This window comes from Diadema antillarum, unplaced genomic scaffold, assembly GCF_040938485.1.
Source record: "Diadema antillarum isolate AM-2024a unplaced genomic scaffold, OU_Dant_1.0 seq00001984_RagTag, whole genome shotgun sequence".
In the NCBI taxonomy this organism is placed as follows: domain Eukaryota; kingdom Metazoa; phylum Echinodermata; class Echinoidea; order Diadematoida; family Diadematidae; genus Diadema; species Diadema antillarum.
The window spans coordinates 118,768-170,833 of NW_027272642.1; the positions used below are offsets into that span (position 1 = coordinate 118,768).

The 52,066-nt window shown below is 36.5% G+C and overlaps 1 protein-coding gene across 1 annotated transcript; it reads left to right on the top strand.

Annotated features, from left to right (window-relative positions):
- Positions 1-20,117: 20,117 nt before the first annotated feature.
- LOC139713482 (uncharacterized) lies at positions 20,118-40,238 on the top strand. The gene is made up of 2 exons (XM_071625210.1): positions 20,118-20,307; positions 39,961-40,238. Exons 1-2 carry the CDS (start codon positions 20,118-20,120, stop codon positions 40,236-40,238), a joined length of 468 nt encoding a protein of 155 aa, XP_071481311.1.
- Positions 40,239-52,066: the final 11,828 nt, after the last annotated feature.

Consider the following 52,066-nt stretch of genomic DNA (forward strand, 5'->3'; position numbering starts at 1 on the left):
GCAAGGCGTAGTGCACATGAGGCTAATATTTCGGACAGTGATTTGCTGCCCTGTGAATGTGGGACAGATATTTCGTTATTGAAACAAGGTATAGATCATTATGGTTTATAAAGAGTTTGCTAAATCTTTATAAATCTTTCTAATTTCTAATTTTCTAAACCTACTCACTTTACCTATCATCCCGTTTCATCAGTAGGGATATGTGTTTTTTCCTTGCAATACTATTCATATTCAGATTTTCCTTGCAAAGCGTTTTTACCCATCAATTTTTTTTTTTTTAATTTTAAACAAAACTGTAAACAAACATGAACACAGAATAATGACTGGAATACAAAATGTTTCTGCGAATGTATGATCAAGGTAATAGAATGAAAAACTGTCACATGGACCTAATTAACTTTGTAGTAAACAAAGGAACAAATAAGACTTTGTGTGATTTTTATCTGGTAAACAAAAAAAAAAAAAAACAAAGAGAAGCAACTATATTGCTGCTCTTAAAAGACGCGGTCAAGCTAATATTAGGGCCTACATTTCGGATGGATATTACATTTAGGGTTAAGATGTATTGCATCTAGGGTCGATATTACATTTATGGTTGAAATTACGGCATTTAGGGCCGATAAATAAATTTAGGGTTGACATGCATTACATTTAGAGTTGTTAGTACATTTAGGATTGACATGTATTACATTTAGGGTTGTCTTATTACATTTAGGGTTGAAATATATTACATTTAGGATTGAAATATATTACGTTTAGGGATGTTAATACATTTAGGGTTATTGTCGGTATTACATTTAGGGTGGATATTATGTTTAGGGTTAAAAATCATTACATTTAGGGTGGATATTACATTTAGGGTGGATATTACATTTAGGGTTAAAAGTTATTACATTTAGGGTGGATAATACATTTAGGGTTGACATGTTTGACATTTAGGGTTGACATGTATTACATTTAGGGTTGACTCGACTATTACATTTAGCGTTGATATTACATTTAGGGGTGATACAGTCCGGACCATTAACTGATTTTTGGAAACTTTTTTTTCGTGATCAAGGGGAGGTACTCCAGTTTTTACCTCTTAACAAAATAGAAGATCCGCTCATAGCAACCTCGCGATGTTCATTCAAGCTTAGCACCAGCGGTCTACGCACGACCAATCAGTAACCAGGGTGCCACCAATTATTGGTAGCACCCTGGTTACTGATTGATCACTCACTCGTTGCTTTGGGGCGGAGTCTATCTGCGGCACTCAATCTAAATCTTCGGACACGTCACTGTTAAGTTGAAACTCGAAAAAGACTGATAGATAAGAGAGCTATTACATTTTGGGATTATAGAAATGATGATGATGATGATTGTTATTCTTTTTAAGATTGTCTTCTAGGATTAGAGTGCAATGAAGGTACGCTCTATTCCAACAATCTTATGAAGTTTACCAACATTCATTTTATCTGAGATATCATGCACATAAACATTCCGCTTAAAGTTTTCACTAATACAAATCCCAAGAAATCTAGTGCTTTCGTTTGGTGCTTTTATGTTGTGTATTTTCATCAAACTTCCTATGATGAAGATGATTTTTCTTTTGATTGATTGAAAATGTATCGCTCTTGAACCATATAGACAATTTTGAAGAAAAAAAGAATAATCAAATATTTAATATTAAGGGTTCTTATAGAAGATGACCGGAAGTCTAAATTGGAACAGAACACATGGTATCGTCGGCAAATAGAACGTATTGTATTAACATAGAGACGACTTCGAAATATCATTAATGAACACCACGAATAGTATCAAAAGGAGTCCAACACTTCATGTCGATGTGCTTCTTGCATTTTGTGTAACTCTTGATTGGTATAACTCGTGCGTTTCATAGCTCGTGGATATCAAGCTCGTATTAACTTACACCCTCTGGCGGTGCCATGGGAACAATGAACAGTAATATGCTGTCCCATAGAATAATATGATCACCATCAATATCATTATGCAGCTCTCGTATATCTATAATTTCAGTTATCACAGAACAAAAATGCCATATCGGAATTATCTGTAACATTTGATGTTTTGTATGCTGCCGGTTCACTACTTCAAATTTGTAAATTAATACTGTGTGTACTCGCTCAGTTTCCAGATTTGCTGTCACTATATTTTTATACGTACTGAAATAGACAACAGGTCACAGTGTCTGGTTGGATCTTTCAAGATCAAATTTACGACATTGCCTGGTGCCATGTATTTTTAACGTCCTTGAAATCAAAAAAGCTTACCCCATACTGTTTCCTCTCGTATTGATGTATCCTTGGTATAACAAATGAAACTAATTTTAATAAGTAGTGTCTGTTTCCTTGGAAACATCGTGCACTGATGCGTCTTGGTGAAGAAATAAAGCAATTTTAATCAATAATGAATGTCATCATTCAATTCCATATACGCTTAGAATACTGATGATTTTATTAGTGCGGTTGGCAGTAGACAGTCGCGTGTATTCTGCAAAAAAAAAAAAACAAACAAACTTAGTATTGCTCTTACTAATGGAAATTCTGTAGTAATAGCTGAAAACATCTCATCAGCCAAACTTTTTTCCATTACTGGTTTGAAGCTGGAGTCTTCTACGACTTAAAAGTTCGAATGGTATTATTGCAATCGGCGTAGTTTGTTTCTCGAGAGAACATTTGGCCTTGCGACGAGAACATAGGTAAAACAATTCCAACATCTTATCTAACACAATGACTGCTGTGTAACAGACTGCGTGTGTTATTCTATTTTGTTAAACTCTCTCTTTCTCTCTATGGTTAAACATAATATACATATGTGTGTGTGTGTGTGTGTGTGTGTGTGTGTGTGTGTGTGTGTGTGTGTGTGTGTGTGTGTGTGTGTGTGTGTCCCTGCACCACAAAACCATAAAAAGTCGCAAGAAATGGATTGTTGGTTAGGGGCAGATTCTGAAAGAGCAGACTCTATTAAGCTTTAGAATGATGTATAGCTCAATTAAAATGGATTCTCCTTACTGTCCTATATAAATATTGGAGAGAAAGCACACTCTAAAAAAAGATTCAACTGGGAAAAGAGGCTTTGAAGTACAGGGTCTATTCAAGCGCTCAATCTTTACTAAGCCGTGCTATCTGTGCAATGAAGTGGACCAAAAAAGAAGCATGATGTAAGCCACTCTAGCAACAACAATGAAGGGATTAATGGATTAAGCGGAATTCGAGCATGCTCTATTAACACATTCTGTTCATGATAAATATTTACTTTCATAGCAGTAGCATCATCCTTTCAAAAGTTAGTAGAATTAGTAAGTAAAGTTAGTAAAGTAAGAAAAACTTGATCACACGTACTACCTTAACACAAAAGGGGTTGTAGAAAAACTGCCTAAAACCCACTTTCCCGTTGAATGTATTATTCTTTGACTTTCAACTCTAATAACTTTTGAAAGGATGATGCTACTGCTTTGAATGAAAAAAAAAATATATATGTGTGTATAAAATAAAACAGAAACCAAGTTCCTGCTGATTCTGAGAATCAAGAACACCTCAGAAAGAGCGAATCGCTCGAAAATTTGTGTACCGAAATAAACTGATGCTGATTACAGTATAAACTTGGGGGGGGGGGGGGGGTGTTTATATTTGATAATATTTTTACACGTGGACGACTTAATCAATATAATGTAATATATATCTACATACAAACATACATATAAATCATGCATACATATCAACTATGGTTTTTCACTTACAGATTGTGCTTCTTCACGAATTACTCCAAACAGAACACTTTGATACTAGATTTAGAAAGAAATATCAAAGATAAAACCTTCATTTAAATAAAAACAATATCCCCCAAAAATAGAGTAACTTCAGCATGTAGGACATTCCTTTCATGACAACAATGAACAATTGCATCTTTTCCAAGTTTTAGTATTATCGTGAAGGAACAATGCATGTCTCACTGAATGATGAGATCTGTCAATGAAAGTTGTCATATGTACAGGCCAGCCTGTACGACGGCAGGCTTTGTTTTTTGGGTTTCTTCTTCTCTGTTATAGTCCATAACCTTCAAAATGACCACGTTGTTGATAACTTGACCACTCCCACGAAGGCTTACCGGGCCATTATCCATTTTACTCTCTTCATATTCAAAACATGACTTGTCGCTGCAAGCTATGTGTTGAATATGAAAAAAAAAAGAAAAGAAAAACGGACTGAGGTGTGGGTTGCCCGTTGTGGGTAAAGTCACCATGTTATCGGACAGGTGGCCACGTTATATGGACCATAATGTGTTAGAAACCCAAACACGAACTCTAAACGAAAACCTGCAGTGGTGCAAGTTGGCCTATTTATTTGGTCACTTTCGTTGATGGATCGCATCCATTCAGTGAGACATTCATTGTTCCTTCATGGGACACTGAAACTTGGAAAAAGTGCAATTTGTCATTGTTGCCTTTAAAGTCCATGTGTTCAGTCATGCATGAAATTTGTCAACATAATTAGATACAAATGGAAAGAAGAAGAGTCCTTCTTTCCTTACAACCAACACTTCGCTCTCTTTAGCTGACAATTATGAAATGGTAGCCTTCCAAAGTGGGATTACCTCTTTAGCTCACATGATAGTCCATGGGCCAAGCCAGATATTGGTACCACCTGAGGTGGCAAATCCTTTGTGGTGTAATTTTGTTTGTTGGGCATAGATATGCTTATTACGCTATGATAGCATTTCCAAATGAGTAGCTTAGTCATGTTATAAGTACTTTTAACCAATTTGGTCTAGTTTTTATATCCCTATACTTGTGAAACGAGACTAATCGCCATACAACGAAGAGCCCTATCCCCAGAGCTGTTCTGCTGCAAACGCCGTGCGCTTAGTCTTTATTCAAGACAGCGAAGGGAATATCCAAAGGTTTAGGAAACAATGTATATCCCTGTCTCTAAATAACAAAACAAAACAAAGAAAAATAAAACAATTCCTTCCGATGTAAATATTGCCGCATTTTGATATTTTTCAACTAACTATCATTTTCAGGTGAAAACGCCAATTCCGCGTTGTTCAATTTCGCTTTATTTCCAGCCAACAACGAAAGATAATGGAAATACAGTGTTCACTACAATAGGCCTTACATTATGATGAATAATATTGCAAATAGATATAGTGACGTAAAAGATTGATCTACTGAAAAACAATGCTTGTGAAGGGTGGATCACTGGAAAAAATATTTCACCGATATCGTATCTATATTTAGCTATTTAGAATTGGTGTGATGGAATATGCAAATGGGCACCATGTCCCCAGCTCTCAAAGTTGCCTTCACCACCCCCCCCCCCAGTTTGCAATGTTCTCGGGTAAGAGTCTGCAAAAATGCATGAAAGGTGAACTTGCGACACTCAGGTGAGCACGAGACCCCCCCCCCCCCCGTCTCTTTCCCCCTTTTTTGCTGCAAAATATATATCATATTCAATTAATTTGCCTTTGAGTGCAAGACATGTTTAAGCCATTGTTTTTTACATTTTTACATTCCATTAGATGACTGTTTGGTCAACCTTTATGTTTAATTTTGATATGCAGATACTTCTGCGGTTTTTAATTCATGGATGAAGCCTGGTGTCTAATGATAATTTCACAATGCATTCTTTTCAAGCACATTCCTTCCCTGGAACGACAAAGCGAATGGGAATTATACTGTTTAACATAACACGTTTGCTCTATTTTGCAACATTTTACATTTGACCTTTCCTCATACTCAGTCATACTGTGTATTCCAGGAATACCCAATCATAGTAAGTGAGGTGTCATTTTAGAGATAATGAATCAGTCTTTCTTATGATTTCATGTTTAATGAAAATAATGCGGGTATAAGAGAAATATGATAGTATATCAGACTATAATTGCAGAACTTATTTTGAGGAGTTTACATTGCCATTAATATTCAACAGCTTTCCATTCAGTGAAACTTCATATACGTACAAGTTGTTCCTGAAAAAGATAAAATAAAAAAGGTAACCGAAGTTCAAAGATGTGCCATGAATACATTGTTTATTCTTGTGAAATGTTTACTGAAATTCCGTTATTCCGTCAAGGGGAGGCGCCTTTACAAAACTAAAGGGGCGCACAGCCGCCCCCCCCCACATTTTTTTCTTGTTATTTCTTTTTTTAAAAAAAAATAATGAGCGCACCTCTGGATCCGCCCCAGCTCATGCACTTTATAAGGATACATGTGCTGTACAAACAAAAACTTGGAAAAAGTAGGTTTTGTACCCTTCACCTTCGAAGGACCCTAACTCTGTAGTCCGTAATAATGTTGACGCAAGCAATAAAGGTGTCAAATTAAAGCTGATGAAATACTTCGTATTGTAGTGAACATTTCACAAGAATAAGCCAGGTATTCATCACAAAGCTGACCTTACACTTCTGTTACTTTTTAGGAACATACTGTATATTACGCACATATCATTGGTTTTGTAGGGTTGCTTTGAAGCATGCAGCGTAATCCACACACCAGACAGCGGTACCAATGTCTTCTATAACTTTCATGGACTGAACCTGAGAACAGATATGACGTCACTAGATTTTGAAGTCAGCACAGACAAGGCTGCTCGCATAGCCTTAACAACCGGGCCTTCGCAGACTACGATTCCGTATTTGATCAGTGAGTATCCTATAGATTATTGACAAGAATGTACTTATAAAGTTCTTGTTAATCTATGTTTCTCAGCATATTGTCATTCATCATTTTACATCTCTCATTTTCGTTACTTCTGCAACAATTGCAATGTATTGATACTATTAGTTTTTCTCATTATTGTTGGTTTCTTTGTACGAATTTACGTACATTGTTTCTGTCACTCAAAAAGTGAGATTTATGTCTGTATGATTTTTATTGTGGAAAAACGAATAAATTCGAACTCGAACTCGAACTCGAACATATTTAATACCTTCATATGTGATGCAAATGTATTTTAAATGTTTACATATATCATGCGTGATTTATATCTATGTACACTTTTTTTTTGTAAATACTAAATACATCATGTGAGTTGAATCGATGAGGAAAAGAATGATATAGGAAATCTTCAGAATAATATATATGTGTGTATATATATATAACGATATGTATATATATATAATATATAGATATATACATATAATTATGTATATTTGAGTTTCAACTTTATTTTTGTATTTCTCGATGGAAAATACAGAAAATATAACAAAATATAATAATACAGAATGTCCAGCTTGGATATATACAAAAAGAAATAGAAACACAGTACATAGCGGTTGATGTATCATTTTCGATGCAATTAAAAGAATGCTAAAGAGAAATACGATTGAACCTATACTAAAAAGCAGAGGTTGTTGAGTGTAGACACTTGGTAGGTTTCAACAAAAGCCTAGTGCGGAGAACAGGATGAGGAGCACTGGTACAACTAAGGACCAAACTAAGAATAAACAAAAGGGAATGACTATTCATACTCGGGGGTACAGAAGATTCTCCTCACATATAAATGACAACAAGTAACCACATGCTGCACACTATATAGCAGTTGCTCTAAAAGCAATTTTAACAGGGGAGTGATAATGTGAATACGACATAATTCTATGGTTTGAAAAAAAAAAAAAGAAGGAGAAACTACGGCGGTATGTAACGCGACGGAAGGTCCTTGACCCCGTTTACAGTGAGTGAAAAGGCCGGGCTCGGCCGCGGCCGAGCCCGGCCTTCATTTCACTGTAAACGTGCAAAAGGCCAAATGCGGTACCCAAATCGGCCGCGCATAATTTTGGCCAAGCTCTGGAGGTAGTCTCGGCCGCGGCTCTGCCGCGGCCGAATGCGGTAACTGGGCCAAATGCGGTACCAAATTTAGACTGGCTTCCAGACCCTTTGCCCGTACGCTGCCCGTACTATTCGCTATTCAGGATATTAACGCCCTAAACGTCGAAAACTAGTATAGTTTAAGGTGGTTTTGTCCTGCAGAGGTCTTTCCCTTCGGCAAAATTGGCGGCGACTTCTTCGCCGCGGAGTCCAGTTGGTAAAGGGTCTGGAAACCAGACTATACCACATTGCGACCGGCGACCTCCCAATGATAGTGTTTGTTTACAAGCAGAGCGCCACTACGACAAAATATTGAAAGGCTTGAATTAAAAGCCCGGGCGAGCCCGACACTATAAACGGACAAAATTGCGGGGCCGAGTACCACAATTGAGGCCAGGCTCGGCCGCGGCCCGGCCCGGCCCTGCACTGTAAACGGGGTCTTATACTAGAGGTGGAAGGATACACCGATAGGCAGGAATTTGAGAGAGCATGCAACTATACATGTAATATGTCTGTTCACATGGCATAAGTCTGTTCACGTGGCAACAACCGGGCAGTATAGCAGAACATCCATGAGCATGATAAAAAGGAATGTTAGCTCACTTGTGTGTTGTAACTATTCATTACATGCTGTCTGAGTGTACGCTTAAAGGATGATAATGACAAACAGCTTGTAACTTCCGTTGGGAGATCATTCCAATATTTTGGACCTGTATACATAATTGTGTTTTTAGCGAAAATTGTTCGAGTGCGTTGAAGGTGATAAGCGTCACTTTGGCGAGTTGGATAGTGGTGGACAGAATTGTTTCTTATGAACATCTGTAAAAAAAAAAATAATAAAAAAATCAGGAAGATCTTTTAAGGAAAATTTACACATAAAAATACCTAAATTAAAATCAAACAAATCTGTCAATTTCAATTTTTGTGAGTAAGGCGTTTGTGTGAGATGAATACAAGGCATGGTAAATAATTCTGATCGCTCGCTTTTGAAGAAGAAAAGTGAATCCAGCAAATATTAGGATGCGTTACCCCTCACAAGAATTCCATAGTTGAGATATGGGGATATCATGTTTGAATATATAATCTGCAAAATATGGTTGGGCAAAAAAATGTTTCAGTTTGCTTTAGGTTTATAATTCCTGTGTTTTGTGACAAAATTTTACTTAAAAAATTAAAGTGGGTTTCCAGGAGAGGTCGCCATCGATGTAAAGTCCGAAAAACTTAGTATTGTCTACTCGGGTTAAATTTAGACCATTGATCTTATCAGGAATAACTTGCAGAGAATTGCTAAATAAGGTGTTTTTGTCAACATATCATGATAACTTGTTGGCGTAAAGCCAGGACTGAACAGATTCCAATTCATTATTCATCATACTTACAAGCGTATTGGGATTGCGATGAGACAGAAATAAATTTGTATCATCAGCGAAACAAGTAAAGGAAAGAATCTGTGACGAATTTTGGAGATCGTTGATGTACAAGATGAATGAAAGTGGGCCAAGAAGAGAACCCTGGGGGACACCGCAAGAAGTTGACGTCATACTTGACTCACAACCATTTATGCAAACAAATTGTTTTCTGTTTGTGAGGTAGTTCTTAAACCACTCTAAAGCTCTCCCACGAATGCCGAAAGGGCTTAACTTATAAAGCAAAATATAACTGTCATTGGTATCAAAAGCCTTCGAAAAATCGAGACAAAAACCGATAATGTGGGAAGCATCATCTAAAGCGTGAGCTACTTTATCAATGAAGGCTAATAAAGTGTGAGTTGTGCATGCTGTTTTCTGAAAATTTTAAAGAATATTGCAGTTAACTATGTATATTCCTTAGCAAATTATATAAAAACTTTGTACGACTCGACTTTTGAGTTTATGCAGTTTCATATTCTGCCAACTTTGGAGTAAAACGAGAGTTTCTTTATTTTCGTAACTCACACGCTACTGTATAATGTAAGGTAACATCAGATCAGTTGAAGACCAGTGGCGTATCGGGGGGGGGGGGGGGGGGGGGGGAGGGGAGGCAAGGGGGGTTTGGGGCGCCAAAAAACAAAACAAAACAAAAAACCTCACCCGGAGGGGGGGGGGCAGAAAACCAAATCAAACAAGATAAGAGCAAACGTGATGATGACGCGGACAAAATGACAATGTCTATTGCGTTCACACATGTTATTTATTTTTAAAGCAGGCAAAATGTTACACGGTGCAGCGGCGCCAATTTATTTCGTTCTGAAGCGATCACCGATTGGATCAAAAGAGGGCGCCATTGGTTTCGAACATGGGGGGGGGGGGGGGCGCAGAAAAACTAAATCAAACAAGCGAAACATGATGATGACGCGGACAAAATGACCGTGTTTATTGTTCACACATTTATTGTTGTTCACACACACACACACACAAACACACACACACATACACACACAAACACACACACACACACACACATACACACACGCACACACACACACACACACCCCCAAAAGGTGCTTACTTATTCCATTTTTTTTCTGCAGTTCTGCCAAACTTAAGGTACATATTGTTGAGGGAAAATGTGTGTGTTGGCACTGACTACTGGGGGTTTTGTAGGATGTTTACCGAGCGGGAATTATACCCCGACAGACAGGCAGATTTTCCACAATGAAGAGAGTAAGTTAGGTATAAAGTGCAGATGCATTCACGCAATTCACCATCACGATGAGAGCGGTACAACATACTACAGTAGAGTTCAATTGGTAGAGTGTATTTCCGGGCAAACTGCTAGTTTATTGGTAGATACTTCTCATTGACACACGTACATGATCGACATGAAAATAAGTGTATTGCCTGTCTTTACTGCAGGACCATATCACCTTAACTCCTTATAAATCTCAAGCCCATCCATGGGCTTTTATTTCAGTTACCAAAATGTGCAGATTGTCCAAAATGTGCAGGCAAATCCACTTTTAACTGTACATTTTGGTAACAGTTGATCCCGTCAGGTATAGGACTGCCCCCCCCCCCCCCCGGTGGTGCACTATCGGCACATTTTGGTAAATTACCAAAATGTGCAGTTACCAAAATGTGCCGTGACATAGTGACGGCACACTTTGGTAACTTGCACATTTTGGTAATTTACCAAAATGTGCCGTAACAGGTTGGGGTTGAACAATTTTTTTTTTTTAGAAATTAGGGGCGCAATTTCCGCACTTGCCCCTGGCGCCGTTGTCCCTAGATACGCCATTGTTCAAGACATTCAAGACGTTCAAAGACGGAATGGAATCTAGTCATGTTATCAATCGGACATCTCTAACAGGTCACTAATATACTCTGTATTCGATATAAAGTTAAATATGCTAACCAACGTTCTCTTGACAATGGAGCCATATACCACATAGTCATGGATCGGACATCAAGGAAAACCAGGCAATTGGTAGGACAGCTCTACAAGAAATACTGAGGTTCTTGCAGTTAGCGAAGAAAAATAAAGCAACGATAAATACTTGGCATATATATATATATATATATATATATATATTGTTTTTCTCTATACTTAGTTTGGATTCATGAAAGGCATGTATTGACGCTTGCTCTGTTACCAAAAAGGAACGTAGGCAATATCGTATCACCTGATTGTTACTGTGGTGATGATATCAGCGCTTTTTCTATCATCAATATTATCAAAGCTGTCTTCGTTTCATACTGCCTAATTTCAATCGCATGAAGTTATCAATGTATTGAAACATAAAAAATGAATCCATTCGACGCGTCATCAGCAGCGTACTACAAAATGACATCGTTTTGATAAAGAAGAATGCAGATTCTTTTTTTTTAATGACAGCAATTGTATTAAGGTCATTGTTTCCTTTTGGGTAAAATAAAAGTTTTGTGCATAAGCTGAAATAGGCGTGCTGCTGGAAGTGAAATACGATTATATTGTTGAGAACATTTCAAATATATTTGAAAAGAAAAATGAAAAACCTCAATAACGTGAGTAAAATGTCATGGCGTAAAATGCATTGATAGAGAATCAAAGGGAAGTTCATTTTCTTTTAATCAACATGATTGTATATTATGGGCTTTGGAACATTTCTGCAATATTGTGCATTAATATAGATCACATCATTTACTGCATAGCCATGCATACTCACGTTGAATATATCTGATTTTGAACAGTCATCGGTGGATGGGAAAATACAGGGACAGCGATTATCCGTCTCGGTGTCTTGGAGCTGAAGGCGCCTTTGTCCAGCGACAGCCCAGGTCTACTCTCTGGACCACCGGTGTACGATCGCTTCTGGATAAACTTTGCCTCAGGAAACTTTTCAGTTGGACGCTATGGCAACTCGGAACCATTCTTTAATTGGTTGGATCCAAACCCGCTAGAGGTTAGATCCATTGGACTTATGACATGGCTTGGGTCAACAGGTCGATGGAAGTTCCATTCGTTCTGTTAACGATACAAGCTATGATCGTTTTAGAACCAGAACGGCACGAACAGAAGAGTAAAAATTTATTTGTTCTCTTTGCTGATAATTCAAACGTGTCCCTCTTTAATAAAAGGAAGCCAATCAAAAAAAAAAATAACATGTGGATTAAGTAAAAGCAGCAATATTATAGTAGAACACATCCCTCCAAAGTAATGAAATTGTAAGGTTTCGTTGCCGTCAACCCAGCATAAGGACACCTAACCCACACCTCAAGACGTCATTATAGAACGACATAATGCTTCAACATCATTATTTTCATCTTTATATACTTCATAGTGGAAAGAGCACTTGACTTACCTCATTTTAATAGAAAGCAGGGGAAATAATTTTACTCGATCCTTACATAATATAAGATATGTATAGAAATCGGTTGCCTTAAACAAAATTGAATAAGACCAAAAGTAAAACAGTCAACAAATCTCACCCCCCCCCCCAAAAAAAAAAAAAATGTATCGTTTTTATTATTAACCCCGTGAAGAATTTACCTGGGAATATTTTCCCGGACAAGACAGCTATACAGAAAAAGAAATCCCTTCCTTTTTCAAATACGTGAATCTGGTATGAAAAATTATATTGATGCAATGTGTCGCATTTTAATCATTTCTAGAAACATAGGTGTAATAAAAGAGTCTTTTAGTTAATACGTTATATTCAACTTTGATTTCACCCACGTCAACTACTCTTAAAAAAAAAACGAGTGAAAATATTCACTCTTAAAGGAGTGAATACAACAAAAGAGTGAATTTAGAGTGAAATTTGAGTGAATTTTGAGTGAAAATGTTCATTTTCACTCATTTTGGAGTGACCTCAGGGATCACTCGAAGATTTTGGAGTGATCCCTTAGGTCATCCCTTATGAATATTTTCACTCAAAATTCACTCCAATTTCTCTCTAAATTCACTCTTTTTTTGTATTCACTCCTTCAAGAGTGAATTTTTTCACTCGATTTTTTCAGAGAGTATTGCATACTCTCCGGTAAAAAAGAAAACAAAGCAAAAAAAAAAAAAAAAAAAAAAAAAGAACCCGGCACATTCGTCATATATTTGACAGATGGTATCATTGCAAAAAATAGGAAAACATTTTGCTTTACTATGATGTTTGTTAAAAATCATAAAGAATTTATACCCATTTTCACAGAAAAAAAAATCTAAGTATTGCCGATTTGCAATTTTCGCATTTAAGAATAGTTTATGTACAGACTTACTGATCATTTGTTATCTTTTTTTTTTTCCTATTGCACTTGTCGTTGTCTAGGATCATTTAAAAAACAAAATCCACATTCTCCCTTTCCGGTCCAGAATCTTGTTACTCTCTTAGATAACAACATGACATTAAGTTGTAACTCTTCATACTTTTGCATTTACGTTGAAGATTTTTTTTTCTTTGAATAGTATTTTTTCATTGCTTTGCATCTTTAAAAAGCATAACTGAAATTCCTAAATGTTTTTAACCAATTTTTCTTTATTCATCGTAAATTATATTCTCCTTAGAGAGCTTTGATTTGATTTGATTTATTGGTTCCTGTATTATCATTGTAAATGAACAGAGTGTGACATGCATTGTTGGAGCCATTGCATATGCATAAACATCACTTGTTAACAAACTATTTTTCTTCATAGCCTTTACACAATGTACAGCAGAAATGTGTCAGCAATACAACCTTACAACGATACAGCCGCTGAAGCGTGGCTCGATTTGCGTACATCCCTCGTACATAATACACGTAGAAAAAAAAGGAAGGAGGGATGACTTGATTTCAAATAGGATAATAGAAAGGAGAAGTCTGTCTGCTTTCATTTAAGGCTTACACAAAGTTAGTTCACCTGGATCACTGATCAGTAAAGCATGACAAAATATTTCTCACCGACGTACAAGTGACCAATTGCAGTTCGTGGTTGGTTACATAATATTATATAATAGATGAAATGCGGCGATATTCCTACGAAAGAAATTCGTGTATCATACACTAACAGTGACAACGAAATTACTGATATCCAGAGAGTAAGATTATTTTTACAGCTTTCCCAAAAGAGTATATGGACTTTAAACTTCGAATTTCAGAAGGAAGAGAGTTCCAAACATTGGGTCTGGTGTGTCTGATAGATTTCAGATTTTTAGGATTATATAAATGAAATTTATCACATTGTCTTGTTGGATGAGAATGTATGCCCCTGTTCCACTGAAATGGTGAGACAGAAAGAAGATGGCAACTGACCATTATGTAAGCGAAACAAAAAGAGTGGCTTTTGCATGAATATATAATATATATATACATATTTTGATTTACCTTGAGTGCTTTTAGTTCTGCGAATAAAGGATCCGATTGGTCTCGATAACATGAGTTGGTGCATACGTATAGCTTTCTTTTGTAGAAGTAATGAATTACATGTATCGATATGAATGATTGATGTTGTACAACAATGTTGCAACATGAAATGTACGATAATATCAACGAGTTATATAGCATAAATGAAATATTCGTAGGGACATAATACTTAAGCTTATGGAGTATACCAACGTTACGAGACACTTTACGAGAGATGTATTGCACAGGAACGTTCCATTTCATGTTTTCATTTATGTATATTCCGAGAAATTTAATACTTCCTTTTTGTTCCAATGATATACCATCCACCTATATATTCAAATGTTGCATTTCATTTTTATGCTTCTTATCATGAGAATAAATACAATTTGTCTTTTTTTTAAAGTAGAGTAATAATCTGCTGCTCTTAAACCATGTAAATGATTTCGGTAATTCTGTATAAAGAGTTCTTAGGGGTGAATGAAATCAGATTTGGAACAGAATTCGTTGGTTCCATCGGCAAACATAATATATCGCAGTAACATACATTAGTTTGAAATATCATTTATATACACTATAGTAGCGGTCCAAATATGGATCCTTGTGGGATGCCACATTGTATAGGTAATACTTTAGAGTTAACAGATTCAGAGGACTCGTATTGCTTTCTATTCAATAAGTAATCTTTGAACCATTTTAGTGGAATGCTACGAACTCTATAATAACACTGCAATTTACGTATAGGGATAGTGTGGTCAAGAGTGTCGAATGCTTTGCTGAGGTCCATGTAAACACCCTTGAAATGTTTTTGTTTAGCTAAGGCAGTCAACACTCTATTGTACAATTGGGCTATGGTGCCATATCTGTAGAATGAAATTTCCTGAAACTATAATGGTCTTGGTTAAGTATATCATTCTGGGTCAAAAAAAAATCATACAGTCCGTTATAAACAAGCCTTTCTATCACCTTATGAAAAAAAAAACTTGGGAAAATAGAGTAAGGACTTTTATTGGACATAAGGGAAGAGTCATCTCTTTGTATATTGGAATAACTTTTGCAATTTTACATGCGGAAATATACCAGTTGAGAGAGAAAAGTTACAAATATACTAAAGGTGTCATTATACTACCAACAACTTGTTTTAAAAAAGACGTGGTAATTTCGTCATGACCAATTGTGTAACTTGATTTTAAAGAATGTACAACAGTACAATGTCAAGGATCTCACCATAATCTGTTTGGTTTAAAAAAAAATATTGAATTATCATTCTAGACATTTAACATACCTAAATACTGCGAGAAATTTGTTTTCAGTTGTAGGGATGTGTTGGCAAAAATATACATACATATTCTAGAATTAAGTAATATTTGTGTCTGCGCAAAGTAATACATCATCCCATGTTTCCGTGATTAAATCGTCGTTAAGTATAAATTATGTATTTTCTGATGTGTATTTGCGTGTCTTTTCACGTTGTATTTGCTTACTATGAGAATACTGTATGTCGTCACAGATGAAAATTATAGGTAAATGATCAGAAATATCACTATACAAAAGACCAGAGCACCATGAGCTTTATCTTGCCCCGGAATTGGTCTTTGAACGCATGTTCCTTTGCCCTACTTCCTTTTTCCCTGTCCTCTTTTCGCTGTCCACCCAAAGCAATTAAGACCTAAATATAAAAACGACCGAAGTCCAATTTTTGGGTAAATTCACTTTGACATGGGAAATTGTAGCTTATGCATGGACTCATCTTGTGTATAAATGATAAATCCTAATTACCCCCGGAAGTGCCTGAAATGAATTAGTTAAATCTTATATGAATGTAAAAATGAAGGACTTGAGTCATTCTTACATTCATATTATAGCGCCCCCTCTCATCCTTATCTCCTCTCTATAGTAGAATATCATGTACATGTATATGATTCAAAGAACGACCCAAGTCCATATGATTCAAAGAACGACCCAAGTCCATCACAAAAAAATGGCCTCTCCACAATCAATGTAAATGTCAATTTTCATAATAATATATGTTCTGATTTGTATATACAATATTGCCTTCCCATCACAGTTAAATAGAATATTATTGGACAAATAAAAAAGATATGAAGTTTTTGCTTTGTTTAATTTACTCGAAGTGGTCTTCCATGGACTTGGGTCGTTCTGACATTCAGATACTCAATTCAGTAATTAATTCCACACTAATTCTCGTAAAGTGATGTGTTCATGTACGTTTGTGTGTGCATGTTTTTGTGAATTTGTTTTGTTTTAGATTTTGCTGTTTTATCTGTCTTTCTTTTCCTTTTCTTCTTAAATGTACTGTTTGCCACTGGAACCAGTAATTTAAATAATGTTCGAGTTATCACATGATGCACATGTGTATAGGTCCCTACACGTGATCCCTAATTCACGTTTTAGAACTAAACTTTAGTTTGAAGCATTAAAGCTGGGTTTTTGTTTCATCTGCAAATGGTATATAATGGTCAACCCCTTTGTGCGTTCAAATGAAGAAAATAGAATCGATTTTTTTTAAAGGAGGTTATAATTGGTAAGGATGTAGGAAAAAAGAGCAAAGGTCTCTCTAACAAAACAACCACGTGCAGATATAGCTATCCCAGAAAGGCTTATCAATTATCAAATGCATATGATTGTGTTCTGTGTTCATGTATCCTTGGTTTTTCAATTCAAGAAATTTTAAATAATAAGGTAGTATCAGCAGTGCATCCAAACAGCTCGCAATGGTCAAGACCTGATCGAACAAAGCAATTAAGATTTATTCATCTAGCGCCATTTTGAAACGAGCATAACTTAGCTATCATTATGTTTGTTTGTTTTTTGCACTTTAATTAATATAATGAGTTCTATGAATTATTCGAATGTCTGCGGTCAAGTCAAACCTTGCCTTTTTTATAGATCTTGATTTTTAATTTAAAGACTAACAATTAAGAGACATCTGGATTAGGACCTCAGCAATACTTTTTCGCTTCTGTTCGTCGAATTCATCGAACACGTATTGAATTGGCGGTTGCGCGCTGCACTTTCAGAACTTGCGGTACTAATGCATGAAAGTTACGTACGCACTTATCCCGGTCATATGCGCTACTTATTCAGACACACTTCGATGCATGAGTTTGTCTTTCAAGCTGGGTTGGTGGCAGTCACTATAGCAGCAGCGATGACACGGATTCAGTGCAAACTTCTCGTGCGTCTAATCTTCTGCGGTAAGTTCCATTTCCAAATCTATCATTCTAATAATCGTTCCGGTTTTCATTATAAAGAGGTAATTGTCATTATGATTTTCTTTTTTTTTTCCTCTCTGTTTTTACTAAAACCCATTAAACGACAATGTGATATGACGTTTGTCATGACGTAAAAATGATTGAAATCGATCTCTTTATTATTTTTTCCTAAAACAAACAAACAAACAAATAAAAACCATACCGCACCCTCTAACATGGTATGGAGAAAGAGGTCAAATACTTTGTTTGTATGTTGGGTTAAAACATAAAAGAAGGTATAATGTGAAAAATGCTCATTATTATATACTCGATATCATAAGCCGCAAAAAATAATGCGCCTTCCGAATTTGCATGTACCTTGTTTTTCCTCCCCCTCCATTGATTCTAAGAGCGATCTTGACTTTTCATTACCTTAAACGAAATGATTATGATATAGATATAGGAGTCGTGATAACTTAAGAAATGAACGAACTGAACGTACACAGCCAATGTGAAGATAAGACGCATTCACTATGACATAGGCCTACACACTAATTATCTCCACATGAACTTCTCACATTTTGCACAATGCACCATGCAGTGCATTTTTTTTCGTGTGTGTGTGTGTGTGTGTGTGTGCGTGTGTGTGTGTGTTTTATCTCTCTCTAAGTAGGGGTAAATCAAGTATCCCGTTTATGTGTTTTACTGTGTGGCAGCTTAATCCGAGGCCATTATCCTCGTGAAGCGTTTGCTTATGATGATGGTCTCCTGTATTTCTATCATATCAAGAGATGTTGAATATGTCTTTTGAACGGTAGGTAGACTACATGACATTGTGCTTCTTTAATTTGCATCTGCAAGTAATTACGCTTGCATAATTTTTATGGTGAGCCATCTTTTGCTCATAAAACTGTGCAACACGGTTCCATTTTATATAAAGGAAGCTTCCACAGTGTTAAAGTTCAAAACTGTTCTCAACACATATCTGCTTAAAAAGAATTATGTATGAGTTTGGTTTTGCATCTACTGTACATACATTGTACAGTACATTTCTCTTTTTTTTTTTAAAATTTTCAAATCTCTCCCTTAAAGCGCATCCAGAGACACTACGGTAGTGATATGCGCTATGGATAAGCACTGTATTGTATTTTTGCTTCTCTTCATCTTGATTTATCAACATGGAATAATTTCGTACGTATTCACAGTTAATCAGTAACCTGATTCAACTATTAGATTCAAACAATTTTGTTCTCAGAAACTAGTGTTATATTTATGTAAGAAAAAGAAATGCAGAAATGAAATAAAATCAAGCAATCAATTAATCAATCAGTAAAACAATCATAGTAATGACATTTTCAATCTGTGAAATGATATAATAAGTCATATTCTGATACAACATGGTGTGATATCGGTATCTTTCATGGACCGGTTGATAATAGAAAACGAGCTCGTGTTTTGAAAGTGAACCATGTTATGACAGATGGGAATTCGGGGAAAATCAAAAAAGTTTGTAATTATAGTGGGGACAGAAAAGTTACGCAATAGTGCGTGAAAACTTCCCGTCTGTAAGGAAGGGAATGTGAATAGGGTTAAGAATTTGTTGGGCACATAAACCAAACATAGTGACAATATTGTTCAATAAAGATGTGCCCTGCATCACAAAACCATCCCATAATCATTTATCGATGTAAGTTAGAATATTTCCAAAGAGCAGGCTCTAAGCTTTTATCTGGTTTTTAACTCAATAAAAACTGACTTTCCTATAGTTTATCAAAATAAGGGGAAGAAAGTACACATTCTGGAAAAGTGAGCAGTCCTAATGAGAAAAGATTTTTTTTTTTAAAGTTTACGGTTTATCCAAATGCTTTATAACTTACCGTGTTGTTTGTTCTGGGTAATGAACGGGACAAAAAAAAAAAGATGTAAATCCTTGTAGCAACCACAACAAAGTAATTATCAGATTAATCTGACAATTTCCACACTCAGTGTTTAACAGTTATTGTTTTTTCAACTTGTAGTAAGCCTATACACTGTGACAATTGTGTCTTTTCTGACTAATTCTTGTCTGACAATCTCACATTCGATTTGTTTAAATCTTAGGTTTATTTCCTTCTGAAATGTTTACATTTTTCACCCTTTTGGCTTGGCGCCTTTGGACAGCCATCAAGGTTTGTATGTATTCTGAAGCGCAGTTGTAACTAATGTCATTATTATTTGTGTATTGTTGTTGTTATTGTTATTGGATTTATTTGATTACTACAATGAATGCTACCATATCAGTCAATGTTATCGCTAATCATACTACAACGCATAACAGAAGTAGCAATGGCCCTGTCACCTGATGGGAGTATCAAGGATACCTGCCCATCCATGGAAGTGACTTGCGGGACAGTCACATTTGACAATGGAGAAACGGTTGCCATGGTACCCAAACTAATGACGGAGGATGAAATGGCACGATTTGGAAATCATCCCATGCTGAAAGGGAAGACAAGGTTTACTTGTAGACCTCCAGGTATGTACACTATATCAACAAAACAATTGCAGGGAGTTATAACTCGCTGTGCTTTTTCTTCCGTGAGAGTGTGTTTTCTTTATACGAAGTTGCAACTTGCATGTTTGATAATAATCATTATGGCGCGTTTACACCGAGCATGATATGGGCAACCATGGCAACATTTCGGGATTTTGCTGTGGTGCAGAATCTACCAAAAATGATATTCTTATGTCAAAATCAAAATCATCAAAATCCACAGTAGAAGATTAATTTTGTAACAAAATTAATAGCGGGGAAGTGATGTTGTTACAGAACCATAGACATAATTCCTTTTAGGGTTTGGCGCACCTCATTAGGAAAAACCCGGCCCGTTGCCTGTACCGTGCTCGGCATTAGCGGGCCTTTATTTCTGTCATGTATTTTCAATTGTTGTTGTTGATGTGGACTATTGCTGTATCACCGCTTGGCCAAGCATATTCAATTCAATTCAATTCAATTCAATTCAATTCAATTCAATTCAATTTAATTCAATTCCATTTAATTCAATACATGCTCAAGCTGCACGGCTTATACACTGAGTAATCATCCTTACTGCTTAAAGTACCCGGGAGATTATCACTATAAGAATCATCCTCGTGTGCATTTACATCATTGCTTTCCCTGTCACCCTGTTATCATTTGATGCACATTTTTATAAGTCTTGATGTACAGGATGAGGTTACTTTTTTTAAGATGAAAGAGGAAACTTCAGTGAAAACTGAATTAGGACGACTCAAGGAATTTATGGAAACAACAAGGCTGTAACGGCATCGACGTAAAAAGTTGATTTCAAAAGAATTGCTTTGTTCAATAAGTTTAGACAGCAGTCATCCTTCTTAATTGTTCGTTTTGTTTTTGTTGTTGCTTTCATACAAACTTCGATATTTTCCTTCTAAGATTTATAGCGCTGCTTTATTAAGTCTGGAGAAGAAAGCTGGAAGAATTATGATGTCACGCCAATAATCTTGCCTCCTCTAAACCTCTTTTTATCGTGTTTATGAAATGTAATACCCTAGACATTTGTGGAATTGAAAAATCATAAAATTGGTGTATTCATTGTATTTATGATTTAAAAATTACTTTCCTCCAAGTCTTTCTTTCTGGTTTCAATCAAAAAGTGTTATTACAGTGTATTTGAGAAATCCTCAAATCATCATTTACCTCTTTTTTTGTAATAAAACAAATGTTGGTTTATATACTGTTCTGCATGTACAGAGGACCACTAATTTGAAATAACTTGCCACAGGCAATTAACATCAGTCCATCTTTAAAAGTTTTTAAACGAAGATTTAAATCATTGAAAAAGACACAAATATAATCTACGCATTCGAGTATTACTCTGTGTGTTTTTTTTCTAGTGTGTCTATTTTTTTTCTCTCAATGTGTGTTTTCAGTTACTTTGGATCTAATTTATGCTCACTAAATATGACTTTTATTATAAATGCTTTTGCCATAGTGGCGGCTGCTCATAAAACTTCGTTTTTCTCACTGTCTCTACATACTGTTACATTTGTATTGTCAATTTGAATCTATACATTATAATACCATCTCTGAATGTTTTTATCTGTTTGAATGAAATGAAGACGAATTACAATGAATTGAATTGAATTGAATTGAATTGAATTGAATTGAATTGATACTTAAGTGGGAAAAATGTCAACTAACACGTCATTTTCACTCTAACAAGAAAAGACGTGTGGTATTTGGCACTATACTTAAGAATCTAACACGCAAACAAAGGAGGGTGTTACCGACATTATAGACAATGGCAAATTCACCAATGATGAAGAAAATGGGTATCATTTCATAATGAAGCATCATTAGCATACATCAATTATCGCTCGAACAAAGCATATCAAATTGATCGCGTTCCCTGTACTGCGCGAGTGGTTTTCTAGGGCTGCAATGGAAACATCAAAATAGGATACAGTTATCCCAAAGCATGATATCCGTGATATCCGTTGAAATGGGTTCTGTGTCCTTTTTATCCATTCCATGGATGTTTATCTTCAGGTGATTTCCGTCAGAGCACCAATAATGAATAGCGCGATCGATCTGACCCTTGTCCGGCAGTTCTGCGTTTTCTCCTGTGTCTGTACTGTACTATGCCCTTTTTTCAACGCGTTTCCATCCGTTAGGCATCCTGTAGAGTCCGTCGCTGCAAGAGATGGAACGGGTGTAAGAACGTCTACAAATTTTGTATGTACAGCACATCAAACACATACCCACGGTCCTCTGACATTTCGATGTACACATCTCATGCGTCATCCAATTTCATTCCTCTTGCAATTTGTCCTGTGGGTATGCGATTTATATTCGTTCCTCATGCGTTCTTATACGTTCCTTTGTCCTGTACACAATCGCCCCAGGTGCGTTGTTTGTTTGTTTGTTTTGTTCGGCCCGTAGACCGTGCATGTACGCTCCTCTAAAACGGAAACTTCACGCTTTGTCCACCGGATTGACGATTTAAAAAACAGGCGAGCAATTAAATATCGCCTGTTTCTGGTACGACGGGGCTATACGGCAAAGTGTGACAGGCACAGGGGCTTGAGCAATTTTGCGGACAGCGTAACTAAAACACCGTTGGAGTGATCGTAATGAAACTTGGCATGTGGATGTATTAGTAGACGAAATTGTGTCTATCAACTTTTGGGTGCACATGCTTAAGGTCAAGGGTCAAAATGTCAAGGTCAAATACTCAAAATTTCTCTATTTCCCCCGTATTCATGCAATGCCATGAAACTTATTGTATACATGTACTACCAAATGAAGATTCTCCAGAGAGTGTCGGATCATGAGGTTAAAGGTCAGAGGTCAAGTGAAAAAGTTAAATTATCACTTTTAGGTCCATATCTCGCAAATGTTTCGATGTATCTTTATGGAACATACTATATATGCATGTACTGACTGGCAGTGATTATATAGGGGATTTGACAGTCATGGGTAAAAGGTCAGGGGTCATAGTTCTAGGTCATTTCCTCAGAATGTCACTATTTCCCCTCATATCTATGCAATGCTTGCAGCATTTCTGTTGAAAAATTATATGTATTACCTAACTGAGGCTGTCTGGGAAGCTTTTTGCAAAAGGTCGAAGGTCAAAGGGCAAGTGAAAGTGCTAAATTTAACTTCTTCCTCGATATCTCGAAACTGACTGAAAGTATCATCATGAAACGTATATAGTACAAATTTTTGCATGTTCTACCTGACACAGTGATTTTCCTGGGTATTCTAGGGCCGTAGGGTCAAAGGTCAAAGACCAGGTTAAAATACTATCATTTTACTATATGATACTGCAATTTCACTTTTTTTTTTCTCCTTACCTTGAACATGACTCCATGCATAAACTTATAATAGGGTCAAAAGTTAGGTAAAAATCACTAAAATCCCCAAATGCCTGCACTCATAGACAATATAGCCATTCATTCAATTAAATCTAGTTCAAGGAAAGTGAACATTCAACACACTTGTGACAAACCTGTCATTTGGATATTTTACCAATTATGTCAAACTGTCATCATACTTTGTCAAGACATTGCGAGAACCATGCATTATGGCGGAGGCATTCCAGCCGTCATAGCGGCATTTCTAGTTCAATGCGTTTATTATTTTCTTTCTTTATGCCTCCTCCACGAAGTGTCGACGGAAACATTGTATTTCCGGCTTGTCCGGCCGTCCGTAATCGATTATGTGTATAGCGTAACTTAGCCCCTATCACACTTTGCCGGATAAGCCCGCCGTAAAAGAAACAGGCAATATTTTGCTCATCCGTTCAAATCCACCATTCAAATCGTAAATCCGGTGGACAAACTGTACAATTTCCGTTTTGAAGGAGTGACATGCATGATCTAGGGGCCGAACAAACGAACAAACAACGCACTTGAGGCGATTGTGTACGGGATAGTGGAACGTGCGCAAACGTATCAGAAATGAATATGAACTCCTTGCCCAAAGAAAAAAAAAATCACGAGGAACAAATTTAGGCGCATAGGACGTAGAGCAAACGTCAGCAAACCGAGTGTATGCATTTGATATGCTGTACAATCATAGCATTCAATCCGTTCCATCTCTTGCAGCAACAGACACTACAGGCCTAGGCCTAAATGGATACGCGTGGAAAAAGTGACAAAGTGCAGTACAGATACAGGAGAAAACGTACAACTATCGGACAAGGGTCTGATCGCGCTTTCCGTTTTATGGCGAGAAAAGGTCTTTGTGCTTCCACAAAGTTGGCAGCTTTGACTGAAATAAACGGAAAAGATAATCTGCATCCAACGGCTAAAAAGGACATGAATTGGATTTTAACGGATAATAAAGTATACCAAAGATCGACATTCGTTTCTCACGCGTTTGCCTTTATCCGGTAAAGTGTGACAGGGGCAAAGGCATTAAAATGAAACTTGGCATACAGTAATATGTACATATGAATAAACGGAGTTGTGGCTGTCAGCTTATGGCTGCACATGCTCGAGGTCAAAGATCAAAGATCAGGATCAAATAATTCTTAATATTTCATTATTTCACCCATGACATGTCTTTGCAATGCCTCGAGTTTTTGTTTTTGTTTTTCGCTTTAAATAAAGACTAATGTCTGTCACATTGTGAAGAGGTCATTACCCTGACAAGTTTAAATCATTTGGAATGGAAAACATTTCATTTGCAAAATTATATGATTAATAGGAGGTATGCGTAATTTCTTAATCTCATGTAATACAAGAGAACAGGTTAGCAGTGATTACCATATTTTTCAAGCAAATTAATAAAAATAACAATAAGAGAGAAGAATTTAATGCGAGAATGCTAGAGAATGCGATAAAACGAGAAATGGTGAATCTGATGATGATGATGACTCTACAGGGTACATTTATTTAATCGGGATATTTTTGTATGTATGAATGTGTTTATCACTAGTGTGGAGCATAATCTAAATCTTTATTACCCACCCGGAAAACACCTGAAACTGACAATGCTAGGCACACGTTTGGAAGCCTATGAAACACACCAATTGTTATCGGGTAATTTCATGTATAAAGGCAAAGTTATTAAGTAGCACACACACACACACACACACACACACACACACACAAAAAAAAAAAATCTACTATAAGAATAACTTATATAATATTAACCAGCGGACATGAGTTAATGAAGTCATAATTCCACTATCCCGGGCGCGGCTGAATGCATACATTTCAAGTCATGTATATTTAGCGTGGCCGCAGTTGTCTGTTTAGTAATGCACTTGCTTCGAAGTACAGTTGTAAACAACATAATATATGACGCTCTACATTAATGGGTAAATGACACATTTGCTGTCATTTCAGAGCTTTACGAATCGACGAACTAGCTTTGCATCGGTACCACAGAGTCCCATATACGTTTAAGAGTCAATTTTAGTATCAAAGAAAGCATAATATTCCATTTTCATCACTCTTATGTAATAAACACCACTGGATGAACCTTTACGCTCAAAAAAGTCGTGAATCTTTAAGCGCGATTATCTCGTAACCACGTTTCGGCTAAAAAAACTAAATAACAAAACACACACACAAAAATCATTCGCCGATTCGTTATGTGCTGCGACGATATGTATGCATCTATGCACAGGCAAGAATAATTTCAATTCCCTTTGCAGTACCTCATTTTTCTTCTTTAATTCACAATTCCCCATCGAATACAACATTCACGTTGAGACATCAAGTTCGGTCTGTATGGAAAGAAAACATTGTTCTTGATGCCTTTAGAAAGGGAGAGTTTTATTGCTAAATTAGCTTAGCGCCATTTTTAAACATTTAAAAGTAAGCTCATCATCATATACAGTTAAACCTTTCCAGTCATACCTTATACGTGTAACATTACAAGGAAAATTGTGGAAATTACGATTAAAAATCATGTATTTTTTTTATCAGCTTTTATCACAAATAATTTTGTCAAATCATCAGATATGGAGTTAGCTCGTTTTGCGATAAAACTCTTAAAATAACCATTTAATAAAGAAATGCTCCTGTTAATACAGATTGTGCTTCTTCACCTTGTGACAATGGAGGTACCTGTACGGAGACATACACAGGATACAAGTGTGACTGCAGCGAAGAATTCTTCGGCCCAAACTGTTGTAAGAACAATTTTATATCCCCCACCTCTCTCTCTCTCTCTCTCTCTCTCTCTTTTATTGTGAGCCTGATATTTTTTTCTACTATTACCTTAAATGGTGTGAAAGACCAAAATCGTAATCGCTAGACACGTTTGAGTTGGAACATGTTTTTTTTTTGTATAAAAAAACAGTACACCAAAATTTGTTTTTAAGAAATTGTTCGAATCATAAACAACGCAACACGCCATATATATATATAAAAACCAGCCTCACACACACATACACAGAGAATTATAGAAAAATAAACTTTCATTTTACTATAAACAGGAATATTTGATAAATATCTAACAACATTTTTGTAACTTCAGTTAGTATTTTGTTTCATCAAATCAAGGTGTTCATTGCATTGACTGAAGGTCCAATAACTATCATTAAACTCTGTTTTACTGTTTCAATGTATTCTGATAAACGGAATTTATTTTTTTTTCCTTGAATTCTCCCGTACGTAGTTAGTTTGAAAATGGGATATTTGGCAAATATTTTCTTTCAGATTCTGAGAATTATAATTGTCTTGAAAGCTTGTCTCAAACGTTCAGTACGGACGTTGGACTTAACAGTTCCAAGACGTAGTAAGCGATTATCCAATCACAAGCTTCTGAATGTACTCAATTACAAATTATGATAAACTACATTGTACCAGTACACAATTAGGCAGTTTTCATTCATTATTCTGAAGAATTATATTAACAAATATGTACAGTATATGCAGCTACGTGTCAATACAATCTTTTGTCGGTTCAGGGGTCAGTTTTCCGAAAATTTAGTGAAGTATGTAAATACAGTGTGTTTTTAAAAAAATCCAAAATTCACGCAGTATTCTTCCAAAGCACAAGAGCTTCAAAAAGCATGGAAAGCATTCAAAGAAGGTGCATTTATTTTTTTTTTCATTTATGTAAAAATCACAATGTTTCAGATCACACTCATTGATATTAGAATTGCTCCTGAATAGAACAATCCAAAAATGCATTTTTCAAACTTCCGAATCTTGCACAAGACACTGAAACGAAGTTCCTGCTGTCGCCAGAGGGATCTTTTCAATATTAAAAATGGAATACATGTGTGATATTTTAGGCATCATTTGAATTTTTCTTTTCAATCTTTAAATCTGGTGCCTCACATATCTGACAAGTTAATGATCCCACCGGAGGGGAGCTTTTCAGTCAAATTTTTATACAACATTGGGATAATTAGGCATGGGGATATTCAAGAGGACACCAAAAACAGAAACCTGCAGTAGTGCAGGCGGTTGCACGTCACGAGACATGCAGCCCATTAGTTCGACACTAAGCTAACAAGGCCAATGAGACCGACACATTTTGCCCCGCGTTATATCTGTTGAATTCGTGGGCTGTTTTTACGTAGTGTCGAAATCATGGGCTTTATTTGCGTAGTGTCGAACTCATGGGCTACATGACTCGTGAGCTGTATGATTCAAGGACCTCTTTTCAATGTCGAACTCGTGGGCTGTATGACTCGTGGGTGTCGGTCAAGTGGGATGACCCCGTGCAGACTGGCCTGATTATTCCAGTACTTTCGTTGACAGATCCCATCCCTTTCAGCGTGACATTCAATGTTCCTTCATGACACTGGCGTAGCCAGGGGGGGGGGGGGGGGGCGATGGGGGCGGTCGCCCCCCCCCCCCTAAGATTTGGACCGGGGATTTGGGAGGCGGAAAAAAAAAATGCGTGTATACTGTATGCACATGAAGCGGGTCTCCTTTGCAACCCTTCATCAAATAAGATATTTTTTTTTAATATTTCACTCAAAGTGTGCACCAGATCGTTGAATTTCAATTCAAAATATGCAAAATCTCTCGTGCTTGGGAGGGGTGTCCCCCTCCCAAACCCTCCCCCTCTGTACCTCTTTCCCTAGCTAAGTACACTTTTTAGATTTACAAAATATTATGAATAATTCTGAGTGCACAAGACTTATCACTTATATTCCGAAAACTCAAGGTTCCCTCATGTATAAGGGTAATTTCCCCTTTTAATCGACCCTTTCCTCCCTCAGCCCCCCCCCCCCCATTCTTTTTTTTTTTTTTTTGGTGATTTCCCAAAGGTTGATTCCATCAAATATGCGTATACGATAGATATCTCAATTTCAACCTTACAAAGGCAAAAGCTCCATCGGAAGGGAAGGGTGGAGATAACACTCGCCAACGCCTTCTCCCTGCTTGCCCGCCCCCCCCCCCCCCGCCATGCATAGAAGTAGTGGCTATATATGACTGTGGCTATATACCGATCGCTTTATTTCAATTCTAAAAACGCAAAAGCTCCGCGTGCGGGAGGGGGAATCCCCCTTCCCCTAAGCTCTATACCTCACTAGACTTTATACATACACACAGATGGTGCACTTTCGGAATAAGAGCTAAATTCCGTGATTTTAACACTTCGATGAAAAAGTATTCCACCAAACTTTGCACCAGATCGCTGAATTTCAGGTCTGAAAACGCAAAATCACCTTCGTGTGGCAGGGTATATGCCCCTATCTACACCCTCGTGTGTATGCTTTTTCTGCTTGATTGCTGAACAGACAGCGTTCATGATATTCAGTGTAAGAATTAATACAAGAAGACTAGTGTATTTAAATTATACCATTTTATAGGCAAATTGTTCAATAATAATCTACACTAAAATATACTGCAACCATAAACAAGTGGGACTGTTTCAACTCGTTAAAACACGCAAAAACATGCATCAAATTGCACCATTTGCAACGTCAAAATGCAAAAAGTTCTCACCGTGGGAGGGGGACACCCCCCTCCCACACCCTCCCCTCCCCCCTCGCTCGCTCCACTTGCTCGGGTTCAGTCGCGTTCATGATATTCAGTGAAAAGAATTAATACAAGAAGTGCATTTAGATTACACCATTTTAAAGGCAAATTGTTCCATGATAATCTACACTAAAATGTACTGCTACCTTAAACAAGTGGGACTGTTTCACGTCGATAAAACGCGCAAAAACATGCATCAAAATGCACCATTTGCAATATCAAAATGCAAAAAGTTCTTACCGTGGGAGGGGGGACACCCCCCTCCCACACCCTCCCCGCCCCCCTCGCTCGCTCCGCTCGCCCAGGTTCAGTCGCGTTCATGATATTCAGTGAAAAGATGATACAAGAAGTGTGTTTAAATTACACCATTTTATAGGCAAATTCTTCCATAATAATCTACACTAAAATATACTGCTATGTACCTTAAACAAGTGGGACTGTTTCACGTCGATAAAACGCGTAAAAACATGCATCAAATTGCACCATTTGCAACATCAAAATGCAAAAAGTTCTTCCCGTGGGAGGGGGGACATCCCCTCTCCCACACCCTCCCCTATACCCCCTCGCTCGCTCCGCTCGCTCGGGTTCAGTCGCGTTCATGATATTCAGTGAAAAGAATTAATACAAGAAGTGCATTTAGATTACACCATTTTAAAGGCAAATTGTTCCATAATAATCTACACTAAAATATACTGCTACCATAAACAAGTGGGACTGTTTCACGTCGATAAAACGCGCAAAAAACATGCATCAAATTGCACCATTTACAACATCAAAATGCAAAAAGTTCTTACCGTGGGAGGGGGACACCCCCTCCCACACCCTCCCCTCCCCCTCGCTCGCTCCGCTCGCTAGGGTTCAGTTGCCTTCATGATATTCAATGAAAAGAATTAATACAAGAAGTGTGTTTAAATTACACCATTTTATAGGTAAATTGTTCAATAATAATCTACACTAAAATATACTGCTACCTTAAACAAGTGGGACTGTTTCACGTCGATAAAACGCGCAAAAAACATGCATCAAATTGCACCATTTACAACATCAAAATGCAAAAAGTTCTTACCGTGGGAGGGGGACACCCCCTCCCACACCCTCCCCTCCCCCTCGCTCGCTCCGCTCGCTAGGGTTCAGTTGCCTTCATGATATTCAACGAAAAGAATTAATACAAGAAGTGTGTTTAAATTACACCATTTTATAGGTAAATTGTTCAATAATAATCTACACTAAAATATACTGCTACCTTAAACAAGTGGGACTGTTTCACGTCGATAAAACGCGCAAAAACATACATCAAATTGCACCATTGCATCATCAAAATGCAAAAAGTTCTTACCGTGGGAGGGGGACACCCCCCTCCCACACCCTCCCCTCCCCCTCGCTCGCTCCGCTCGCGAGGGTTCAGTTGCCTTCATGATATTCAATGAAAAGAATTAATACAAGAAGTGTGTTTAAATTACACCATTTTACAGGCAAATTCTTCAATAATAGTCTACACTAAAATATACTGCTATATACCTTAAACAAGTGGGACTGTTTCACGTCGATAAAACGCGCAAAAACATGCATCAAATTGCACCATTTGCAACATCAAAATGCAAAAAGTTCTTCCCGTGGGAGGGGGGACACCCCCCTCCCACACCCTCCCCTACCCCCTCGCTCGCTCCGCTCGCTCGGGTTCCGTCGCGTTCATGATATTCAGTGAAAAGAATTAATACAAGAAGTGTATCTAAATTATACCATTTTATAGGCAAATTGTTCAATAATAATCTACATCAAAATAAACTGCTACCATAAACAAGTGGGAGTGTTTCACGTCGATAAAACGCGCAAAAACATGCATCAAATTGCACCATTTACAACATCAAAATGCAAAAAGTTCTTACCGTGGGAGGGGGGACACCCCCCTCCCACACCCTCCCCCCCCCCCCCTCGCTCGCTCCGCTCGCTCGGGCTCAGTCGCTTCGCTCCCTCGCAGACTAACCGCCCCCCCTAAGATGAAATCCTGGCTACGCCGTTGCTTCATGATAACACTCGAACTTGGAAAAATGTGCAGCTTGTCATTGATGTTTTAAAACTTAACGTGTTCAGTCATTCATGACATTTCGTCAACACAATATGGGTACCAACGGGAAGAAGAAGAGCTTTCCTTTCTTCAAAAGCAGCATTTAGCTGTCCGTACAGACGGTTATGAAATAGTAGCCCTCTTAATTTCGAATACCATTTCTTTTTCTTTTTTCATATGCGCTGTTAGTTCCAATTGTACAATTCATGATTATACACTTCTTTGGTTCTATGGTATTTGCGAAACTACATCCTGTCATGAAATTTGGTAGACACGTTTCGTTCCTATTTTAAAGCATGCAGCGTAATCCACACACCAGATAGCGGTACCAATGTCTTCTACAACTTTCATGGATTGAACCTGAGAACAGAAATGACGTCAGTGGACTTTGAAGTCAGCACAGACAAGGCTGCTCGCATCGCCTTAACAATGGGGCCTTCGCAGACGAGTAATCCCACGTACGTAATTGGTGAGTCTCCTACCTTGCCAAAAACAATACAGTTAAAAGTTGTAATAAAAAATACTCTTTAAAGTTTCGTCCGTTACATAGCTACCTAGTAAGTTTTACACACATACACACACACACACACACACACAATCAATATTCTATGACCTAAAAAGAATATTGAAAACACGATTTAACCCTTAATCTTCCATTTCATTATCATAAAAGCAAACAGTGACATTGTGATAAGGGGATGATAGTTACTTGGTACATTTCTCGTTGATCCGGGGACGGCAGGTAAGCACAATTTGTTCCTTTTTTTTTTGTAAATTTGTTATTGTTTAAATTTGCGTTTTTGTCTGTGATCTTTGCTTTGAGTGAATGACAACATTGTCCCCATCATAGTCTTCAGTTTTGGCAGTTCGAAAGGTTAACTGAAACACACCAAAGTTTGACAAATCAAGCAACAATCACAAAAGTACAGTCTGATTTTTTTAATGGACGATGCCCTTGCACATCATAATTATGCCTATATGTGACCGTGCACCACAAAACAAACAAAAAGTCGCACCCCTTGACTTTAAGTGAGGACTGAAAAAAGGTGAAATGGTTCAACCAAGTCAATCTTAAGTTTTTCATATTTTATGAAAGAGCTATCCTTCTTCTACATTATTCTTCAGTTTGGTATCTTAACATGAATGGGAAAGTGTGTTTTTAGCAGTTTTTCTACAACCTTTTTTTTTGGGGGGGGGGAAGAGTAGAATGATCAGGTATGACTTAAGGCCGCTTTTCATGTCTTGTAATCCTTTGCACACTCTTCACTTTCAAGTCTAATAACCTTTGAAATGATGACAGTACTGCTTTGAAAGTTAGCATTAATCATGGGCAAAATGTGCTTATAGATAACATTTAATTTCAGCTTAATCTGATAATCCCTTCATTGTTGTTGCTCCATTGGTGTAAATCCTGTGTTTTCTCCCTTACATGGCGCAGCTATAGCACGGCTTGGTAAAGATTAAACGTTTGAATAGACCGTGTACTTCAGAGCCTCCTTTCTCAGTTCACACTTTTCCAGAGTGTGTGCTTTCTTTCCAGTAGTTAGGTAGGCATGGGGTCCATTTGAATTGAGTTATACATCATTTTAAAGCTAAGAGTCTGCTCTTTCAGAATCTACCCATAACTAAAAATCCATGTCTGCCGAATTTTTGTTGGTTTTGTGGTGCAGGGTCACATATACAACGTTCCTGAACACGTCAATTTTACCCAAGAGAGGATTCCAAGGTTATGAGTAGGAAAACCTCCGTGGTAATTCCATGGTTATGTGGAGGTGAACTAGTTTCAAGTTTCAAATTTCAAGTTTATTTAACCAATTCATTAAACATTTGACATTTTACAAAAGGATACAGCATTAAGACTAATGAATGGTTTGGGACCCCAAAAGAAGCAGAGCTTGTAAAAAAGGAGTCCCGGATAAACATATAAAAGAAAACATACTAAAGTTTTAAACATATTAACAAGAAGTATAATAGTAACATATTTACAAAGAACAGATGCAACACAAGCACACACACACACACACACACACATTCAATCACACAAACATGTGTCACAAAAACGCTCATGCACATACATGTAGTTCACATGAAATTGCAGAAAGATATTTTATATTTTACTATACTTTTAAATTCAGCTTCCCTGATCAATTCTTGTTTTACAAATTTCAAGATAAATGCGACATGTACGTTTAAAGATGGATAGTGTTGAGGCTGACCTAATTCTCAATGGCAAATTATTCCATTCCCTAATACAAACATATACAAATGAATTCTGGGCAGTTTGAGTTCTGACAAAGGGTTGATGAATGAGATTACTTTTACGCGTATTATAAGAATGAACGGTAGAATTTAACACAAACGCATCCTTCATGAGAAATTTCGGATCACCTTGTGTCTTAAACATTAAAATCAAGCAACTCAAGATAACTAATTTTTCAAATGGCAAAATATGAAGTTGAATAAACAATGGCAAACTTGGACTTCTATAGTTTGAATTTGTAATATACCTTACAGCTTTTTTCTGAAGAACAATCAACTTATCTATATGAGTCTTATAAGTATTTCCCCAAGCTACATAACAGTACATTAAATGAGGCATAACTATGGCATTATACAGAGTAATTAAGGTTTCTTTTGGTAAATAGAGACGTAACTTGGATAAGATACCAACACTACGAGAAACTTTAGTACAAACGTAATTGACGTGGTCTTTCCACGATAAATATTCATCGACTGTAACGCCTAGGAATCGTACATTATGGCTTCGATCAATCTGGTTACCGCCTATTACCAGTGGAACAATGTCATTTTGGATTCTTTTCCCTCTTAATCTAAATACAACATATTGAGATTTACTAGTATTCAATAATAGTTTATTACAACAAAACCATTCAATATATATTACCAATTTCATCATTTACAGAGTTTATTAAGGGTAACAAATAGTTGTGGTGAGCAAGTAAGCAAGTGTCGTCTGCAAAAAGCGAATAAGTAAACAAGCTAGATGAATTGATAATGCCATTAATATAAATAAGGAACAATAAAGGGCCTAGGACTGAGCCCTGTGGAACACCACATGTTACTTGCCTCGACTGTGATTTAACGCCATTTACCGCTACATATGGCTGTCTATTTTGCAAGTAGTCTTTAAACCAAGCTAGAGCTACCCCACGAATACCATAATGCTCAAGCTTACACAGGAGTATCGAATGGTCAATAGTATCAAAAGCCTTCGACAAATCCAAAAATATACCAATACAATACCTGCCACTATCAATAGCATTAACGACAGTACTCACTAAATTCAAGACACCCATGCTCGTGGAACATTTTTTCCGAAAACCAAATTGCTGTGGAATCAAAACACTATATGATTGAAGATAATCATCCAATCTTTTATACACAATTTTTTCAAGGATCTTTGAGAAAATGGGTAACAAAGCAATTGGTCTATAATTTTCCACACATTTGCTATCATTCTTTTTAAATACAGGGATTACATTTGCTAATTTCAATTTTTGTGGAACAATTCCTTGTGAAAGAGACTTGTTGAAAATATCACACAAGGGATCAGCAATATACTGTATACAACTCTTTACAACCATTGGAGATACATCATCTGACCCATATGATTTTGATGGGTTTAGGGCAGTAGCAAATTTCATAATTTCATGAACAGATGTTGGAGTAAAATACAATGATGAGGAGTGACTTTGCACAGATAAATGTTCTAGAAATGAACTTTTGGCAGCAGGTATATCAGTGTTTATCTTTGAGGGCAAATCAATAAAATATTTATTAAAATATTCAGCTTTATGTAACTCTGACTGAAGTGTAATGCCATTATGGTACATTTCACTCGGAATTAATGGTTTCTTCCCTCTCCCTAATAATTCATTTATGTGATACCATGTCTTTTTAATATCCTATTGAGTTGACCGAAAAACATTATCATAATACCTCTTTTTGCTCTGTCGAACAGCAGAAGTCAACAAATTTTTATGTACCACATACTTTTTAAAGTTTGCATCACTTCGATATTTAATAAACCTAGAGTACAACTTATGCTTCTGATTAATAGATTTCAGGAGGCCTGGGTTAATGCATGGTTTTCTTCATTTTTTCTTTGACTTCATCTCAACTAAAGGAAAAATTGAATCATATAATATTTAAAAAGTATCAATAAACTGTTCATAAGAGTCATTAGCATCATACAAATTATACAAACAAGACCAATTAACGTCAGATAACTTTTGCTTAAAAACATTAATCTTCTCTTCATTAATAACACGCCGAAATATTTTACCTTTGCTGTTAACAGCTGTAACAGCATCACCTTTATTGATGCTAAAAATGGGCATATGGTCAGAGAAATCTGAGCACAGAATACCAGAATGAAAATGGTCTTTAACACAGTTTGTAAAGATATTATCAATTAAGGTTGCGGTTGAAGACGTAACACGAGTTGGTTTATTAATTAGGGAGAATAAACCATATGAAGTCACAAAGTCAACAAAATCTTTAATTTTATTATCTACATTAATATTCAATACATTTACATTAAAGTCGCCCATAATATATATTTTTTTATTTTCTGCACTCACAATTTCCATTGTATCATCAAATCTATCAATAAACGATCTTATATCAGTGCCAGGCGCTCTGTACACACATCCAATAACATATTTAGTGTTTGTAATATTCGCTTCTATAAACAAAGATTCATAATACAAATTTTTATCAGATAAGTCACTTCGTAGCCGAAAATCAATTCCCTCCTTTATATAAATATGCAACCCCACCACCTTTTTTATTCAACCGACATGACTGAATAAAAGAATATCCAGGGATGTTAAATTTAGCTACATCTATTGAAGGTTTAAACCAAGTTTCGGTTATACCAATCACAGTAAAATCATATTTTATACTGGATAAAAACACAACAAAATCTTCAAAATTTTTATAAAGGCTCCTAGAATTAACATGCAAAAGTGACAGTTTATTTTTTTCACTGTAACGAAAATCAGAGCAATTGATATAACTACAGTCATTACCTACAACATCAAAAACATCATCAAAATTATCATCCATTAGGGAAAAAAGATGAAAACACAGTAGATACCCAACAGTTATGTAAACAAGACTATGAGATAGCTGAATCACCAGATAAAGAAGCAAAATGTTGAGATAGTATCCAGGAAGATCTACCTTAAAGGGGCATTCCAGACGATTTACATAATCTGATATCATGTATAGTACATACATCGATAGCTCCAACTGTAGATTTTTGGAATTTATTGTGGTCCGCGAGCAGAGAAATAAGTATTCCAGACGATTTCAATAATTTGAAATCGTGTAGTACATAAATGGACAGCTCTTTGTTTATATTTGTAGAAGTCATGGTGGTCTTCGAGCAGAGAAACCAATACTCTAAAAAAAAAACCTTAAAGGTGCATTCCAGACTGTTTCCATAATCATTTAAAACCATAAACGAAACTGAATGCTCAAAGAATTAAGATGAAACGTGAGAGTGGAGCAGTGACCAAAATCGCTTGAATTCGATTGCCTTTTCATTATTAGAATGCAAATCTGATGAAATTGGGTGGGAAAACCTATATTAATGATAATAACAGTTATGATAATAATAATGATGATGATGATAATAATAATAATAATAATAATAATAATGTAATCCTGCATTACCCATTACCCAGGGTATAGCATATTCAATGTGAACACTTTTCTACTAGAGTGCCGTGCCATCAGTATTGTTATCATTATCATATTATTATCATTACATCATAATCTTATCATAATATCATATCATTATTGTTATTATCATTATCATTATCATTATCATTATTATTATGATTATGATTATTATTATTATCATTTCAATCATTATTAATCCAGCATTGCTAGGCGCCCATTTATACATCTGGGTCGAGAAGGACATTGTGGATAAAAACATCTTGTCCAACGACGTAAGCACTATACCAGATTCAAACTCGAGTCCTCCGATTGAGGGTCGGGAGTTTTGTCCACTGTACCGAAATACCCCTAATAATCCACTTACAGACTTTCACCGAAGCAACAGTTTGTAGATCTCCGCTCTCATATACCTACATGAAGGAAATATTTATATTCACGGACAGAACTGCAGCCGAAGCATTTCACAACCAAGAAGAATATCTTACCATGCGTACTAGATGATAAAAAAAATCCCACCGTTGATCCTTAAAAGTTCAAACACTGTATCAGACAGCACTTACATTGATATGAGCAATAGCTGAAGACACGTAGTGTACAATTTTGTTGGAGGTAATTTAAAAAGGAAAGCATAAATCAGTTTCATTAAATTCAAGATTTATGGCTTTTTACACTTGTGTTTCTTAACCCCGGACATTCTCTGACCCAGGACTATCGTTAGTCCCGTACCAATTTTTTCAGCTTTTTACACTCGCCAATTAGTCCCGTACTATCTCTTGTCCGGGGCTAAGGAGAAAACTGACCTTTTTACACTCGTATTTCTTAGCCCCGGACTTTCCAAACCACATGAATATTCATAATTACGCTGTGTACTGTACACGCACACGCACGCACCGGCAGCACTTGATTACCTCGTTTCTGATTGGTCAGTGAAGGTCGGACTTCGTCTCCGTCGCTTAGCCCAGGATTATTTTTTCGTTCTGTTTACACTCACTTGCTTGGCACCGCAATTGCGGTGCTAACCCCTGCTATTTTGCAGGGCCAGATAGTACCGTACTATCGGTGGGGCTAGCCCACTTTGGCAAAACGAGTGTAAACAGAAAGTGGGCTAAGGATAGTCCCGTACCAACGGTGGGGCTAAGGCCCCCCCCCCCCCCCCCTAGCCCCACCGTTGGTCCGGGGCTAAGCAAAAATTTACAAGTGTAAAAAGCCCTTTAGTTAGGGTTCAGATTTTGCTCTATTTTTAACCCTCTGTCGAAAACTTTAACCTTGCACAGGGATTAATTGGTGTGTATTGAAGTGTGTGGTTAACACCCAGGCAATGACCAGGGTTTGAATGCTTTTTTTGTGTGTGTTTATTCAGGAGGAATTCAATAACCACAGCTCATCTATATTCATCCTGAAATGTAACGTATGCAAGCACATTGAAACATGCTGCACTCCTACTGGGAAAAAAACAGTATCTGCAGTATATAATACATTGCAAGTAGTGCTTTGTTTCCATGCTCAGCTGAGCTAGTCAGCTGAGCCGGTGGTAATCGTGTCCATTGCAGGATAATTGTATGTGCACTCTCCCAAACACATTATTGTTGCCTTGTGTAAAGTTAAAGATCCATTTTTAAGTTTAAAATCTGGAACTTAACTTTGAAATTAACATGGATTTAATGAAACCGATACATGCCTTCAATTTCAAATCACCTCCAACTAAACTGCACACTATTCAGCTATTACTCATGATTGTATCATTAACAGTGTTATCCGATATATGGTTTTGTGGGAAATGTTTTCTGTAAGACCTAGTGGTAGCTAGACTTATGAAAACGTATAATGTGGACACGCAAATATTCAAGAGCCACCATAGGACTTGGGGTACAATTGCAATTATGGATATAAACGTAGAAATGATATACCCATTCTGTGAGTGTTATATATATATATATATATCATATATAATTATATACATAAATATACATGCTCCGGTATGGATTAAAGTAAAACAAGAAAAATGATAGCAAGAATCGAAATTCATAAAATACGATGGGAATTAAGTGATTCAATGACATTTTGAAGAGAAAATTGAATTACAAAACCAAATGATATAACAGTGCAAAAAGGGGGAAATGTGGTCCGTAGAAACGTGTTATAAATTACAATACACAGAACCACAAACTTGTTTATGATGACTGAAATCGAACGGTCAAAGCACAAAGTTGAATGGCTATACTGTGTGTCGTTCTATTGAATGGATTTCTGTCTGAGAAACTGTGATATATACATAATTATATACATTGTATTAATATATATGTACATAATACATTTACACATAAACGTATACATAATCTATATACACAATACATATACAGTTGTACATGTACATAAAAACATTAGACCCTATATAGGTGTATGATGTAAACCGTCAGATCAGAGCGTTTTTCGCCTTTTCTTAATGCAACTGTAATGAATATTGATGGGAAAATGTATATTCGAGATTTTGACATTCATTCCACTTGTGATTGGCAGTGTAGCACGAAATCTTACTGCTTTTCGGACAAAACCAACACTAAGAATAAACAGTTTTCATCTAACAATATACAACATGGCTTCACTGCGTTGCGGTGTCTTTCTTTTTTTACTGAGGTTGTAATGAGATAAGCTGAAATATATATAAGGCTGCTGGTAGTGGAATCGAAATTTTGACAACTAATTCAATTATGAAGAAATGAAAAAAAAATCAGTAAAGTTTGATAGTGAATAGTTCTGTTGTATACATCATGGAGAAACATCGATTTGATTTTAACCATTCGAATGATTTGTGAATCTTTCATATTGTTGACGTGGATAATCCTTGAAAATGATCTACGTGTGTTTTTTTAAAAGATAATTGCCCATAGATGTATTTCATACAATCATCTATTTTATTTGTTTCTCCAACAGTAATCGGTGGATATGATAACACAGATATCTCGGTAAGCCGACTTGGGGTTCTGAAGAAACAGAAGCAACTATCTGACAGCGGTAACGGTCTTTCAGGTCTTACAGTGTACGATCGCTACTGGCTGAAGTTTGCCTCGGGGAACTTCTCTCTAGGACGCTATGGCAACGAGGCGCCGTTCTTTAATTGGTTGGATCCAAACCCGTTAGAGTTCAGCTCGATCGGGCTGATGACATGGCTTGGGTCGACTGGTCGATGGAAGTTTCACTCATTCTGTTAGTGTTAATTTATGATCGTTTTGGAAGCAAAATGCCATGTGTGTAAGGCAAAAGAGGCAAAGATCACAACTACACCCTGGATGCACGATTTCTCATAATGAAAAATAAAATTTCATCTGTAAATGTTAACGATTATAGAGCCTTGAAACGCAAGGCCAAGTAATTTATGAACGTGACATCTGATATTGTGTCTTTGCGGGCAGCTTTTGCGTACGTTTATTGTGTACTCGGTATTACCGCAGCGTTTTCTTCTAAACACTACAGCTGCGTGCTTTTGTCGCCCGGCGTTGAATGAAATCGTGTTTATGGTTAACGCGAATTTCTGTTAATGAATGAATAAATGATAATTATAGTGTGACCGTAAAGTGACTATTAGAGTGTGCGCTTCTCTTCTTTAAGGTCACTATGTACAGTTTGCTACTGTCTAAGTGTCATTTTGTGCTATATCAAAATCTATACCCTTGGTTTCTCTTTGGCAAACGTATTCAGAGGGATACACTGACGCACGGGTGGTGGATGTATTAATGTTCACTTTGAGACGATTAAAAAAATAGCGGTGTAGAGATTATTGGTAATTACGTAAACAGATAACACAACGGATATGAGAATGACTGTGAAACAGCATGTCAGTGGATATGATTGTATTTTCATTATGATTTTTTCGTATATTACTATATATTTGTTTTAATTATATTTTGTGTCTTTGCGTACTTTGAGTTTTTTCTTTACATTCTAATTCTTAAGTAATGTATTTTTCTGGTATTTTCTCATAGTTTTTCGAAGCTTCAGTTTGGTTATTGGACTCAAAACTGATCTTTTTTTTTAAATAACACTTCAAACAATAGCAAATTTATTTTAGAATTGCTATAAATAATTTGTTGGCGGTTTGACCATTCCATTTGATTCGCTGCTTAGTGTGCGGGTGCTGTTCGTTATTCCGAAGGTTCGCTATTCTGAAGGTTCGTTTTTCCGAAGGGTCGTTAATCCGAAACACAAACTCCCTATACCTAGAGGTTCGTTAATCCGAAAATGAAAAAGGGTTTGTTAGTCCGAATATGTGTGACGTTATTCCGAACGAACCTTCGGAATAACGAGCTGTAACCGGATATGCAGTAGGATTCAGACAGAGGTGGTATTATCATGATTGCATGATGATTTCGGCCTCAAAAGTCTGCCAAATCTTTTTTCTCTCCCTTTTTTTCTCGTTCAGAAGAAGTCAGAATGGCTTAAAATTAAAACCACATATACAGCAGTTTCTTTAGGTTACCGATGTGACCTACAGTAAATCTGTCGTATTGTGGTTATTTCCTGGGTCGATAGATAATCAATGTAATTATCGTCATAGTCATTCATATTGCATTTTTTCCCCTATTTCGGACCATACTATGTAAATTCATTTCTGGCTGTTTTAAAACTCACGTGATTTCTTTTTTTTTCTTTCTTAAGCCTGTATATTCATGGTCCATATCACATTCATCTGCTTTTATCACATCAATACTTACAGATATTGACATTCTTGTTTGTATAATAATTCGTTCTTGTCATCATCAATGATTGAATCAATATTCGTATTTGTTACATCTATAGTCCTGTTACAATAACCACACTCAAAGGGGATCGTTAGCAGTCACTGTTTTGCAGAATAGTTATAGTACAGGGTGAATAATTTCAACATCCCTTATCGTTACTTTTCACTTACAGTGTAAATTAGGTGAGAAAATTGCCACCCTAGTGCAAAGAAATCTGCTGTATATCATGGTTAACCACTTTCAATATCTACCATCACGACGACGTACCGTTACCCAAAGAGCGCAATCTGTTGTTTCTACACGCTCTGGCTTTGCATTTTACAAGCCAAACTAATTACCTCCTTTTACACCAGCGACAAAACTTCATGACCGTTTGACCCCTATGGAAGCATTTACTCTAAAAGAGTATCTATTCATGTTCTGTCGATCGTTGAATTAATTGAAAGATGCAATTCCACAACTAAGTACCGGTAAAACTCAATGAACGAGGTGGTCTGGCATGGACACATCAGTTTCATTGTTGTTGTTGTGTTTGTTGTTTTTCAAAGATATGTTACATTGTATCATCCCCCCCCCCCGCCTCAAGACTCCAGGCATGTATTTTTAGTTAAGGGCATGTTTAGAAAGAGCGAATTCTAAGCTTTGAAATGTGCTCTATTCGCTTTCAGAACTGCTGCCGAAGCGAAATTGCTGCGCTCTCCTCTCTCTTCTAACTGCTGCTTAAGCAAAAATACTCGTCCTTCGCTTGCTCATAATATACGTAACTTTTCTCCTGTCCTTGCTTCTGTCTAGTCCAGTAGACGATGACATAGACCATGTAAATGACCTGGAAAAGTTTTTAGGTACAAGGTTTTTTTGTTGATTCGTGTTCTAGAAGGGTATTGGAGTAAATGAAGGGTTTGTTTGCAAAAGCCGATAAGTCCAGTTTTGAAGATTTTGAAGTACGATCTCTGTCATGAAGTACAAAATAATACCTTTTAAATGATATATTGGTCACTACATATGAAGGTATATTTTTGAAGTTATGGCCAAAAGAATAAAAAAAATTCTTATTATTCTCTTTATTTTTCTTGACCTTTAATCGCAAATATCTCCATTTGGCAAATATGGACTTATCGGTTTTTGCAAACAAACTCTTCAAATTTAGCTTGGTTGCCACCTGGGCAACATTGGGCAATTTTTTTATCAGCCTAATTAGCATAATTACGTAATTAGCATATATAAAATATGTAATATATTACTAGTTTTGATACAGGGAGCCAGAAAATATGGGAAATAATATTTTTAAGGGGTTTCTATATCGAGGAATCCATTCATGATATTAATTTTCAATTTCAAACTTGGTAAGTGTCTTAAATACCTTAATTATCATAATAAGCGTATTTGCATACGTGTACCAGTGAAGTATATGGTAATATATACCATTGATATGACCTTAAAAATGCTGTTAAGCCCAAGGTTTTGTTGGTGTTGTAGTTGATTCATTCTTAAGATGGGTACTGAGGTTATCTGAACTTGTTTGGTACCTTGGCAACCTTGAACAATCATTTTTATTAGTCTCATTAGCATATTCAGCTAATTAGCGCAATATGCCATATGTTCTTAATTTCACTGCAGAAAGCGTGAAAACACACGTATAATACGATTTTCAAGTTTTTTATGACGATTTTCAAGTTTTTTTATGACCAGGAATTCATCTGTTACACTGGTTTGTACTTCCAAACTATGTAACTGTCTTAAGTATCATAATTAGCATAATTACATAATAAGCATATTATGTACTGCATGTACAGTGTATAATAGTCCAGCAAATGGTGTCATATGCCATGTACTGTATATGACCTGGAAAAGTTGGTATGTACAAGGTCTTTGTAGATTGGTGTTTTAGATGGGTACTAACGACGCAGTAAAGTAATTAAGCGGGTTGCCATCATTTCAGCCTTGGGTAAATACCTTTGATTAGCATAATAAGCATAATAGTTTATACCTAATTATAGCGTAATATGTATCCTGCTAATCTTAATCCAGGATGCCTGGATATTAAATTTTAATACAGGAAGCCTGAAAACACGCAAATTATAGCTTGTTACTAGGAATCTATTTGTAACACCAGTTCCCAATTTCAAATGATGCAAGTTTCTAAAATATCATAATTAGCATATTAACCTAATTTGCATGTGTACAAAAGTAAATAGAAGTAAAGTAGATAGACAAGTTCACCATAAAAATGATCCTGAAAAGTTGTTAAGTACAAGGCTTTTTACTGCTTTATTTGGTTTAGACGAGTATTGAAGTAAGCTAAGCTTGGTTAACACATTGGCAACCTAGTGCGATTATCATCTATTAGCCTAATTAGCATATTCAGCAAATTAGTACAATATCTATGTATTTAATTTCAATGCAGGAAGTATAAAAGAAAAATTCAAGGTTTTGGAGGAAGAGGAATTCATTATAGGGCCTAACATTGGTTTTCATATATTTGCAAATGGTGCGAACTGTCTTAAATATCGTAATTGGGATAATGAGATAAATTTCATATTTCCCTTGGTCCATTTTACGATATTAGATACTGTTTTATGTGACCTTGAGATGTTGTGTTATATATATATATATATATATATATATATATATATATATATACGTATTTGTACAAAGTGAGTGTGGCCTGTTCGGCCAATGTTGGAAAAAAGATAGATCGAGACTGGGATGATGCGGAGAGGGAAGAATAAAGTTTTTGTTGTTTTAAGTCTGATATCATTGATGATGGCGATGTGTTTTGTTGTCAGAATGTGTGACATGTTGTGCCACCAGTGTTTCCCTCCCTTTTGTAATAATGTATATATTTCAATTATACAACAATAAAAAACTATATTTCGTTTTTTAGGGGGATGTCCTTGCCCTCCCAACCCAGCCATCGCCCATAAAAACTGGCCTCACAAATGGATTCCTGTTCATAGAAAACTCTTGAAAATGTGTTATTTTTTCAAACTTTCTTTATCATAAAGCGTAAACAACATATCCTATTGTCAACCTAATTAGATCTTTATGCTATTAGACTACTAAACTGCAATTGCCTGATGTTGCCAAAGTGGCAACGAAGTATTATTTATCCTTGAATACAAATCTCAAAACCTCGAAAAGTCATATCTTATGAGTATTCAGATTCCTGGATTAAGATTAGCAACATCCTCATTGCATATTCTGATTAGCTAACATCATGCTAATTAGCCTAATCAAAGATAATTACCCAAGGTTCAGAGAGTGGCAACCAAGTTTAACTAGTTTACTGCTTTGTTAGTTCCCATCTAACTAATCTAAAACCCCAGTCTACAAAGACCTTGTACATACCAACTTTTCAAGGTCATATACAGTACATGGCATATGACACCACTTGCTCGACTATTGTACACTCTACATACATAATATGCTAATTATGTAATTATGCTAATTATGATATTTAAGACAATTTCATAGTTTCGAAATATAAACCAGTGTTACAGATGGATTCCTGGTCTTAAAAAAAACCTTTGAAAATCGTATTGTTTTTTCGGGCTTTCTGAAGAATATATGACATATTGCGCTAATTAGCTGAATATGCTAATGACACTAATAAAAATGATTGTTCAAGGTTGCCAAGGTGCCAAGCAAATTCAGATAACTTCAGTATCCATCTTAAGAATGAATCAATCACAACACCAACAAAACCACTTACATAGTTTAAAATTGAACATTAATGTTATGAATGGATTCCTCGATATAGAAAACCCTTAACCCATGATTTCTGGTTTCCTGTATCAAAATTAGTGATATATTACAATTTTTATATATGCTGATTACGTAATTATGCTAATTAGGCTAATAAAAAAAGTTGCCTAAGTTGTTCAGGTGGCAACCAAGCTAAATTTACTCCAATACCCTTCTAGAACACGAATCAACGAATACACCTTGTACTACTGTCTAATAAGTTTCTACTCGACTATTATGAGTTTTTCGATCTACGGTGCCCATTGCGTGCAAAGAGGTTCTACAGTATGTATTATGGTAATAGAGTAAGCCCTCACCATTCAGTGCGTACAAATGAAAACGGGGCCAATGAAAAGTGGCGTGCGCGCACGAAAGATGTTGACTACTAGATACGTGTGGTACCCTCGCGAATGCTCGACTTCTCCACCACTTGGGTTGGCCAAACTCTGTAATAGAAGGCTCTGCTGGCGATGTATAATTACCCAATACTAACGGACTTTCGTAACCTATCGAAATAATAGAAAGAATATTCTCACTCTGGAAGGTGGTTGCTGAGAAAAGAGGCTTTTATATTTCATGATCTATTCAAGTGCTTATAATCTCACCTTGCTTCGTTCTAATAGCAAAGAATAGGACAAAAAGCATAATGTAAAAGTCCGTATCAACAAGAATAGAGTGATTGTTAGATTGACCTGAAACTTGGTGCACTCTTTTTAGGACGGTCTATTCTTGACTATTATAGGCTCTACAAACTTGCTCAGTATAGCATCAGCCTTTCAAATGTAATAATAGATTAAAGTGAAAAATATGTATGAAGGGTTGAGATTAAAAGTGGTCTCAAAGACATATTACGGTGTTCTATTAAAGTATTCTATTAAGGTATTCTATTAAAAACGAAAGTTCTAGAAAACATTTAAACGACGTATTCTCCAGTCGTTTTACGATCCCAAGTTGTAGATATATGTATAGGTGAGGAATAGTTCTTTCAGAAATAATAATTGTATAAATCAAACGAATCTGCAGTGACCCTTGTATTTCAATTTTTTGAGTCCTTGAGTCAAATTAGGTCCTTCGACTTTTTGTTGGTTTTCGGGATGCACCAACTGTCACAGATATTGTTTTATCCTTGTACGACACAACTCATAGTTATGATTTCCCTTGTTCGGAAGTAACAGGATTCCGGTCGCTAAAGCAACTATTTCTTACAGCCAATCTCATCAAAACATCAAAATTGTAGTAGCGTAACAGTTATTAAGAGCAGGAAAATAAACTATGAAACGTGGAGATATCTCACCTACCTCTTCTTGTGTTCGTAGGAATTGAGTGTCATGAAATCTGAAATATAGTACATTTCTGCCCCTCCCCTTTGTGTATATGGGCCATTCTCCGAAAAAGTGTGCAATTACAGTTTTACAAAATATTTTCATGATTAAAATTCAACATCAAAGATATCATTCATGTTTTATCAATTCAGAAGCTTTGATCCCTTAGGAACACAAAACAATCAGTGGGTGATTTTTGAAAGCTCAGAAACATTTCCAAATGCGGATTCCTTTTTACATGTTAATACCACATATCAGCTGCGTTACCAGAGGAAACATCTTAGAAAATAGTTGATTGTCTGCTTATTTCTCGATTTAGATTGCAATGCTTTTGTAAAACTACAAGTTTGAACATAAACAAACATCATGAAAACATTTTGGAGTCAGCCGTGATATAAAATGATCCTGATTTGTAAAGTGAAGCCTAAATAAAAAGCAAGGAAATATACATTTGGACTTAGAATATCTTACTCTAATTTAACTTTGTACCTGCACATGAATGATATCAATACTCCCATTGATTATGTATGAAACATTATGAATAAGTATTACACTTCTCATAAATAGCAAATGTCAGGTAAAATCTCTGGCAGATTAAATACATTCTGGATCGGGAGAAGAACGACGTGTGTGGTAACGTATCAGACGCATCAAAATTTCCGTTAGCATACATTTCAGAACCAACATCAATCATACCAATAAATTCACTTTAACTTGCAAGAACTTTTTTCGTTGAAACACCGCACTTCTAAACGTAAAGAATGATTGCGTCATAGGTAGAAAATCAAATAAACTCTTCGATAAAACTTTGAGAAATACGAGAATTCATAGACCTTTGAATTAAAGGAGACCTCCGGATGATTTACAAACTCTTACACTTTAAACAACTTTAAATTAGTTACACCGAGTGCAGTTTCATAATTTATAGTCATTGGGTTGAGGAACAAGAATGTTTTCAAATTTTACAACAAATTGCCATGAACAAGGATGATGACATGGCAGCCTCACCATAAGAATGCATGAGTTGGGGCTCAAGGAAGTAGAGCAAAAGAAGAATGATGGCATGCATACATTCTACACAGGTGAACACAAGTGGTATTGTAATGGAATTACATGGCTACATTTCTGAAATAGTTATGTGAAGCTCCTATGTCATCAACACTGTTCAGCTTAATTTGCTTGAGATTTTTCAGAGCATTTTGTTTCTCTGCTCAAGGACCACAATAAATTCCACAAATGTATACATCGAGCTGCTGATATTATGTACTACATGATGTGAAATTATGAAAATAATTTGGAATGCTTCTTTTCGTCGAATTATTCAGGACACTGAACTGTACTTCTAGGATGATGAACATGGCATGCATGGTGCGGGTTGTAATCTTTCCAATTGGCGGTTGCGCGTAAGGGTAAACAAACGGTTGCGCTTTCAGAACATGTTTTGCTCTGCATTAAAGGTGACCTACGCATACTCAGTTAAATACACTCATCACAGTGCTGTGGGCTACTACTATTCACACAGATATCGATGCATTAGCTTGAATTTCTTGATAGCCGGGATAGTGGCAGTCACTATGGTAGCTATTATGACACGGATTCAGCGCAAACTTCTCGTGAGTCTCATCTTCTGCGGTAAGTTCCATATTTTCCAAATCTATCAGCCCAAATTGTTCGTGTTTCCATCTTTAAGGGGTATATGTCATTATGTGGGTTTTTTTCGCCCTGTTTCATGAAACCCAACAAATGACAATGGGATGTGACGCTTTAGCGAAATGATATAGATATAAGAGTTGTGATGACGTAAGAAATGAACGAACTGAACGTACACAACCAGCATCAAGATATAAGACGCACTGTACACAACTTGCCTCCACATAAACTCTTAAATTTTGCACAATGCACCGGTGCACATTTTTGTTTGTTTGTTTGTTTGTTTGTTTATATGGGGTGTTTTTCTCTCTCTCTAATTAGGGGTAAATCAAGTAACCCGTTTATGTGTTGCCCCTGTAGGGCAATTATTTCTAAGGTCATTATACTCGTCAAGCATTTGAAGAGTTTGTTCGCAAAAACCGATAAGTCCATTTTTGAAGATTTTGAAGTACGGGCTCTGTCATAAAGTACAAAATAATACCTTTTAAATTATGTATTGGTCACTATAGATATTAAGGTATATTTTTTGATGTTATGGTCAAAAGAAGCAAAAATCTCCTTATTATTCTCTTTATTTTTCTTGACCTTTAATCGCATATATCTCTATTTGGTAAATATGGACTAATCGGTTTTTGCGAACAAACTCTTTACTTGCTTAAGATGATGATCTCCTGCATTTGTTATAATTAGAATTGTTAAGTTTTCTTTTGAACAGCATGTACATGACATCATGATTCTTGAATTTGTATCTGCAAATAATTATAGCACTTGATTCTCTTCATTTTGAATCATCACGGAATAATTTCGTATACATTTTAGTTAATAAGTAGCTTGTTTCAACTGTTAGATTCAAACAAGGTTGTTCTCAGAAATTTTTCATCGACTGAGTGTTGTATACATTTATGTGTGAAACGAAATGCAGAAATGAAATCGATCAATCAACCTATCTATATATCCATCTATCTATCCATCCATCTATCTATCTATCTATCTATCTATCTGTCAAATGATACGAGAAGTCGTATTCCGGTACAACATGGTGTGATATCGGTATTTTTCGCGGACCGGTCGATTATAGAAAATGAGAATGTGTTTTGAATTTAATCATGTTATAACAGATGGGAAAAGGGCCCCTGAAATCCAAATGCATGTTGACTTGACATTCTAATCAATGTCTTTTGTTAAACATTTCAGTACTTTAGCAATGACTGACAGATGAGGTCATCTGAAGAATATTGGTTTGGAAGGATATTTGTTTGTTTTTTTTTTTTGTGGGCGTTCCCAAGTAATGTGAACAAAAATAGAAGAAAAATCATTAAACATATATGGAATGTTTCTAGATATTCGTTTCACCGCAAAAGTAATGTTGAGGGTATCTTAAATTAACGCAAATCAGCATGCATTTGGATTTCAGGGGCCCTTTAACAGTGGGTGAACACATTCCGACTGTAAGGAAGGGGATCTGACCATGGTTTAGAATAAATTCAATCCTAGCACAAAAACCAAACATAATGACAAATTGTAAAATAAATGTGACCCTGAATCACAAAACTATCCCATAGTCATTTTTGGATTTGAGCTTTTACATTGTGGTATAACTCAATAAAAACAGACTATCCTATATAAATTTATCTAAATAACGGGAAGGAAGTACACATTCTTGAAAAGTGAGTAGAGTCTAGTCCTAATGAGGAAAGAGTTTATTTTTTTTTTTGAAAATTTAGGGTTTATTATTCAAATGCTTTATGATCTTATATCGTGTTGTTTGTTCTGGATCATTTTTTGAATCACTCCAAAAACTTGGAGTGATCCCTGAGGTCACTCCAAAATGAGTGAAAATGAACATTTTCACCAAAAATTCACTCCAATTTCACTCGAAACTCCACTCTTTTCTATTATTCACTCCATCAAGAGTGAAGATTTTCACTCTTCTTTTTTAGAGAGGTACAATGAATGCCACCATATCAGTCAATGTTATCACTAATCATACTACAACGCATAACAGAAGTGGCAATGGCCCTGTCACCTGATGGAAGTATCAAGGATACCTGCTCATCAATGGAAGTGAGTTGCGGGACAGTCACATTGGGCAACGGAGAAACGGTTGCCATGGTACCCAAACTAATGACGGAGGATGAAATAGCACGATTTGCAAATCATCCCATGCTGAAAGGGAAGACAAGGTTTACTTGTAGACCTCCAGGTATGTACACTATATCAACAAAACAATTGCAGGGTGTTATAACTCGCTGTGCTTTCTCTTCCGTGAGAGTGTGTTTTCTTCATATAGGCCTACATGTACAAACTTGCACGTTCGATAACCGGCATTTTACGATAACAATCACTATGGCACGTTTACACCGAACACATGGGGTCATCCTACAAGACCGACACCCACGAGTCATACAGCCCACGAGTTCGACATTTAAAAGAGGTCCATGAGTCATACAGCTCACGAGTCATAAAGCCCATGAGTTCGACACTAGGTAAAAACAGCCCACGAGTTCGACAGATACAACACGGCGCTTACTGTGTCGGTCTCGTGGGCCTTGTTAGCTTAGTGTCGAACCCGTGGGCTATTTTTATGACTGTGTGAGCTGTATAGTTCATGGGCTGTATGACTCGTGAGCTCTATGACTCGTGGGCTGTATGACTCGTGGGTGTCGGTCTCGTGACGTGCACCCGAACACGGTCCGGTTTTTTGCTATAGTGCGCCAAAGGATCCATGTCTGGCTGTGTTAAAAAAGAATTAGTAATTCGGTACAAAATATCCCAAAATGTTATTTTTGTGTCAAAATCAAGAACAAGAAAAATAATAGTAGAAGATTAATTTTGTAACAAAATTGATAGCGGGGAGGTGATATTGTAACAGAACCAGACATGATTCCTTTTTTTCGCACCATAGCAAAAACCCGGCCCGTTGCCTGTACCGTGCTCAGTGTAAACGGGCCTTTATTTGTATCATGAATATTCAACCCTATTGTTGTTGTTGTTGTTGACTATTGCTGTATTATTACCTAGTGATACTTTGCCGGATAGGTCTGCCGTAAAAGAAGCGGGCGATATTTTGCTCATCCTTGTTCAAATCGTCAATCCGGCGGACATATTGTAAAATTTCCGTTTGGAGGAGCGTACGTGCACGGTATAGGGTCCGAATCAAACGAACAAACAACGCACCCGCGGGGCGATTGTGTACAGGATAGTGGAACGTGCACAAGCGCATGAGAAACGAATATGAACTGCTTGGCCACAGGAGAAAACTCACGAGGAACAAATGGGAAACGTACCATGAGACGTGCAAGGAACGTCAGCGAACCGAGTGTATGCGTTAGATGTGCTGAACAATCGTAACCGTTCCAAAAATTCAAATAAAGTGTTCTCGAAATCACTGTCATGTAGAATGTGATTGAATGGAAATCCATGGTGGACAAGTCAACTGGAAGTCCACTCTGGAAAATACCAAACAGTTTCTCCCTGTGTAGGCCCTACTGTTCCGTATCGTCTGTATCACCCCTAAATGTTATATCAACGCTAAATGTAATATCGACACTAAATGTAATAACAACCCTAAATGTAATACATTTT

Coding starts and splice junctions, on each gene's coding strand:
- LOC139713482 (XM_071625210.1), top strand. CDS start 20,118: ATGGCCCTGTCACCTGATGGGAGTATCAAGGATACCTGCCCATCCATG. Junction 20,308..39,960: donor GTTTACTTGTAGACCTCCAG/GTATGTACACTA, acceptor TTTCTCCAACAG/TAATCGGTGGATATGATAAC.